Source organism: Nicotiana tabacum, chromosome 10 (genome assembly GCF_000715075.1).
Source record: "Nicotiana tabacum cultivar K326 chromosome 10, ASM71507v2, whole genome shotgun sequence".
Taxonomy (NCBI): Eukaryota; Viridiplantae; Streptophyta; class Magnoliopsida; order Solanales; family Solanaceae; genus Nicotiana; species Nicotiana tabacum.
In genome coordinates this window covers 151,495,001-151,567,089 of record NC_134089.1, presented here as the reverse complement: position 1 = coordinate 151,567,089, position 72,089 = coordinate 151,495,001, and the positions used below count along the sequence as shown (strand labels likewise).

Sequence of the window (72,089 nt, the reverse complement as noted above, 5' to 3'; positions counted from 1 at the left end):
GAAGCTCCTTGTTATGGTGTTGCTGTTGACGAAAAGCAGTGGGGAGATGGGTGTTTGGAGAAGACGACTCGCAGGGGGGTGGGGGGTCGTGAAGAAGACAACGCAGGGGGGGTGTTCGTTCCCTGTGCAGCTTCTGCGTGTTTTCATCCAGCCTTCTTCGTTCTTATTCTTTATATATAGTTTAGGGTTTTTTTTCTTTGGGTAGGGTTTTTAGGTTAAGGGGTATGGGCTTAGGAATTGTGGGCTAGGTCCAAAATTAGGCCTAAAAGCGGGTTGCTCGAGCCCAAGTTCTATCCTTTCCCCGTGAACAAAACTAAAATACGATCTCAATTATTAATCAGTCCTACTATTAAAATAATTATTAAAATAAAACTAATCATTAAAACAAATCTATTTTTGGTATTTTCAAATATCATATTAAAATAAAAATATGATACCTTTTTTTTGTATATTTTTTTTGGATTAAAAATGACTACAAAACCTTAATGAACCTATTTTTGTAAATTTTGTTTTCTTGTAATAAAATAGAGTAAAAGAGTCAAAATTACTTAAAATATCTATATTATGCCTAAATTAAATATTTTACGCTAATATATAAAAAATCTTGGGGATGGTCAAAAATCACATGTCTACAATTTCGAAGGAGGGGTATGAAAGAAAATAAATGAGGCTCAAAGGGGTAGCGAGGGATAAAGTATTTAGATTGCAGAACAAAATGCCTTATCATTTCAATATTCGAGACATGCCAAATACAAACAAATACAATCAAAGAGATAAATCATACATAATATCTCTTGACTGCATCAGAATTGATAGCCAATTCTACACATTTGCCTTCTACATCTGTCAAATACAATGCACCATTGGACAACACTCTAGGCATGACGAACGGCCCCTGCCAATTTGGGGCGAACTTTCCTTTTGCTACAACTTGATTAGGAAGAATGCGTTTCAATACTAACTGCCCCACTTCAAACTTTCGTGGACGCACCTTCTTGTTGTATGCTCTTGCCATTCTTTGTTGATACAACTGGCCATGACACACTGCTGCCAGTCTCTTTTCATCGATCAAACTTAATTGTTCTAAGCGGGTTTTGACCCACTCCTCATCATCGATCTCAGCCTCCGCGACAATTCGAAGGGATGGAATTTCCACTTCTGCGGGTATCACTACTTCGGTGCCATACACCAACAAATAATGAGTCGCCCCTACTGAAGTACGGACAGTAGTGCGATAACCCAACAATGCAAACGACAACTTTTCATGCCACTGCCTAGAACCTTCCACCATTTTTCAAAGTATCTTCTTTATATTCTTGTTGTCCGCCTCAACTGCTCTGTTTGCCTTAGGGCAATATGGGGTAGAATTGCGATGTGTAATCTTGAACTGCTGACGTACCTCTTTCATCAGATGACTATTGAGATTAGCCCCATTGTCTGTAATAATCACCTTCGGTATCCCGAACCGGCAAATGATATTTGAATTCACAAAATAGACCACTGCCTTTTTGGTTACAGACTTGAATGTTTTAGCCTCTATCCACTTGGTGAAATAATCGATGGCCACCAGAATAAACCTGCGCTCGTTGGACGCTGCTGGCTCGATTGGCCCAATGACATCCATTCCCCAAGCAACAAAATTCCATGGTGCGGACATTGTATGTAATTCAGATGGTAGAGAATGAATCAAATCTCCATGCACTTGGCACTGATGACATTTACGCACGAAACCGATACAATCTCTCTCCATGGTGAGCCAATAATAACCTGCACTGAAAATCTTCTTTGCCAGCACATACCCACTCATGTTCGGTCCACAGACTCCAGAATGTACTTCGGTCATGATAGCCGCGGCCTGTCTGGCATCTACACATCTTAATAACCCAAGATATGGAGTTCTTTTGTACAAAACTCCTCCACTGAAGAAAAATCCACTTGCCAAGCGACGAATTGTTCTCTTTTAATCACATGTGGCTTGTACCGGATATGCTCCCCTTCGGATGTATTCCTTGATGTCATGAAACCAAGGCTCCCCATCGATCTCTTCCTCCACCATGTTACAATAAGCATGCTGATCACAGACCTGAATATGCAATGGGTCTACATAAGCCTTATCTGGATGATGTAACATTGACGCCAGAGTAGCCAAAGCATCGGCGACCTCATTGTGAATCCTCGGAATATGCCTGAACTCTATTGATTGAAACCTTTGACAAAGATCATGCAAACATTGTCGGTACGGTATGAGTTTTAAATGTCGTGTTTCCCATTCTCCCTGAATCTGATGTACTAGAAGGTCCGAGTCACCCAAGACCAAGACTTCCTGGACACCAATGTCCACAGCCATGCTCAAACCCAAAATGCATGCCTCGTATTCTGCCATGTTGTTAGTACAGTAGAACCGAAGTTGTGCTATAACACGGTAATGATGCCCTGTTTCTCATATTCCAATGCCTCTCATGTTAGCAGCACCATCAAAGAAAAGCTTCCATCCTGGCCTTTCAATTTGTTCCAACTCATCAATGTGCATTACCTCTTCATCAGGGAAGTAAGTCTTCAAGGGTTCGTATTCTTAATCCACATGATTCTCAGCCAAATGGTCGGCCAATGCTTGTGCTTTCATTGCAGTCCTAGTCACATAGATAATATCAAATTCTGTGAGCAAGATCTGCCACTTTGCGAGCCTTCCCGGGGGCATGGGCTTCTGGAAGATATACTTCAACGGATCCAAGCAAGAGATGAGGTAAGTAGTATAAGAGGACAAATAATGTTTCAGCTTCTGGGCTACCCAAGTTAGGGCGCAACATGTCCTCTCAAGCTGAGTGTACTTAACCTCGTAAGATGTGAACTTCTTGTTGAGATAATATATGTCATGCTCCTTCCTGCTAGTGATGTCATGCTGTCCCAACACACATCTAAATGAATTGTCCAAGACTGTCAAATACAGAATCAAAGGTCTCCCTGGTTCTGGCGGGACCAACACATGTGGGTTTGACAAGTACCCCTTTATCTTATCAAATGCTTCCTGACATTCATTTGTCTACTTGACCGCAATATCTTTCTTTAACAATTTGTAGATAGGCTCACAAGTTGTCGTGAGCTGAGCAATAAACCGGCTGATGTAATTCAATCTTCCCAACAGACTCATCACCTCAGTCTTGTTCTTCGGAGGTGGCAATTCCTGGATGGCTTTAATTTTTGACAGGTCTAATTCAATACCCGGTCGGCTGACTATGAATCCCAACAACTTTCCAGACGGAACACCGAACGCGCATTTTGCAGGATTGAGCTTGAGATTGTACCTGCGAAGCCTTTGGAAGAACTTTCTTAGATCTCTGACATGGTCAGACTACTTTCTAGACTTTACAATCACATCATCCACATAAACCTCAATATCCCTGTGTATCATGTCGTAGAATATGGTCGTCATTGCCCTCATGTAGGTTGCCCCAACATTTTTCAAACCAAATGGCATAACCTGATAGAAGTACGTTCCCCATGGCGTGATGAATGCTATCTTTTCTGCTTCCTCCTCATCCATTAAGATCTGGTGGTAACCCGCATAACAATCCACAAAAGAACCAATTTCATGTTTGGCACAATTATCGATCAATATATGGATGTTCAGCAATGGGAAGTTATCCTTGGGACTTGCCTTGTTGAGATCTCGATAATCAACACACACCCTGGTCTTACTATCCTTCTTCAGCACAAGTACAACATTTGTTAATCAGGTGGGATACCGGGTGACCCGAATGACCTTTGCATCGAACTGTTTGATGACCTCTTCCTTGATTTTCACACTCATATCAGTTTTAAATTTACTCAACTTCTGCTTGACAGGGGGAATGTCGGATTAGTGGGCAATTTGTGAACCACCAAACCAGTGCTTAGACCTGGCATGTCATCATAGGACCATGCAAAATCATCTTTATACTCGAACAGTGTTTAAATTATCTCCTCTCTGAGTTGTGGTTCAAGATGGACACTTATTTTAGTTTCCCGGACATTATCTTGGTCCCCTAAATTGATTGTTTCTGTATCACTCAGGTTAGGCTTGGGTTTTTCTTCGAAATAGCTTAATTCTTTACTAATCTCTTCAAAGGCTTCATCCTCGTCATATTCCGATTCAACATCACACTCTATTTCTTGAATTACTATTTCAGGATTAGATTGGCTTGTAAGACTAGGCCGAAGATTCCGCATGCATGTCATATCATTGAAGCCGGCATAAAAAGAACTGTACAAGCAAAAAAGGAAAACAAAATTAAAACTAGTAGGAAGAAAGGAAAAGAGAAATTGCATTTCATTGAAATTAAAAACAACGGGGTTTATACATCCAAACGGATGGAACATAGAATCTGAATTACAACCCTGGAATAATCCAGATAAATTGAAAGAAAATCAAAGCAAACTACCAAAAATCCCTCCTGGTGGGGAGAGGAGTAGCTTGCCAATTGTTAATCTTTGTATTGGGCCCAACAAATTGTACATCCGCATTGCTAGAACCCTCTCCAGCTTCCAATACGTTCACATCGGTGAATATCCTCTCGAACCTTTCCATCAAATCTTCATCCACATCAACCACCGAAATGGGAACCGCCGTCATTGGGCGTTTTCTGGTACCAAGCCTGACAAATGATCGGGAAAGATGCGGGACAGGCTTTGGAAGGGCCCATGCTTTCTGTTTCATTTTTCTAGCACTTTTCACGTCTGTGATTGTGGGCTTGAACCCCAGACCAAATGTATCCAAGTTTTTAGGAAGAGAAACCGGTTGTACGATACCTTGCAGAGATGCGCCCAAACCTTTGCCCGATACAAAACCATTTTTCAACATTTCAACGGCTACCATAACTGATGCAGCAGCTACCCTTGGAGTCGGCATGCACTTCCCTTCAGGAACTTTCTCTACCGCTACTATGTCAAAAACCTGATAAACCCACGGCCTCTTGTCGTCTTCAAACTCTATGAATGGAACAATGGCATCACTGGAAACACACAAATTGTCTTCGCCATGCACAACAATTTCCTGTCTATCCCATTCAAACTTAATTATTTGGTGCAGAGTGGATGGGACCGCTTTGGCAGCATGAATCCAGGGTCGACCTAACAACAGATTGTAAGAAACAGCCACATCGAGCACCTAGAATTCCATAGTAAATTCAACTGGCCCTATTGTAAGCTCGAGCACTATATCCCCGATCGAATCTTTCCCTCCACTGTTGAATCCCCGAACTCAAATACTGTTCTTGTGAATTCTTTCGTTATCCACCTTCAACTTGTTCAGAGTGGAAAGAGGGCAAATATTTGTGTTGGAACCGTTGTCAACTAGTGCCCAAGTAACCATGGAATCTTCACATTTCACCGTCAGATAGAGGGCCCTATTGTGCTCGGTACCCTCCATGGGCAACTCATCATCAGAAAAAGTGACTCTATTTACTTCAAATATCTTGTTAGATATCTTTTCCAAGTGGTTTACTGAGATTTTGTCAGGAATGTGGGCCTCGTTCAAGATCTTCACCCTCGTCTGAATGGATCAATAATGACATGAGAGAGATCTGAGCCGGTGTTTTCCTTAACTGCTCCACAATGGAATAGTCCTGTACTTTCATCTTTCTCAGAAATTCTTCTGCTTCTTCCTCGGTCACCGCTTTCTTCATGAACACTAGATTATCTTTTGAGGTCTTAGCTTTTCTCAACTCTTCGGGGGCAAAGCATCTCCCCGATCAAGTCAAACCATAAGTCTCACACACTTCTTCTTTAACCTCTTTCCCCTTGTAAGTCACTGTCACTCGTTCATAATTCCATGGGACTGCCTTGCTGTTGACTATGGGCAATTGAGTTACCGGTTTGATAATGACAGGATCTGTGCAGGCGCCCTTCACAATTACCACAGGCTTGTTCGTCACTCCTGGCACAACCACTTTTGCTCTTTCATGTTTTCTTGCAACGTCACTTGAGGACCCCTTCTTGAACTCCAAGGATGGTTCGCTATTTGCCCCGTTCAACTTGATCACAGACTTCTCACTTGTTGACTTTTCAAATGGCTTGACTTCACTAGCCCGAATCATCATGACGGTTTGCGAAGGCTTCTTAGGCTCCCCTCCCCTATGCACTATCTCAATCATATTAGTCTCATGATGGGCCGGCAATGGGTTCTGGTTGATGTTGGCTGCCTCCGGGGCTTGGACCTCAATCCGATTAGTATCAATGAGCTCTTGAATAGCTGTTTTCAACTTCCACCATTTCTCTGTGTCGTGACCCGGGGTCCCTGAACAATACTCACAACTCACCGAGTGGTCAAGATTTCTAGGAGGGGGATTCGGCAGTTTACCCTCGATCGGATTCAACATACCCAACTGTCTCAGTCGATGGAATAGACTAGCATATGATTCTCCCAAAGGAGTGAAAGTCTTCTGCTTCTGCAACCTCTCATTCTTAAAGGCTTGGTTTGGCCGAAAACCTGTTCCAGGGGGATTTCTGTAGGCTCTTGGGGGTGGATGGGCATTTTGTGGAGCTAGGTATGGACTTTGTGGAGTCGGAGCACGCCATTGTGCGTGAGCGGGAGGTTGGGTATAGGTTTGTACGTGATAGACAGAAAAATGGGGATCGGCGGTGGGTAGTAGTGTTGTGGTGGACTATATGGAGTGTGGGGGTAAGGTTGGTGGTAGGTTCGATGCGGGTTTTAGTAACGTGGAATGTTCCTGGATCCAATCCAAAACTCCCGACTCAATTGTAGCAACATCCTCTTTCTTCTTCTTCCCGAGAACACCCCCAGTACCGTTTTGAATGGCCTGGGTGGTCGCTTTGATTGTTGAAAAAACTCATGATCATGTTGGACTTGAGTCCCTCCTCAACCACGCCTCCCAGTTTTACAAATTCATTAAAGTACTTGCCTACTGCTGACACCAAGTGACCAAAATAAGTGGGTACCAAAGCCTGCAAGAAATAATTAACCATCTCACTTTCTTTCATCGGAGGGTCAACCCTCACTGCTTGCTCTCTCCAACGGAATCTATATTCCCCAAAGCTCTCACCGGGCTTCTTCTCAATCTTTGTCAATGACAGACGGTCTGGGATAATTTCAAGGTTGTACTGAAAATGGCAGGCAAAAGCTTGGGCCAAATCGTCCCATGTGTACCACCTGCTATGATCTTGTCTGGTATACCATTCTAATGTCGAGTCACTCAAACTTTGGCTGAAATATGCCATCAGCAATTCATCTCTTCCACCTGCTCCTCTCATCTTGCTACAAAATCGTCTTAAGTGTGATACTAAGTCACCATGCCCGTCGTACAGATCAAACTTGGGCATTTTGAACCCTGCTGGCAACTGAACATCTGGGAACAGACATAAATCTTTATAGGCCACACTTACTTGACCTCCCAATCCCCTCATATCTCTGAGCGATTGTTCTAAGCTTTTCACCTTTCTGATCATCTCTTTATGCTCGGGATTTTTGGGTGGCTTCTCGGTCTCTGCCGGGAGATCAAGATGAGGGGTGCAAGAATATGGTTCTGGAACTTTGAAGGTGTGTTCAGGGGGATAGTACTGGTTGTCGTGACTTTGGAATAGAGGTTCACTGGAAGATCAGTGTAGTGTAGCAGGTGGAGGTACCACAAAGACAGGGGTAATTGGTGGGGGGGGGGGGTTATGGGACTTGTTTGGGTGGTGGAGCTTGAGAAGTATGGGAAGTAGCGCCATAGCATTGTTGGTAAAGGGGAAAGGCTAGAGATGAGTTCACAGTGGGAGGCTCCGGAGGTTGGGCTGATGGTGGGATATAAGCAGGATTGGCGGGATAAATCGGTGGTGGATGCCCCTTGGCCCAGGCTTGGTACATTTCAACCATCTACTGCTTTAATTTATACATCTCTTCCTTCATTGCATTAACATCTAGCTCTTCCACATCTTTTGACGGGTCAACAATACTTGTCTCCGGTTCTTGGTTGGCCATATTCAGCCTGTCTTTTGATCGGGTGTTGTATGAGTGAGTTGCCAGAATGCCAATCAACTAACCACCTTCCTGGACTCAATACATCAAACAACAACCTTTTTAGCGATTAGGCTTTAACAGATTGGTAACCGCACATTGGGCATGAATGCACCTAAACAGTTAACCGTCTCTATTATGTATTTGATCGGTTGCATGTGTCATCCCGGACTCTTTTCTTACTCTCAATTGCAAACTTCCCCCTTTTCTTTTTTCTTTTCCTTCCTTTCACTCTTGCCTCTGTTCTCTCTTTGTTTTTATTCTCTCTTGATTTCTTATTTTCGCTCGTTTCTTTCTTGTTTTTCCGCTCTTTTCTTTTCTTTACTCTCTTGTTTTTCCTCTTATTTTCTTTCTCTCTTTTTTATTTGGTTACGGTTGAATCCTATGGAGATTGCCTATGTATCATGACCCCGTATGAATCAGACCAAGCATAGTTCTTGGAGATAAAAATAATAAAATATTTTTGGAATTTTCAAAAAAAAATCATAATAAGACTCGGAAATAAACTTAAACAAAAGTAACAGACTCTGATGAAGGACAAAATACAGACTTGAAAAACAAACAACCCATATACTATGATAAAAAAATATAGACTCCAAGACAAACTGGCAGACTTTAACGGAAAGAAAATACAGACCCAAGAAATCATGAATACATCAGTGCCTCAATTGCCCCCGGAACCCGAGGGGAATCATTCGGCCTCGCCGAGGGCCGACTCGCTAAATCCCCTAGGAGGTGGTAGAGATCTTCCATTACCCGGCGAACAAAAATCATCACAGTAGTGAAGAATATAGATCTAGTCATATCCTCACAGCTACTGCACTTCATCGCGATGTAGTTGGTGACCCTTTTGATTCGCTCTCTTATGACGCCCTTCTCTTGCAACAAACACCCAATCTGTTCGGTTCTGGCTTCCAAAGTTTGTTCGGCTACCTGGTTCTGCTCTTGGAGTTGTTGCAAGTCTCTTTCTAGTCGTGCCATTAAGGCGTAACAATGTTCTCTTTCAGCCTTAAAATTTTTGGCTTGTTTAGCCATTTCACCCTCGAGGTTTCCAATTGCCTTTTCCCAACCTGTGACCCCTTTTTCATATCTTTCTTTTATCTGTTGAACGAAAGTTACATGCCTTTCGGCACTTTTAGCCAACCTTGCATGTGCTTTTGCTAGTTTAGACTCAGCTTTCTGCAGGTCATCTTCATAGTCACGTACCTTTTAAGTAAGGTTATAAATGAGCTTTTCATCTTTCCTGCTTCGGCCTAGGTTCTCGGCTTCAATTTTCAATTGTCGAACCTGAGCTTTGAGAGCTTCATTTTCGCGCACCAATCTTCTCCTCTCACCTTCGGCCTCTTGTGCCTGTAAATCATTGTTGAAGGTGACATTTCTCAACTCTTCTCGTAGATCATGGATAGTGGCCTTATATTCTTTTTCCTTCTCCCCCCAGTCTAACCTCTCCTGAATTTTATCATCAAAGGCTTGAACATGAGGCCTTTTGGCGGGCCTCTCAGGCTCTAGCTCGTTATTTACATAAGACATTTTCTCAAACCAAGCAGCATAATTTGGATCTACTTCCCCCTTGGCGATGTCTGGTACCTCGGTGCCATTTTTTAGATACTGGCAGCTATTCCAATCTTGCTGAACTACAACCTCGGGCAATGCATCTTCTGGATGTAACTCTATGACCTGGGTGCTTAGATCTTCATCTTCAGGCATAATCTGATACCTTCCCAATTGCCTCAAGACCCTTTGTGGTGCATACGACTGAATACTCCTTACGCCCATTAACCTCAGGTAGCCTTTGGTAGCAGTCATATAGATGGCTTCTATCCTCGAGAGACATCCTATAGTCCACTCGACCTGACCTACATTAAGAACTCTCAAGTGAGAGACCTATGCTTCAAACCCTTCTGGTGCGTTGTAATCTTTTACCCTCTCATCGTAACTAGTGATGAAGTTATTCGGGCTCAAACCATAACTCATGAATCTGGGATGATGGCGAAGGTGCTCTATCAACCACATTTGCAGAAGGATGTTGCAACCTTCAAAAAATTGAGCCCCTGCTTTGCATAAAGTCAATGCTCGATAAATATCTGCCAGCACCAACGGGGCAAGTGTATGATCTTCCTTGGTAGTGAGGATTTGTGCAATTCTAGCCATACGAATATCCACTGTCCCTTTCTCATTTGGAAACCATGATCCCCAAGAATGCCACAATAAATGCGAACCAGTGATGAATTCGCCATAGGCCCTTGTCTTGTTTATTGCTCAGACCCTTTTCATGCGTTTCAAAACCAGCAGAGTGCCCGAACCTGAAGTATAAGAAATGGAAAGCACAACACCCATTGCTCACACGTTCTTTATTTGTCTGTTTACTGATATTCAGAAGGTCAAAGAACTTGTGCACCGATGGAGCCCTTGGAAATATAAGTTGTTGCTTCCTCAAATCCCGTGCGAATTCAATGTACCCGGCTTTCTCCTCCAAAGTAGGGGTGATCTCAAAATCCGAGAAACGAAAGACATTGTGGACAGGATCCCAGAAAGTTACCAAAGCCTTGATCAGATCTTCCCATGGTTTGATCTAAAAAATGTTTATAAGAGCACCCAATTGATTTTTCACCCATTTCTGACCATATTCATCTAGATAATTTCACCACATACGCAAGTGCAACTGAGCATGTTCCCTGACCACTTCTGGCAGATCCTGGATGGTATTCTTATGTTCCTGTGAAAGGTTAAGGTTAGGGTTGACTCGAGTGGACCCTTTTGTAAACATGTTTTTGAAGAAGAAAAGAAAAAAGAGAGAGAAAAGAAAAGAAGAAAAGAAAAAAAACAAATAAAAGGCCCATGATTTCTTCCCCTATATGCCAATTTTAGCCGAGTGACTGTTTTTGCAAATGCGGCCCCTTCCCAATTTCACATGAATTTTGAGGTCGGGGGATTATTTTATGACCCTTCACAAACTTGTCCATTCTTGTACAAAAATAGCCTTTTGACAACTGAAAAATACTCTGAGGCTATCTCGGCAAGAACGGTTTAAGACATTGCCGAAGCTGGATCGGCTTATTTTGATCAAGAATCCAGACTGCATTCACTCGACCACCGACTTTCTTTTCTTGTTTTTCTTTCCTTTTTTTCGAAAATAAGGCCGAACCTTATGTAGGTTGCCTACTTATCCCACATCCGGTGAGAATCAGACCTGCGTAGTTCGATCAATTTTGACACATTTGGAAGAACACAGTGTTTGACTCTTTCTTTTCTGAAAAATGTTGGCAGAGCTTCGGGACGTTTTTTCAAATACCGGGGTTTTCTTTAGAATCGGGCTTTATTTCCTTCCCTACATCACTCTTTGTTTTTCTTTTTTCTTTATTTTCCCTAGCCGGTCAGCATGCAAGCCCAAACAAATAAATGTACATAGCACAGAATGCATCAGGATGGTCTGTTGTTTCGGGCACACCTATCCTAGACGGACCCAACCCCTGTGTTGAGTCCCTTAAGTCAAATGCACATAATGCAAACAAACGCTGCTATTAGGGATCCGGCATGAAGCTGTGTTTTTCTAGGTTTAACTCTTGGGGTTTTGGTCTAGACTTGGGTACCCGAGCGGACAACTGGGGCCGAAAAGGGGGCGACGTACCGGGAGCACTAAAGTCTACCCGGCCTTTTTGCTTGCCCAGTCTCATTCTATTTGGTATAATTTCTACAGAAAAAGCGGGCCACGCGAACGTGTGCACCATTTTCAGAAGACTCAGAGAGGTGGCGTAAGAAAACATTTATAAACAAATAACATTTAGCACAAAAGATTCACAGAATACAATAATATTAACAATAATTGAAGCCAAGTTAAAATCATTAACAAGCTCGAATTCTTGAACCCTGAACCAGAGATTCTGGGTTCGATCCCCAGCAGAGTCGCCAGAGATGTCACACCTCTTTTTACCTACCCCCGTAAAGGGGTATATAAGGTAGTTTTTTCCAATTTAAAGTGACAATCGAAACGGGATCGTTTTATTAAAAATCAGAGTCGCCACTTGGGATAATATTATGGTGTCCCAAGTCACCGGTTTTAAATCCCGAATTAAGGAAAGTTGACTCTATTTACGGTCTGCGAACACAGAAATCCAGGTAAGGAATTCTGTTAAACCGGGAGAAGGTGTTAGGCATTCCCGAGTTTCGTGGTTCTAGCACGGTCTCTTTGATCTTACATAGCTTATTAGATTGTCTAATTACTCGTTTTAGAACCTATGTGCACTTACCTCTTTTTAACCGCTTCTAATCTCTTGATTTATTCGCAATTAAAGAATTGAGTTATGCTTACGTATACTCCTTTCTTTCGGTGCCTCAGAAATCATGTCACGCGAACGTGTCCACAATTAATAACGTTTGTTTATTTATTTAAGAAAAATTTGGTTGAAGTTGCGCGAACGCATACCTCGAGTCTTTTAAGAGTTTAATTTGTAATTATGTTACGCGAATGTATACATAATCGCAATACTAATCTAAATCGGGCCTAAAGCAAACTACGAGTGTTTGAGGTTATTTTATACTAAGTTAATATTAATGCAAGGGCCATGAAAATTTGCTAAATGGCGCACCTCGAATTCTAGGGGTCAAACGAAGCTAGTCAAAATGAGGACCGAGCAATTGTTGTTTGTTCTCACACCTCGACTTCCAATTTTAAAAAAGGGAATTTCAAATACACTTAGAGGGCCATAAACTATTTGATTTCGAATGGCATGTTTCCACTAATTAAATTAACTAAATAAGACTTAAGGGAATCATAACTACTTGTTAAAACACAACTGAATTTAAATTGTGAATCTAAAGGCACTAAGACAAAGTGAAAATTACTTCATTTTATTTCGAAGCTTGGGCTTGGCCTAATGTGAGGCCCAATTGAACCAACAACTGACTTCAATCCAGGCTGGGCCCGAAGGAGCCCAATTCTAAAAATAAAATTAGCGTGCCAAACTTGGGACTCAAGATCAAGTCCATTCATAGCATCGGGCAGCATACATTCGGGGTTTAAAAACACCAGCTGACCCATGTCGGATTTTAATCCAAATAAAGCAGCGAAGGGTGAAGCATCGTCAAACCACAACATCATTGGAAATAAAAATTGCTTAAGTCCGGCTATTTCAATAACAGCAGATGCACAGTATTCCATTTTATTTAAAGATCAAACTAAATGACAACCAGCTATAAGCCCTCATTCTCGAGAACCAATAATTACACAAAATCGACTAAGTGCAAATCAAGCAACAACCTTATGAGACATGAAACTGAATTAATATTCTACTTTATTTCTGAATTCTGACTGTCTGAACACGTATCAATTAGCCAAGTATTTTGATAGTCTAAAACACTCTTTCCAACTTAAACATGCTCAAAAACATATCAAGAGTAAATCAGTGCAACCTTTACTCTTAGGCCTTTCTGTTCTTTCTTTATTCACAAAAACTGTGTATCAACCACAACTTAAAGTTCATTCCACCATTCACTTTACAAACAAAATGCTATTTAACTAAACATTTATGGCAACAGTCTTAAAGAATCAATAGGCAGAAAAGTTCAGGTGCAGTACATTATCATTACACTATTTTATAAGGTTAGACTCACAAGTTCACTATCCTATGCATATTACCCAACAACTAGATATGAGACATCCAATGGGAAATTGGGTTCCCCTACTAATTTCAAACCAAATACAGCTCGCAGCATGGTATTTGTCAGCAGCTAACAGAATGCCACGTACCATAAAACTAGGAACTAAGCAAGTAAGCAAAGTAAACTAAGTTATGAACAAAATTAATTGTGACTAAAACTCAAAGCTCTAGATTTCCATTTCGATTCCAAATCAGGCCCTACATTAGGTAGGTGCAGAAGTGTGTACCTGAATAACAACAAAATAGACCAAACTTAGTCTAAAACTAAGAGGAAGCAACAGTAACAGCAAGCCAAATGAAACAGGAAAGTGACAGCAGAAATCAGCTTAAGATCAGCAATGGAACAGTGTTCCCCAGCAAAATCCAACCCAGAATTTTACAGTAAAAGAAACCTAAATTCAATACATTTCAACCCCAGAAGAATCAGAATTCACTTCAGAAATCGAAAAACTCAAGAATTACAGAAGAAATTCAATGGAACAATGATTTTTTTTTATATTTCCAGTCGTTCCAGTTTTTCAGTTTTTTTATCTCTTCCAAACCTGACTTGAATATCAAGTAAGATGCATTTATAGGCAAGGCACTAGGGCAGCCTAAAGAAATCAGATTTTTCATTTTGACCCTTTTCATATTTTCGTTTTTGCTCAAAAGCCCTTAGTTTAAAACATCAGATTTCATATAAGTCCCCACCCCACTTTCCTAGAAGTTTCTGAATTCTGTTACTCAAGATTCCTCCCACCTACAGTTCCTAAAATACCCTTTTAAGCCCTGTTTTTTACTCTAAAAACCAGACCCAAAAATGGGTCAGAATTGACCCAATAACCCAAACCAATTTGGACGGACTGCTCTTTGCCAAATGGACCAGAGACAAACCAAAGCCCAAACGAACACTTATCTATTTGAAGAGGAAATCTGCTAGTCATGATAACACAAAATGATTTTAAAGCAAACCAACTAAACTACTGATCAATTAACACGACTAGGCAGGAAATTATATAAGTTATTAAATCATAAATAACCTAATTAAACTAAAGAGGCTAACATAGAAAGAGAGATACTCGGAGGTAACAGAACAATTCAAACATCATAAAATCGGTGAAGTTTTCAACCAGAGAAAAGGAGAAGAAAAGAAGAAGGATGAAAAGTGAACTAAAACCACAAATAGACACCAAGATAGATAGAAACTCACCAATCGAACTCGAAGTTACACTTGATGCCCTGATTCACACGAAACTGATGCTAATCACGTGTTCTCTATTAAGAACAAACGAACAGCATCAGTTTTGCAATGAATCAACCTTTTAGTCATGAACAACGAAGGCTTGAGTCGATGCATGCCACCAGATTCAACAGTAACTGGTTTTGAACTTTTAGGGCTCGAACTCGGATTTAAGATTCGAGGAGCATTGAACAAATTAGAATGAAACCAACGGTGGATTAGGTGTGAGAGGGGTATGGTGGTTATGCGGTATTGATTTGGGATCGATTGGGTGAGTTGGAGTTTTGGCCTTCCTCTTCAATTTAAGATTCGAAAAGTTTCGCTAGGATTCGAGGGAGGGGTTTTGGAGATTTGGGAAGAGGAGAAGGAGAGGGTTCTAGGGTGTGATTTTTAGGTGGATTGGGGTGGTTTACGGTCGCGCCACCACCGGATATAATGGTGGGTTTTTAGGGTGGCGGGCTCTAGGGTTCGTTGCTGAAAGAGAAGAGGGAGACTGAGGAGGGAGTTTGGGAAGGGGTGGTCTGTTTTGGACACCTTTATACGGGGGAAGGGCCAGTTCTGGTCCGTTGGATCTAGTTGATCCCACGGTTGGGATGAGATAGGGCGAAACGGCGTAGTTTGGCTTAGAGGGGGGCAGGCCAGTTTTTGGAGTGGGTTTTGGGCCGGTTCTAGACGGGTAAGGGGTGTTTAAGACTTGGGCCTGGGGGAAATTTAATTATAAAAGCCCAAATTGGATTTTCTTTTATTTCTTTTCTTTTCTTTTTCAATTTCAAATCCTTTTTCTTTTCAAATTAAAAATAACACCTAAATTAATTTTTAAACTAAATTAACCTACCCAATTAGGTTAATCATTCAACATGGCATTTACAATAATTAATTAAATCCTAAATTTAGAGAATAACTATAAAATTCAAAATTAAAGAATTAAAATGCAAAATGAACTATTTTTGTGATTTTCATATCTTATAAAACAAACTAATTTTCTAATTAATCTAAAAAAATGTAAAATTAAATCCTAAATGCAGATGCAGCATATTTTGTACTTTTATTAATTAAAAGAAAATAAAAATGCACAGACCAATGCAAACAATTATCAGAAAATGCCACAAAATCCACAAGAATTGCAAATAATGAAAAGAAATTATTTTGTTTTGAATTTATGGGAGTAATTGATGTATAGGGCAAAAATCACATGCTCACAGCTGCCCCTCTTTGCTCGGAAATACGAAGAGTTTTCATGCAAAGATAAGTGAGCGGATACGAGTGATTTTTGCCCGTTTGAATACTCTGTATGAAGCATTTTTGAAAGATTTGATCGCACCCTGCTTCTGAGGCTGCCTACATATCCTTGGCTAAAAAGGAATCAAGTCAGTGTAGTTCGGGAATGTCTGGTAGTTGGGACTACCATGAAGCTGTGATTTCACTGTTACTGCTGTTGCTGCTACTGCCTACTGAAACCCCTTATTACACCATGTTAGAATAAAAAGAAGCTAGGCTAGACTATGATCTATGCATTACAAAAATCATATCTATCTCTTCAAACTTGCTCTTGTGGTTCTTGTTGCCTTGTTGACTTATATTCTCCTGGTGAAATCCATTTGTTACCGCCTTGAATTGTAATCTGAGATGTTTTCCCTTTCTCCAGATGGATGCATGACTGCTGAATTTAATATGTATTCTCATGCTCTCCAGGTGGGATCCTGACTCCAAAACGTGAATATATTCTCATGCTCTCCAGGCGGGCTCCTGACTTCGAAACGTGAATGTATTCCCATGCTATCCAGGTGGGCTCCTGACTTCAACAAAATAAACAAAAACAAATAAAATTTTCTGCCCTGGTTTGGGTATGTGGGCCATGTGTAAGTGTAAAACGAATCACATTGCCGAATATCAAAGAATTTTGGAAAACCAAAACTTGAATTGTACTCCCTTGTTCTCCAGGCGGGCTCCTAACTGTTAAACTTGAAAGTATTCCATGCTTTCCAGGCGGGCGTCCTGACTTTAATTTGAAATGTATTCCCTGCTCTCCAGGCGGGCTCCTGACTGTTGTGCTTGAATGTATTCCCTTGTTTTCCAGGCGGGCTCCTGACTTCGATTTGAAATATATTCCCTGCTCTCCAAGCGGGCTTGTGACTTCAACTTGAAACGTGTTCCTTGCTCTCCAGGCGAGCTCCTGATTGCTAAACTTGAGTGTATTCCCTACTCTCCAGTCGGGCTCCTGATTTCAACTTGAAATGTATTCCATGTTTTCCAGGTGGGCTCCTGATTGCTAAACTTGAAACGTATTCCCTGCTCTCCAGGTCGGCTCCTGACTGCTAAACTTGAATAGTACTCCCTTGTTTTCTAGGTGGGCTCCTGATTTCAAAATAGACAAAACAGAGGATTTGGAGGTTAAACTTAAATTGTACTCCCTTGTTCTCCAGGCGGGATCCTGACTACTGCGCTTGAAAGTATTCCCTTCTCTCCAGGCGGTCTCCTGACTTCAATGAAACAGATAAAACAAAGAAATATTTTTGCCCCAGTTTGGAGGTTGGGCACAGATGTGAGTGTTAAACTGAATCATATTACCAAATATTAATAAGAATTCGAAAGCTAGGTCTCATTATCTATGGGGGGATCCTGACAATTCTTACCTAAACGACAATTTTAAATCTAAGTTATATCTTCTAAAGGTGTGACTTCCGCAAGATCTTGTTATCTAAGAGGGTCTTAAACTACTCCCCATTATCCAGGAGGGACCTGAAAATCCAAGGTCAAATTTTATCTTAAGCGTGACAGCTTTTATAGCTGAATCATACTACCGTACAGCAGGATTTATGCTAAATGTTGCTATCTAACCGAAACTTTAAAATTAAGTCTCATTATCCATGAGGGTCCTGAAAACTCCTAATTGAATCCTATCTCGAACATGCAAACTTCTACGCCGACTTATATTCCTTTGGGATGCATTTATGCTAGATTATGTTATTTTGAACATTTAAACTAGGTCCCATTTTCCCAGAGGGTCCTGAAAATCAAAAATCAAACATGTTTGGTGACTGTCTTTATCTACGAAAGGTTTCTCTGAAACAAACGAAATTTCCTGCCCCTGTTTAACCAAGGAAAATCTTGTCAGTTTTAAATATAGTGGTTAGTTGATGGCATTCTTGCTGAAGGTTTTTCCGCTGCATTGTTTTGTTTTGACTAGCTTCTCTGAGTTGTCCCTGAACCGCTGGACTTTCTGACTGACTTTCAAAAACCCATAACTTGAATGACCCGAGTGTTCTATTCCCGAACCGTTGTTTCACATCTCTGACCCCTTTAACTGAACCTCTGCATCTCCCATCAAATTATCTTGCCGATGGAACTCTTGCTGGCATTTTATCCCCTTTTACATCATACTATCTTTGGTATGCTCTGGCCGTACTGTGCTTTGCAATCTTGAAGCTGGTAGTGAGCTTTGAAATTCCTTCTTATTTGCTTAAATAGAATTGAACTTAGGAACATCTTAGAGAAATAAACCCAAAGAAATGAAATGCAATGACTTTCAGAGTTAAGGATAAGGAAGTCCAAAATTGGAAGACTATCTGAAGAGAAAAAGAAAAGAGACTTATCTGAGCGGAAAAGCTGGCACCAATGATCATGACATGCAATTTGGATTAATCGGACCAATCTATCCAACCAATCAACTTTCAGTTGCCGTACTTTGTTGTCCCAGAATTTCCAAAACCTGATTTCTTCACCTCAAATCCCGACCTTGTTCATCCTGCGGTGCCTTGAAAAGTTTTCACCAGCATACCTCTCTCATTCCTTCATCTGTCAACTCACTTTCGCCTTAAGGTGCCCGTGAGGGTTTTCACCAATAAAACTCTCTCATTTTGATTTATCTCAGCTCTCGTTGCCTTACGGTGCCCGTGGGGGTTTTCACCAATAAGACTCTCTCATTTTGATTTCTCTCAGCTCTTGTCGCCTTACGGCGCCCGTGGGGGTTTTCACCAATAAGACTCTCTCATTTTTGACTTCTTTTCCCTCTTTGGCCCAGAGTGTTGCCCCTGATGAGAATCAGCGCTACCTGCTTGACTTGGCATTTCTCGAAGACTGATCGGAAGGTCTTTCTTTGGACCGTAATGTGGCTTTTGGATGGGTTTAGAAAGGAAGGGTATAAAAAGTTCAAAACCGTTTGATTGGGTTCAAATTTACAACCTTCGAAATTAGATTTCTGATAACAACCACAACTTCCGCCCCAATTTCTTGTTTGGGGACTTTTGGATTTTTATTTTGATGGGACCGAACCGTGAGGCTTCCTATATATCCTTAAAAAGAATCAGGTCGAACGTAGTTCATGACATAGGAATTACTTTGTTTGTTGTGATTTTTCTTCCCTTTTCTTTCTTTTCTTTTCTTCTTTTTGTTCTTCTATTGTTGTTTTTTTTTCTCTTTTTCTTTTTCTTTTCCTCTCCTTTCTTTACTTATCTTTACGCTTGTGTTTCTGATATTTGCTATTGATTCCGAATGAGGGGTATGAAAGAAAATAAATGAGGCTCAAAGGGGTAGCGAGAGATAAAGTATTTAGATTGCAGAACAAAATGCCTTCGTCATTTCAATATTCGAGACATGCCAAATACAAACAAATACAATCAAAGAGAGAAATCATACATAATATCTCTTGACTGCATCAGAATTTATAGCCATTTCTACAAATTTGCCTTCTACATCTGTCAAATACAATGCACCATTGGACAACACTCTAGTCACGACGAACGGCCCCTGCTAATTCGGGGCGAACTTTCTTTTTGCTTCAACTTGATGAGGAAGAATGCATTTCAATACTAACTTCCCCACTTCAAACTTTTGTGGACGCACCTTCTTGTTGTATGCTCTTGCCATTATCAGTCGGCCGCCTCAACTGCTCCGTTTGCCTTAGGGCGATATGGGGTAGAATTGCGATGTGTAATCATGACTTGCTGATATACCTCTTTCATCAGATGACTATTGAGATTAGCCCCATTGTATGTAATGATCACCTTCGGTATCCCGAACCGTCAAATGATATTTGAATGCACAAAATCGACCACCGCCTTCTTGGTTACAGACTTGAATGTTTTAGCCTCTACCCACTTGGTGAAATAATCGATGGCCACCAGAATAAACCTATGCCCGTTGGACGCTGTTGGCTCGATTGGACCAATGACATCCATTCCCCAAGCAACAAAAGGCCATGGTGCGGACATTGTATGTAATTCAGATGGTGGAGAATGAATCAAATCTCTATGCACTTGGCACTGACGACATTTACGCATGAAACCGATACAATCTCGCTCCATGGTGAGCCAATAATAACCTGTCCGGAGAATCTTCTTTGCCAACACATACCCACTCATGTGCGGTCCACAGACTCCAAAATGTACTTCGGTCATGATAGTTGTGGCCTGTCTGGCATCTACACATCTTAATAACCCAAGATCAGGAGTTCTTTTGTACAAAACTCCTCCATTGAAGAAAAATCCACTTGCCAAGCGACGAATTGTTCTCTTTTGATCACCTGTGGCTTGTACCGGATATGCTCCCCTTCGGATGTATTCCTTGATGTTGTGAAACCAAGTCTCCCCATCGAGCTCTTTCTCCACCATGTTACAATAAGCATGCTGATCACGGACCTGAATAAGCAACGGGTCTACATAAGCCTTATCTGGATGATGTAACATTGACGCCAGAGTAGCCAAAGCATCGGCGACCTCATTGTGAATCCTCAGAATATGCCTGAACTCTATTGATTGAAATCGTTGACAAAGATCATGCAAACATTGCCGGTACGGTATGAGTTTTAAATCCCGTATTTCCCATTCTCCCTGAATCTGATGTACCAGAAGGTCCGAGTTACCCAAGACCAAGACTTCCTGGACACCCATGTCCACAGCCATCCTCAAACCCAAAATTCATGCTTCGTATTCCGCCATGTTGTTAGTACAGCAGAACCGAAGTTGTGCTATAACAGGGTAATGATGCCCTGTTTCAGAAACAAGTACCGCTCTTATTCCAATGCCTCTCATGTTAGCATCACCATCAAAGAAAAGCTTCCATCCTGGACTTTCAATTTGTTCCAACTCATCAATGTGCATTACCTCTTCATCAGGGAAGTAATTCTTCAAGGGTTCGTATTATTCATCCACAGGATTCTCAACCAAATGGTCGTCCAATGCTTGTGCTTTCATTGCGGTCCTAGTCACATAGATAATGTCAAATTCTGTGAGCAAGATCTGCCACTTTGCGAGCCTTCCCGTGGGTATGGGCTTCTGGAAGATATACTTCAACGGATCCAAGCGACAGATGAGGTAAGTAGTATAAGAGGACAAATAATGTTCCAGCTTCTGGGCTACCCAAGTTAGGGCGCAACATGTCCTCTCAAGCTGAGTGTACTTAACCTCGTAAGATGTGAACTTCTTGTTCAGATAATATATGTCCTGCTCCTTCCTGCCAGTGATGTCATGCTATCCCAACACACACCCAAATGAATTGTCCAAGACTGTCAAATACAAAATCAAAGGTCTCCCTGGTTCTGGCGGGGCCAACATAGGTGGGTTTGACAAGTACCCCTTTATCTTATCAAAGGCCTCCTGACATTCATCTGTCCACTTGACTGCAACATCTTTCTTTAACAATTTGAAGATAGGCTCACACGTTATCGTGAGCTGAGCAATAAACCGGCTGATGTAATTCAATCTTCCCAACAGACTCATCACCTCAGTCTTATTCTTCGGAGGTAGCAATTCCTGGATGGTTTTGATTTTTGACGGGTCTAATTCAATACCTCGTCGGCTGAATATGAATCCAACAACTTTCCAGATGGAACACCGAACGCGCATTTTGCAGGATTGAGCTTGAGATTGTACCTGCAAAGCCTTTGGAAGAACTTTCTTAGATCTCTGACATGGTCAGACTGCTTTCTAGACTTTACAATCACATCATCCACATAAACCTCAACCTCCATGTGTATCATGTCATGGAATATGGTCGTCATTGCCCTCATGTAGGTTGCCCCGGCATTTTTCAAACCAAATGGCATGACTCGATAGTAGTATGTTCCCCATGGCGTGATGAATGCAGTCTTTTCTGCTTCCTCCTCATCCATTAAGATCTGGTGGTAACCCGCATAACAATCCACAAAAGAACCAATTTCATGTTTGGCACAATTATAGATCAATATATGGATGTTCGGCAATGGGAATTTATCCTTGGGACTTGCCTTGTTGAGATCTCGATAATCAACACATACCCTGGTCTTACCATCCTTCTTCAGCACAGGCACAACATTTGCTAATCAGGTGGGATACCGGGTGACCCGAATGACCTTCGCACCGAACTGTTTGATGACCGCTTCCTTGATTTTCACACTCATATCAGTTTTATATTTCCTCAGCTTCTGCTTGACAGGGGGAATGCCGGATTAGTGGGCAATTTGTGAACCACCAAACCAGTGCTTAGACCTGGCATGTCATCATAGGACCATGCAAAAACATCTTTATACTCGAACAGTGTTTTAATTATCTCCTCTCTGAGTTGTGGTTCAAGATGGACACTTATTTTAGTTTCCCAGACATTATCTTAGTCCCCTAAATTGATTGTTTCTGTATCACTCTGGTTAGGCTTGGGTTTTTCTTCAAAATAGCTTAATTCTTTACTAATATCTTCAAAGGCTTCATCCTCGTCATATTCTGATTCAACATCACACTCTATTTCTTGAATTACTATTTCAGGATTAGATTGGCTTTTAAGATTGGGCCGGAGATTCCGCATGCATGTCATATCATTGAAGCCGACATAAAAATATTTGTACAAGAAAAAAGGAAAACAAAAATAAAACTATCAGGAAGAAAGGAAAAGAGAAATTGCATTTCATTGAAATTAAAGAGAACGGGGTTTATACATCCAAACGGACGGAACATAGAATCTGAATTACAACCCTGGAATAATCTAGATAAATTGAAAGAAAAGAAAAGCAAACTACCAAAAATCCCTCCTGGTGGGGAGAGGAGTAGCTTCCCAATTGTTAATCTTTGCACCGGGCCCAACAAATTGTACATCCGCATTGCTAGAACCCTCTCCAGCTTCCAATACGTTCACATCGGCGAATATCCTCTCGAACCTTTCATCAAATCTTCATCCACATCAACCACCGAAATGGGAACCTCCGTCACTGGGCATTTTCTGGTACCAGGCCTGACAAATGATCGGGAAAGACGCAGGACTGGCTTTGGAAGGGCCCATGCTTTCTTTTTCATTTTTCTAGCTCTTCTCACGTCTGCGACTGTGGGTTTGAACCCCAGACCAAATGTATCAAAGTTTTTAGGAAGAGAAACCGGTTGTATGATATCTTGCAGAGATGCACCCAAACCTTTGCCCGGTACAAAACCATTTTTCAACATTTCAACGGCTACCATGACTGATGCAGCAGCAACCCTTGGAGTCGGCACGCACTTCCCTTCAGGAACTTTCTCTACCGCTATCGTGTCAAAAACCTGATAAACCCACGGCCTTTTGTCGTCTTCAAACTCTATGAATGGAATAATGGCATCATTGAGAACACACAAATAGTCTTCGCCATGCACAACAATTTCCTGTCTATCTCATTCAAACTTAACCATTTGGTGCAGAGTGGATGGGACCGCTTTGGTAGCATGAATCCAGGGTCGACCTAACAACAGATTGTAAGAAACAGCCACATCAAGCACCTGGAATTCCATAGTAAATTCAACTGGCCCTATTGTAAGCTCGAGCACTATATCCCCGACCGAATCTTTCCCTCCACCGTCGAATCCCTGAACGCAGATATTGTTCTTGTGAATTCTTTCGTTATCCACCTTCAACTTGTTCAGAGTGGAAAGAGAGCAAATATTTGTGCTGGAACAGTTGTCAACTAGTGCCCGAGTAACCACGGAATCTTCACATTTCACCGTCAGATAGAGGGCCCTATTGTGCTTGGTACCCTCCATGGGCAACTCATCATCAGAAAAAGTGACTCTATTTACCTCAAATATCTTGTTAGCTATCTTTTCCAAGTGGTTTACTGAGATTTTTTCAGGAATGTGGGCCTCGTTCAAGATCTTCATCCTCGTCTGAATGGATCAATAATGACAGGAGCGAGATCTGAGCTGGTGTCTTCCTTAACTGCTCCACAATGGAATAGTCTTGTACTTTCATCTTTCTCGGAAATTCTTCTTCTTCTTCCTCGGTCACCGCTTTCTTCACGAACACTGGATTATCTTTTGAGGTCTTAGCTTTTCTCAACTCTTCAAGGGCAAAGCATCTCCCCGATCGAGTCAAACCATGAGTCTCACACACTTCTTCTTTAACCTCTTTCCCCTTGTAAGTCACTGTCACTCGTTCATAATTCCATGGGACTACCTTGCTGTTGACTATGGGCAATTGAGTTACCGGTTTGATAATGACAGGATCTGTGCAGGCGCCCTTCACAATTACCACAGGCTTGTTCGTCACTCCTGGCACAACCACTTTCGCTCTTTCATGTTTTCCTGCAACATCACTTAAGGACCCCCTTCTTGACCTCCAAGGATGGTTCGCTATTTGCCCCGTTCAACTTGATCACAGACTTCTCACTTGTTGACTTTTCAAATGGCTTGACTTCACTAGCCCGAATCATCATGACGGTTTGTGAAGGCTTCTTAGGCTCCCCTCCCCTATGCACTATCTCAATCATATTAGTCTCATGATGGGCCGATAACGGGTTCTGGTTGATGTTGGGTGCCTCCGGGGCTTGGACCTCAATCTGATTAGTATCAACGAGCTCTTGAATAGCTGTTTTCAACTTCCAGCATTTCTTTGTGTCATGACCCGGGGTCTCTAAACAATACTTGCAACTCACCGAGCGGTCAAGATTTCTAGGAGGGGGATTCGGCAGTTTACCCTCGATCGGATTCAACATACCCAACTGTCTCAGTCGATAGAATAGACTAGCATATGATTCTCCCAAAGGAATGAAAGTCTTTTGCTTCTGCAACCTCTCATTCTTAAAGGCTTGATTTGGCCTAAAACTTGTCCCAAGGGGATTTTTGTAGGCTCTCGGGGGTGGATGAGCATTTTGTGGAGCTAGGTATGGACTTTGTGGAATCGGCGCACACCATTGTGCGTAAGCGGGAGGTTGGGTATAGGTTTGTGCATGATGGACGGAAAAATAGGGATCGGGCGGTGGGTAGTAGTGTTGTGGTAGACTATATGGAGTGTGGAAGTAAGTTTGGTGGTAGGGTCGAGGCGGGTTGTAGTAACGTGGAATGTTCCTGGATCCAACCCAAGCTCCCGACTCAATTGTAGCAGCATCCTCTTTCTTCTTTTTCCCGAGTACACCCCCAGTACCGTTTTGAATGGCCTGGGTGGTCACTTTGATTGCTGAATAACTCATGATTTTGTTGGACTTGAGTCCCTCCTCAACCATGCCTCCCATTTTTACAAATTCATTAAAGGACTTGCCTACTGCTGACACCAAGTGACCAAAATAAGTGGTGGGTTCCAAAGCCTGCAAGAAATAATCAACCTTCTCACTTTCTTTCATCGGAGGGTCAACCCTCGCTGCTTGCTCTCTCCAATGGAATTCATATTCCCTAAAGCTCTCACTGGGCTTCTTCTCAATCTTTGTCAATGACATACGGTCTGGGATAATTTCAAGGTTGTACTGAAAATGGCAGGCAAAAGCTTGGGCCAAATCGTCCCATGTGTACCACCTTCTATGATCTTGTCTGGTATACCATTCTAATGCCGAGCCACTCAAACTTTGGCTGAAATATGCCATCAGCAATTCATCTCTTCCACCTGCTCCTCTCATCTTGCTACAAAATCCTCTTCAGTGTGCAACTGGGTCACCATGCCCGCCGTACAAATCAAACTTGGGCATTTTGAACCCTGCTGGCAACTGAACATCTGGGAACAGACATAAATCTTTATAGGCCACACTTACTTGACCTCCCAATCCCCTCATATCTCTGAACGATTGTTCTAAGCTTTTGACCTTTCTGATCATCTTTTCATGCTCGAGATTTTTGGGTGGCTTCTCGGTCTCTGCTAGGAGATCAAGATGAGGGGTGCAAGAATATGGTTCTAGAACTTTGAAGGTGGGTTCAGGGGGACAGTACTGGTTGTCATGAGTTTGGAACAGAGGTTCACTGGAAGATCGGTGTAGTGTAGCAGGTGGAGGTGCCACAAAGACAGGTGTAATTGGTGGGGGAGGGTATGGGACTTGTTTGGGTGGTGGAGCTTGAGAAGTATGGGAAGTGGCGCCATAGCATTGTTGGTAGAGAGGAAAGGCTAGAGATGAGTTCACAGTGGGAGGCTCCGGAGGTTGGGCTGATGGTGGGATATAAGCAGGATTGGCGGGATAAACCGGTGGTGGATGCCCCTTGGCCCAGGCTTGGTACATTTCAACCATCTACTGCTTTAACTTATACATCTCTTCCTTCATTGCATTAACATCTAGTTCTTCCACCTCTTTTGACGGGTCAACAATACTTGTCTCCGGTTCTTGGTTGGTCATATTCAGCCTGTCTTTTGATCAGGTGTTGTATGAGTGAGTTTCCAGAATGCAAATCAACTAACCACCTGCCTGGACTCAATACATCAAACAACAACCTTGTTAGCGATTAGGCTTTAACAGATTGGTAACCGCACATTGGGCATGAATGCACCTAAACAGTTAACCATCTCTATTATGTATTTGATCGATTGCATGCATCATCGCGGACTCTTTTCTTACTCTCAATTGCAAACTTCCCCCTTTTCTTTTTTCTTTTCCTTCCTTTCACTCTTGCCTCTGTTCTCTCTTTGTTTTTATTCTCTCTTTTCTTTCTTGTTTTTCCGCTCTTTTCTTTTCTTTACTCTCTTGTTTTTTCCTCTTATTTTCTTTATCTCTTTTTTATTTAGTTACGGTCGAATCCTATGGATACTGCCTACGTATCATGACCCCGCATGAATTAGACCAAGTGTAGTTCTTGGAGATAAAAATAATAAAACATTTTTGGAATTTTCAAAAAAAAAATCATAATAAGACTCGGAAATAAACTTAAACAAAACTAACAGACTCTGATGAAGGACGAAATACAGACTCGAAAAACAAACAACCCACATACTCTGATAAAAGAAATATATACTCCAAGACAAACTAGCAGACTTTAATAGAAAGAAAATACAGACTCAAGAAATCACGAATACATCAGTGCCTCAATTGGCCCCGAAACCCGCGGGGAATCATTCGGCCTCGTCGCGGGCCGACTCGCTAAATCCCCTTGGAGGTGGTAGAGATCTTCCATTACCCGGCGAACAAAAATCATCACAGTAGCGAAGAACATAAATCTAGTCATATCCTCACAGCTACTGCACTTCATCACGATGTAGTTGGTGACCCTTTTGACTCGCTCTCTTATGACGCCCTTCTCTTGCAACAAACGCCCAATCTGTTCGGTTCTGGCTTCCAAAGTTTGTTCGGCTACCTGGTTCTGCTCTTGAAGTTGTTGCAAGTCTCTTTCTAGACGTGCCATTAAGGCGTAAAAATATTCTCTTTCAACCTTAAAATTTTTGGCTTGTTTAGCCATTTCAACCTCGAGGTTGTCAATTGCCTTTTCCTAACCTGTGACCCTTTTTTCATATCTTTCTTTTATCTGTTGAACGAAAGTTGCACGCCTTTCGGTGGTTTCAGCCAACCTTGTTTGTACTTTTGCTAGTTCAGACTCAGCTTTCTGCAGGTCATCTTCATAGTCACGTACCTTTTGAGTAAGGTTATAAATGAGCCTTTCATCTTTCCTGCTTCGGCCTGGGTTCTCGGCTTCAATTTTCAACTGTCGAACCTGAGCTCTGAGAGCTTCATTTTCTCGCACCAATCTTCTCCTCTCACCTTCGACCTCTTGTGCCTGTAAATCATTGTTGAAGGTGACATTTCTCAACTCTTCTCGTAGATTATGGATGGTGGCCTTATATTCCTTTTCCTTCTCCCCCTAGGCTAACCTCTCCTGAATTTTATCATCAAAGGCTTGAACATGAGGCCTTTTTAAGGGCCTCTCGAGATCTGGCTCATTATTTACATAAGACATTTTCTCAAACCAAGCAGCATAATTTGGATCTACTTCCCCCTTGGCGATGTTTGGTACCTGGGTGCCATTTTATAGATACCGGCAGCTATTCCAATCCTATTGAACTACAGCCTCGGGCAATGCAGCTTCTGGATGTAACTTTATGACCTGGGTGCTTAGATCTTCATCTTTAAGCACAATCTGATACCTTCCCAATTGCCTCAAGACCCTCTGCGGTGCATACAGCTGAATACTCCTTACGCTTATTAACCTTAGGTAGCCTTTGGTAGCAGTCATATAGATGGCTTCTGTCCTCGGGAGTCATCCTATAGTCCACTCGACCTGACCTGCGTTAAGAACTTTCAAGTGAGAGATCTGGTGTGTTGTAATCTTTTACCCTCTCCTCATAACTAGTGATGAAGTTATTCGGGCTCGAACCATAACTCATGAATCTGGGATGATGGAGAAGGTGCTCGATCAACCACATTTGCAGAAGGATGCTGCAACCTTCAAAAAATTGAGCCCCTGTTTTGCATAAAGTCAATGCTCGATAAATATCTGCCAGCACCAACGAGACAAGTGTATGATCTTCCTTGGTAGTGAGGATTTGTACAATTCTAGCCATACGAATATCCGTCGTCCCTTTCTCATTTGGAAAAACCATTATCCCCAAGAATGCCACAATAAATGCGAACCGGCGATGAATTTGCCAAAGGCCCTTGTCTTGTTTGTTGCTCAGACACTTTTCATGCATTTCAAAACCAGTAGAGTGCCCGAACCTGAAGTATAAGAAATAGAAAGCACAACACCCATTGCTCACACGTTCTTTATTTGTCTATTTACTGATATTCAGGAGGTCAAAGAACTTGTGCACCGATGGAGCCTTTGGAAATATAAGTTGTTGCTTCCTCAAATCTCGTCTGAATTCAATGTACCCAGCTATCTCCTCCAAAGTAGGGGTGATCTCAAAATTCGAGAAACGAAAGACATTGTGGACAGGATCCAAGAAAGTTACCAAAGCCTTGATCAGATCTTCCCGTGGTTTGATCTAAAAAATGTTTATAAGAGCACCCAATTGCTTTTTCACCCATTTCTGACCATCTTCATCTAGATCATTCCACCACATACGCAAGTGCAACTGGGCATTTTCCCTGACCACTTCTGGCGGATCCTGGATGGTATTCATTCTGTTCCTGTGGAAGGTTAAGGTTAGGGTTGACTCGAGTGGATCATTTTGTAAACATGTTTTTAAAGAAGAAAAGAAAAAAAAAAGAGAAAAGAAAAGAAGAAAAGAAAAAAAACAAATCAAAGGCCCATGATTTATTCCCCTATATGCCAATTTTAGCTGAGTGACTGTTTTTGCAAATGCGGCCCCTTCCCAATTTCACATGAATTTTGAGGCAGGGGGATTATTTTATGACCCTTCACAAACTTGTCCATTCTTTTACGAAAATAGCCTTTCGACAACTGAAAAATACTCTGAGGCTATCTCGGCAAGAACGGTTTAAGACATTGCCGAAGCTGGATCGGCTTATTTTGATCAAGAATCCAGACTACATTCACTCGACCACCGACTTTCTTTTCTTTTTTTTCTTTCTTTTTTTTTCAAAAATAAGGCCGAACCTTATGTAGGTTGCCTACGTATCCAATATCCGGTGAGAATCAGACTTGCGTAGTTTGGTCAGTTTTGACATATTTGAAAGAACACAGTGTTTGACTCTTTCTTTTCTGAAAAATGTTGGCAGAGCTTCGGGACGTTTTTTCAAATACCGAGGTTTTCTTTAGAATCGGGCTTTATTTCCTTCCCTACATCACTCTTGGTTTTTCTTTTTGCTTTATTTTCCCTAGCCGGTCAGCATGCAAGCCCAAACAAATAAATGTACACATAGCACATAGAATGCATCAGGATGGTCTGTTGTTCCGGGCACACCTGTCCTAGACGGACCCAACCCCTGTGTTAAGTCCCCTAAGCCAAATGCACATGATGCATATAAACGCTCTTATTAGGGATCCGGCATGAAGCTGTATTTTTCTAGGTTTATCTCCTGGGGTTTTGGTCTAGACTTGGGTACCCGAGCGGATAACTGGGGCCGAAGAGAGGGCGACGTACCGGGAGCACTGAAGTCTACCCGGCCTTGTTGCTTGCCCCGCCTTGTTCTATTTGGTATAATTTCTACAGAAAAAGTGGGTCACGCGAACGTGTGCACCATTTTTTGAAGACTCGGAGAGGTGGCGTAAGAAAACATTTATAAACAAATAACATTTAGCACAAAAGATTCACAGAATACAGTAATATTAACAATAAATGAAGCCAAGTAAAAATCATTAACAAGCTCGAATTCTTGAACCCTAAACCAGAGATTCTGGGTTCGATCCCCAGCAGAGTCGCCAGATCTATCACACCTCCTTTTACCTACCCCCGTAAAGGGGTATATAAGGCAGTTTTTTATCAAAATAAAGTGACAATCGAAACGGGATCGTTTTATTAAAAATCAGAGTCGCCACTTGGGATAATTTTATGGTGTCCCAAGTCACCGGTTTTAAATCCCGAATCGAGGAAAGTTGACTCTATTTACGGTCTACGAACACAGAAATCCAGGTAAGGAATTCTGTTAACCCGGGAGAAGGTGTTAGGCATTCCCGAGTTCTGTGGTTCTAGCACGGTCGCTTTGATCTTACTTGGCTTATTAAATTGTCTAATTACTCGTTTTAGAACCTATGTGCACTTACCTCTTTTTAACCGCTTCTAATCACTTGATTTATTCGCAATTAAAGAATTGAGTTACACGTACGTATACTCCTTTCTTTTGGCGCGTCAGAAATAATGTCACGCGAACGTGTCCACAATTAATAATGCTGTTTATTTATTTAAGAAAAATTTGGTTGAAGTTGCGCGAACGCATACCTCGAGTCTTTTAAGAGTTTAATTTGCAATTATGTTACGCGAACGTATACATAATCGCAATACTAATCTAAATCGGGCCTAAAGCAAACTACGAGTGTTTGAGGTTATTTTATACTAAGTTAATATTAATGCAAGGGCCATGAAAATTTGCTAAATGGTGCACCTCGAATTCTAGGGGTCAAACGAAGCTAGTCAAAACGAGGACCGAGCAATTGTTGTTTGTTCGCACACCTCGACTTCCAATTTTAAAAAAGGGAATTTCAACTACACTTAAAGGGCCATAAACTATTTGATTTCGAATGGCATGTTTCCACTAATTAAATTAACTAAATAAGACTTAAGGGAATCATAGCTACTTGTTAAAACACAACTTAATTTAAATTGTGAATCTAAAGGAGCTAAGACTAAGTTAAAATTACTTCATTTTATTTCGAAGCTTGGGCTTGGCCTAACGTGAAGCCCAATTGAGCCAACAACTGACTTCAATCCAAGATGGGCCCGAAGGAGCCCAATTCTAAAAATAAAATTAGTGTACCAAACTTGGGACTCAAGATCAAGTCCATTCATAGCATCAGGCAGCATACATTCGGGGTTTAAAAACACCAGCTGACCCATGTCGGATTTTAATTCAAATAAAGCAGCGAAGGGTGAAGCATCGTCAAACCACAGCATCATTGGAAATAAAAATTGCTTAAATTCGGCTATTCCAATAACAGTAGATGCACAGTATTCCATTTTATTTAAAGATCAAACTAAATGACAACCAGCTATAAGCCCCCATTCTCCAGAACCAATAATTACACAAAATCGACTAAGTGCAAATCAAGCAACAACCTCATGAGACATGAAACTGAATTAATATTCTACTTCATTTCTGAATTCTGACTGTCTGAACACGTATCAATTAGCCAAGCATTTTGATAGTCTAAAACACTCTTTCCAACTTAAACATGCTCAAAAACATATCAAGAGTAAATCAGTGCAACCTTTACTCTTAGGCTCTTCTGTTCTTTCTTCATTCACAAAAACTGTGTATCAACCACAACATAAAGTTCATTCCACCATTCACTTTACGAACAAAATGCTATTTAACTAAACACTTATAGCAACAGTCTTAAAGAATCAACAGGTAGAAAAGTTCAGGTGCAGTACATTATCATTACACTATTTTATAAGGTTAGACTTACAAGTTCACTATCCTATGCATATTACCCAACAACTAGCTATGAGACATCCAATGGAAAATTGGATTCCCCTACTAATTTTAAACCAAATACAGCTCGCAACATGGTATTTGTCAACAGCTAACAGAATGCCACGTACCATAAAACTAGGAACTAAGCAAGTAAGCAAAGTAAACTAAGCTATGAACAAAATTAATTGTGACTAAAACTCAAAGCTCCAGATTTCCATTTCGATTCTAAATCAGGACCTACATTAGGTAGGTGCAGAAGTGTGTACCTGAATAACAGCAAAATAGACCAAACTTAGTCTGAAACTAAGAGGAAGCAGCAGTAACAGCAAGCCAAATGAAACAGGAAAGTGACAGCAGAAATCAGCTCAAGATGAGCAATGGAACAGTGTTTCCCAGCAAAATCCAACCCAAAATTTTATAGAAAAAGAGACCCAAATTCAATCCATTTCAACCCCAGAAGAATCAGAATTCACTTTAAAAATCGAAAACCTCAAGAATTACAGAAGAAATTCAATGGAACAATGATTTTTTTTAATATTTCCAGTCGTTTCAGTTTTCAATTTTTTTTTATCTCTTCCAAACCTGACTTGAATATCAAGTAAGATGCCTTTATAGGTAAGGCACTAGGGCAGCCTAAAGAAATCAGATTTTTCATTTTGACCCTTTTCATATTTTCATTTTTGCTCAAAAGCCCTTAGTTTAAAACATCAGATTTTATATAAGTCCCCACCTCACTTTCCTAGAAGTTTCTGAATTCTGTTACTCAAGATTCCTCCCACCTACAGTTCCTAAATTACCCCTTTAAGACCTGTTTTTTACTCTGAAAACCAGACCCAAAAATGGGTCAGAATTGACCCAATAACCCAAACCAATTTGGACGGGTTGCTCTTTGCTAAATGGACCAAAGACAAACCAAAGCCTAAACGAACACTTATCTATTTGAAGAGGAAATCTGCTAGTCATGATAACATGAAATGATTTTAAAGCAAACCAACTAAACTACTGATCAATTAACACGACTAGGCAGAAAATTAACTAAGTTATTAAATCAGAAATAACCTAATTAAACTAATGAGGCTAACATAGAAAGGGAGATACTCGGAGGGAACAGAAAAATTCAAACATCAGAAAATCGGTGAAATTTTCAACCAGAGAAAAGGAGAAGAAAAGAAGAAGGATGAAAAGTGAACTAAAACCACAAATAGACACCAAGATAGATAGAAACTCACCGATCGAACTCGAAGTTACACTTGATGCCCTGATTCACACGAAACTGATGCTAATCACTTGTTCTCTATTAAGAACAAACGAACAACTTCAGTTTTGCAATGAATCAACCTTTTAGTCATGAACAACGAAGGCTTGAGTCGATGCATGCCACCAGATTCAACAGGAATTGGTTTTGAACTTTTAGGGCTCGAACTCGAATTTAAGATTCGAGGAGCATTGAATAGATTCGAATGAAACCAACAGTGGATTAGGTGTGAGGGGGTATGGTGGTTATGCGGTATTGATTTGGAATCGATTGGGTGAGTTGGAGTTTTGGTCTTCCTCTTCGATTTAATATTCGAAGAGTTCCGCTAGGATTCGAGAGAGGGGTTTCGGAGATTTGGGAAGAGGAGAAGGAGAGGGTTCTAGGGTGTGAATTTTGGGTGGATTGGGGTGGTTTACGGCCGCGCCTCCACCGGATATAATAGTGGGTTTTTAGGGCGGCGGGATCTAGGGTTCGTTGCTGAAAGAGACGAGGGAGACTAAGGAGGGGGTTTGGGAAGGGGGTGGTCTGTTTCGGACACCTTTATACGGGGGAAGGGCCAGTTCTGGTCCGTTGGATCTAGTTGATCCAACGGTTGGGGTGAGATAGGGCGAAACGGCGTCGTTTGGCTTAGAGGGGGCAGGCCGGTTTTTGGAGTAGATTTTGGGTCGGTTCTGGACGGGTAAGGGGTGTTTAAGACTTGGTCCTGGGGGAAATTTAATTATAACATCCCAAACTTGATTTTCTTTTATTTCTTTTCTTTTTCTTTTTCAATTTCAAATCCTTTTTCTTTTCAAATTAAAAATAACACCTAAATTAATTTTTAAACTAAATTAATCTACCCAATTAGGTTAATCATTCATCATGGCATTTACAATAATTAATTAAATCCTAAATTTAGAGAAAAACTATAAAATTCAAAATTAAAGAATTAAAATGCAAAATGAACTATTTTTGTGATTTTCATATCTTATAAAACAAACTAATTTACTAATTAATCTAAAAAAATGTAAAATTAAATCCTAAATGCAGATGCAGCATATTTTGTACTTTCATTAATTAAACAAAAATAAAAATGCACAGACCAATGCAAACAATTATTAGAAAATGCCACAAAATCCACAAGAATTGCAAATAATGAAAAGAAATTATTTTATTTTAAATTTATGGGAGTAATTGATGTATAGGGCAAAAATCACGTGCTCACAGTACTATCCCTTCTTGTCTATATTTTCATTAATGTGGTGCTTATGCTTTCCTGATCCGACAGTCTATTTGAAACAGTCTCTCTATCCTCACAAGATAGGGGTAAGGTCTGCATACACACTACCCTTCTCAGATCCCACGGTGTGGGATAATATTGGGTATGTTGTTGTTATATACACTATCAGTATAAAACAAAATGGCACCATCAAATTGAGCTGACTTGAATTTCTTAACACATCTTTGAAGTTCTTCTTCATCTTCATCATTAATATAATCTTTAGTATGTTGATCCTCTAAGATGTTCAAAACTGCCAAAATATCCTCTAAAAGCGGGAGAATTCAGGGAGAAATTCAAAAATAGCCAGATTTACAACTGGTCGTTCAAAAATAGACAGATTTACAACTAGTCGTTCAAAAATAGCCCAGTTTTAAAAGTAATTGAAATTTAGCCACTTTTCATGTAAAGATAAATCTGAGCGAAAACACTATTCAAAACCCGGAAAATACGCCAGTATATTATAAAGTATGCTGGAACTCCAGCATAATATGATGGAGTTCCAGCATAAGTACACTAGAACTCCAGCATAATATACTGGAGTTCCAGCAAGTATAATTGTCCAGTATAATATACTGGAGTTTGGAGCACCGGTGCTCCAGTCTCCAGTATATTATATTGGAGTCAGCAAAGTATACCGGTCCAGCATAATATGCTGGAGTTCATACACAGGTGCACCGAACTCCCGTATATTATGCTGGATCGGTCTCTATTGCAACAAAATAGTGGTTATTTTTCATTGACTTCGTAAATGCTGGCTATCTTTGAATGACCAGTCCGAAAACTGGCTATACCGTGCTATTTTTACGAGAATTCAACGATTCAGCCCAACTCGACACCGACCTTCACTTGAAAGGGCCTGAAAAATATTAGCCCAACTCATTTCTCCCCGGTTGGCTCGCAGCATTTTGTAAAAAAATTGAGTGAAAAAAGATTTCGAAAAGATATGATAAATATGGACGAGGTTTCAATTTCTTTACTGTTAGACAATTCATTCGAAGAGCTAGATCTGTCAAATTTCTCTTTAAAGACTCCCCAATTACACTACATTACTAAAAATTCTGATGAAGCAATGTACATATAGGGGCGGAGCTAGAGTGTCGAGAGCGGGTTCGGTCGAACCTAGTAGCTTTGGTTCGAACTGTTAAAAAATTTATTGAATATGTATAAATTATTAATTTAGAGCCTAGTAACTTAAGGCTATTAAAATTCCGAACTCATAAGCTTGAAATTTTGGCTCCGCCTCTTAACGTACAACATTTATATTTGGTGAATCTAGAAACCAACACGTGAAATAGTAGCCCTCAATGGCGAGGTAAGTACCTAGAAATCTTCAAAATTTAGAAAAAAATAGTATTAGACAATTTATAAATTCAAAGAAAAAGTATTATGAAATAGCGACAGATTTAAGTTTTTATTTCAAAAGTCTAAATAAATTAAGACTAACTAGACAGTAGACAGTCGAAAGCATGATTTAAACCCAAAATAAATTTTCAAATCGATTTGGCACAACGAAATACATATAACTTAGAGATCCATGCATGGGGAAAATGACAAGCAAACTAATCATATTTTCTTGTCTCTATTATTTTACGGAATTAATTACATTAGTTATCTCTGTCTTTCTCAGCCCTTCCCCCACCCTAACGAACACACACCAAAACACACTAATTAATTAACAAACACAAAAATAGAGTAACTTAAATCCCAAGCAAGTCATGACCAGTCTTCATCGAAATCCAATTTGACTCTTTTATTTTGGTAAGGCGTCTACCAAACACATAACGAACTAGGCTAGCTACCTCTCTCAAACGTTTCTATCATTATATCTTAAGCAAATAACGAAAACCTTGCATTTTCAATTCAGTAGTGGCAATTGACACTCAATCAAATAAGAATTGAAGTTTATAAACGCCGGCTATTGGGTAAAGCCAATAAAGCACATGTTTTATGCCCCTAAAATTTTGGGGTGGGGGGTGGGGGAACTTTTTATCATTAGGGTTATATGTTTAATTAAAAAAAAAGTACTTTCAATTTGTTGATAAAGATCACAGAAAATGTTACTTAATTAAGTGACTGAATAATTATTTTTCTATTTTAGTCCTAATTTTTTGTCTTTTGATGCTTCTTTTCTTCACTATCATGTATTTCTACAAGTTGATGAAGGATAAATTCTCTAAGAAAGCAAGTAACACAAGTAGATATTTACCAGAAATACGTGTAACACCATGCATGTCATTTTTCCTTAATTAGGACCCTTATGGATAAGTGATTAAACACAATTATATTCACTATTTTATATGCTTATTACTATATATTATGATTTTGGCTGACTTTGTAAATTGCTGAAGATTTACCTTGTCCGGACTTTTCGAAAATATCGTCAGATATGTATCGGATCTGTCAAAAATAGTATATTTTTGAAGAATCTAACAAAAATACGATAATATTTTGAAAAGTCCGCCGAACATAGCTGAAGATAAAAGCTAGGATGATGTTGGCATAGATCTCTTCGTTGAGTATCGTTGGAAGGAAGTGAAATTTAGAAAGAGATTTTCTGAGTTATTCTCTTCCTTTCCTTATTTTTATTAGTATTATTATCCTCCTTCCCCGCTAGCTGTCTATTTTTTTAGTCTCAAATGTATAGTTTTTCCGTCTCAAATAAAAGAAAAATGTGATTGGTTGAGAAGTAGAAGCAAGCTGGTTTTGATACTTCAACTATCTTCCTACTCCCTCTACAATTGTTGAAAAAACAAAACATATATAACAAGAACTGGTCCCTATCCTTAATCCTACTATTCAATATTCAAAGTCTTCTAATTAAGATATTTGAAGAGAAGATTACGATCAAATAGAATTAATTAAAATTTGGTTGTGACATACTTGAAGATGTCAACTAAGAAACCACCTTTTACTGTAAATAAAATATATAAATAATATTATTCCCGCTTATCATTTATAATATTATGAGTAGAAAAAAATACCACGTCAAAGTTTAAATTTTGAATGAAAATCATAATCAATATTATATACTAAATATTTTTGTATGTTCCAAAACATACAATATTTTTTTACGGTCATTCCCGTGGGCATATGATTTGACCATCCATCAACCATATAATAATCTATCTTTCATTCTAGAACGGTGGAGTCCACACCAGGTAGTTTGCGTTTGCACATCAGATGATGACTAGTTCTAAATAAAAAGATTGACAAAACATAGAAATTGTCTAGTGCAGTGAATAATGCGTTTCAGGAATATAATTATGCACTGAATATGTATTTATAAAGTATAGTTTGGATATATGATTAGTTGCATGAAATGCAAAATACATGGATTTGTTAGCGACGAGATTAACATTCATTAAGGGCCTTACAAGTATATTCACAAGCCCTATATTTAAAATATCGTAAAAACTTATCCATATTCGATTTTTACTCCAAATCAACTAACTAATATATATTCTTATTTTAATTTGAAACTGCTAAAATTAAATTATGTGATTTAGATGTAAACATCGAATACAAGCAAATATTCCAGTATAATGGCATCTCTCCCTTCGTGAGGAAAAAAAAAAAAAGAACAACGACGCAGAATGTGAAGTATTGCTAATACAAATTGTCAAATGTATTAGGAAAAAATTAATTACTGTCAAATGTACGTAGTCCCTGACCAAGTAATCTAATTAGCTAAGTACTAGGCTGTAACTTGTAAACCCCATCGATAACTTACTGGTATCAAAGTCCTATTTTCCAATTAATAATTAAAGCTTGTCATTAGTTGGTTGGTACGTGTGAAATGGGATAATATTCATACAAAGTTTGATTACCTTAATCAAGAAAATTGCCATATTCATACGAGGATGAAGAATGTACTTTAACTGTTAACATGTATATAATATTTCATTTCTATTTAACCCAGGGGCGGCCAGATGAAGCCCTTACCTTAGCCCCCAAATATTAAGGGCCCCAAAATTATAAAATACTATTAGTATATTAGTATTACATATAACATATAATTTATATAATTATTATTAACAAAAGATTTCAATTTTTTATATTTTTTAAAATTTGCCTGAGGTTGTATGACTAAGTGAGTAAATAATTACAAATTTCCTGTCTTATTAAATTAAACGATTTATTTACCTTCCCATCAATTCTAAATTTTTTTATGTACACTTTTTTTCTTCATGTTTTTGACGATTTCACTCTTTAATTTCAACTCGCATTCTCTGAGTTAGCTATTTCTTTTTGTCATATTTGTTTGATCCATATATCATAAAGCAAGTTCTTTTATATATGTCTCATATTTTTTAGCTAAGAAATTCTTGAGGGCAGCGGCACAAAATTCAAATCGATGGATAATGAGTCTGCTCATCTGCCCTTTTTTACTTAAATACCATGCTATTGTCCACGAGAGAGTTCGAAATCGTGATGTGAGCCTAATCTCATCACGTGTTTCACTCTTACCACTAGACCAAAGTCACGTAGGTTTCTTTTATGTCTCACTATAATATGGAGTTTATGAAAATTTAAGGGCCTTTTAATATATTTTGGCTTTAGGCCACAAAATTCATTGAGCAGCCCTGATTTAACCCCTTCTGTTTATGCCACTGGATTATATATATATCAAATGACGCAGACTAAGCATAATGAAGCATTTGTAAGCAACAGAGTGAATAACACTTACTTCAATAAAAAAAATTATATTAAGTTAGTCTGGACTGAGTAAAAGTCCCTGCGCCTCTATTAGCAACAAAAGATCGATAACAGAAAAGAATACGTAGAATGCTAGCTAGTTACAAATGTCAATATAACCTCAACTACTTAACGACAATTGAAGCTACCTAATCTAAATAAAAGAAGCCTAAGAAACGACCGAGGAAAAAAACTTAGAAAAACAAATTAATAGACGAAACAGTTAAATGATGTTCCTCAATACAAGAAAAATCCTTTAAATTATATGTCTATAAGCTATAAAGTCTTATTCAGTTTAGTACTTATTTGATGGCCAACTCAAGCTGTTCTATAACGAACCTTTGCGAAATTATTAATTGTCTACAAATAATTTTCAAAACACATTTTTCAATTGCATCACTTTGCCTTAAACAAAGTCTTTCACGCAATCGTGGAAAAGTTTGGCAAATAATTAGATAAATCAAGACTACATATGGAAAGCGAGATTAGGAAACTGAGATGAAATACGTAAAATTTAGCTAGCTAAGACATAGGATAAACAATTCCACAAAAAGAAGAAGAAATAATGAAGAAGAAAACAAATAATTGTATTACGTACATTTCTTAATTAGAAAATACTGCCGCCTGTGGCTTTTGTAGGTGTACAAACTCCTCCTTATATAAAGGCATTCATTTCTCATTTTCTCTTCACCAAATTCTTCAAGTTCTAGCCTTACAATTGAATTGTAGTATATTTCTTTTTTTTTAAAAATCAAATGGCGCATCATCAGGTTTTCTTGTTTGTTTGCACTATAATAGCTCTTCTAGCTTCTTACTCCTCATTGGCTTCAGCTGCAGTTGTTGAGCATTCTTTTCATGTACGTAGTAATTATCTTCTTTATTTCCCATGCAAAATAGCTAGCTCGTCAACTCTTCATAGAACATTACCTTGTTTAATTTTGGGGCGGATCTAGAGGGCCGGTTATGGATTCGTATGAATTCAATAGCTTTTTCCTAGACCATATATGAAGTTCGGTGCACAAAGCAATCTCGCGTTCACGCAAAATCCGCCGGAAAAGGCTGCCACCAATTAAGGGGTGTAAGGTAGGCAGCATACGCTAATGCAAGAATTAGTGACTGATTCCACAACTTGAACCAGTGACCTATAGGTCACACGGAGACAACTCTACCGTTCTTCAAGGCTCCATATATATATATATATATATATATATATATATATATATATATATATATATATATATATATATAATATTTACTCTTGAACCCAATTATTATATATTAATTTGAGTTTACAATACGAACTCATAAACTTCAAATCCTGGATCCGCCTCTGCATGTGACTCATTTCTACACTTGAGTGGCTACAATTTAAATATACTATACTTAATTCAAAAGCTTAAAATTGCCGTCATGTGATCGCCGCGCGCACACATACACATGCATATCGAGTGGAACTATTTGTTCTACTTGTTGCACCTCGTCTAATTTAAATAGTTATGAAAAGTGGCAAACGAGAATTACATTTACTAGAACTTCTATTTAATTAATTGTGATTTATTTATTTTTTATGATATTGGTTTTTTATAGGTGCAAAACCGAACTATAACGAGACTTTGTCGTAGACAAGTGATCACTGCTGTAAATGGAAGTCTTCCTGGTCCAACCATACGCGTAAACGAAGGGGACACCCTTGTTGTTCATGTCTTCAACCTTTCACCTTATAATCTCACTATTCATTGGTAAGTCCTTCAATATTTTAATAGAAAAAAAAAAAAGTAAACACGCAGTTTGTTAACAAAAAATGAGAGAAAGAAATCAAACTAAGAATAAAACAAACCACTTCTTTTTTTGGTTTCATAATGTTACACTCGTGTAAAGTAGTTGATTTTCTTGTCTAAACAATCACAAAAATGCCGTTACGTTAACATAAAAAAAAGTCAATTCAAATATTCAATAATAGTAGTATAATTAATATATAGATAGTTAGTGATCTTTATTTAATATATCTGTGGAAACTATCGCTATCAGCACTATCACCCTCCAATTAGTTAAAGAAAAAGAGTTTAACAAAATTAGTAAAAGCAAAGGGGAGTTGAACGCTTATTAAATAATGTCATTACATATTCATGGAATGACGTGAAAAATAAAACTTAATTATTGCAAATTAATTGATTAATGCAGGCATGGAGTTTTTCAGCTACTGAGTGGGTGGGCTGATGGACCCGAATTTTCGACCCAGTGCCCGATCCGACCCGGACATAGCTACACCTACAAGTTTAACGTAACGGGTCAAGAAGGGACTCTTTGGTGGCATGCACATGTTTCATGGCTTAGAGCGACGGTTCATGGTGCACTCATTATTCGACCCAAAAAAGGAAACTCTTATCCTTTCCCTAAACCTTACAGAGAAGTCCCTATCCTCTTAGGTAATTTTACCTTCTTCAAATTAATTCTTCAATTTCTTAGTATTGTATAGAAATATAAGACTAGAAATATTTATAATTATGAGTTTACCTTGATATATAGTAATTCGTTTGTTCCACTTTATGTGATGCAATTATTAGTTGGGGAGTCAAAGGAATTTTATTTGACTTAGTTGGCGTTTGGACATAAAAATTATAAAAAAATTTAAAAAAATAAGTACTTCATTTGGAGTAAAGTTGACATGTGGGATTATACTGGGTTGTTATTATTGTTGTATTTGGAGTAAAGTTGAAAAATGATATTTGAAATTTGCAATTATGTTTGAACATGCATTTATTTTTTAAATAGATATTGTAGTTTTGTGAGTAGGAAAAAATGTTTTTCCAAAAAAATTAATTTTTTTTTGAAAAACTCATTTTCGAAAAATCTCCAAAAACGTACAAAATTTTATGGACAAACGAGTCCTTAGTATTTCATTTGTTCCACTTTATGTGATGCATTTACTATTTGGAGTGTCAAAGAAATTTTTCTTTGACCACTTATTTTTGTATCAGTTAAATATTTTAAATTGTTAGTTACTGTAATTCATAGTATTTTTTATGTAGTTTCTAAATATGTGATTCTTTTTTAAAAAAAAAAAACTTGAAAATTATGAATTTACACCGAAAATTAGATACGTCTGGCTTTTGCACTCTGGATCGCATCACGTAAAGTGGGACGGATGGAGTAGTAAATAGTAACTCATATAGATATTTTTGCTTATGTATTGAGTTACGTACTGCTACAAGAATTGACAAATATATGTAGTGAAATTTACCTATTTATAAAACTAGGAAATGAAGAAGTATGTTGATTTGTTAATGCAGGAGAATGGTGGAATGCCAATGTTGTGGACGTGGAGAATGAAGGGCTAGCTAGTGGTGGTGCACCTAATAACTCTGATGCTTACACCATTAATGGATGGCCGGGAGATCTTTACCCTTGCTCTGTTAATCGTAAGAATTACATACTAATCAGATTTTTAATTAATTTGTGATTTTGTTCTATTTTGTCTTCTTGCTAACTTGGATTTTCCTTTTTTATTTTTGTTTTTATTAGAAACATACAAGCTGACAGTGAAACATGGGAAAACATATCTCCTTCGTATCATCAATGCTGCACTCAATAACCAGCTCTTTTTTAAGATCGCAAACCATAAAATGAAAGTTGTCGCGGTTGATGCTGCTTACACTGATCCTTACGTTACGGACGTAGTCGTCACCGGACCAGGTCAGACGACCGACGTCCTCTTGACGGCCGATCAGGCACCGGCGTCGTACTACATGGCGGCTAACCCCTACGCTAGTGCAGCCGGGGTACCATTTGACAACACAACCACAAGAGGAATTATTATATATGAAGGTGCACAAACATCAACTCCATTAATGCCAATTTTACCAGCCTTTAATGACACACCAACAGCCCATAAATTCTTCACCAATTTAACTGGGCTTGTAACTGGGCCATTTTGGATCCCTCCACCTCGTAAAGTGGATGAGCACATGTTTATTACTATTGGGCTGGGCCTAACTGCTTGTAATAGACAAGGAAATGCAACATGTGGAGGCCCAAATGGACAAAGATTTGCTGCCAGTATGAACAATGCATCTTTCCAATTCCCTGACAAGATTTCAATGTTGGAGGCATTTTTCCACAATGTGAATGGAGTTTACACCACTGATTTCCCAAACCAACCACCACTGAAATTTGACTACACAAATGCTAATAATAGCATGAATCCTGCTATTATAATGACTACAAAGTCTACTAAAGTGAAGAAAGTTAAGTTCAATGCCACAGTTGAGATTGTGTTCCAAAATACTGCTTTGATTGGGATAGAAAACCATCCTATTCACTTGCATGGATTTAACTTCCATGTCTTGGCTCAAGGATTTGGAAATTATAACCCCGCGGTTGATCGGAAAAAATTTAACCTTTTCAATCCACAAGAACGTAACACTATTGGTGTTCCAGTTGGAGGATGGGCTGTCATTAGATTCCGAGCTAATAATCCAGGTACATATATAACACATTCATTAGCTTGATACTGAAAGTTATATTCTTGAGCCGAAGGTTTATCGGAAATATATTTTTTATACATACAAGGTAGCGGTGAAATCTCCGTACACCCTACCTTCCCCAGACCCCACTTGCGGACAGAGGCAAACCTACGATTTAAAGATCGGGGTATACTTCTGGATTCAACCAAAATTTGTTTTGTATATAGGGTGCCAACTACTAATATATCACTATTTTCTAAAGACATATACATGAATACATGAAATTTTTGCCGAACTTTACAGGTGTTGGTGAACCTTCTCACTATAGCATAGGTCCGCCTCTGCTTGTGGGATTATGTTGTTAGTTGATGATTTATTGTTTTAATTGTTAATTTGGAAATTGCAGGTGTATGGTTGACGCATTGTCATTTGGATGTTCACTTGCCTTGGGGATTAGCCACATCATTTGTTGTTGAGAATGGGCCAACACCATCAACCAGGCTACCTCCTCCCCCACCAGATCTACCTAAATGCTAGATTATTTCCTTAATTTTTTATTTAGTTACGATTACTGAGTGTGATTATATGATTCTTGTTTTATTTCATTCATCCAATTGTATAAGCGAGTCATTTGTTTTTCTGGTCATTCTTTGACTTAGTTAAACAAACATGGTTGTATTTAGTTTTCATTCTTTAAGATTTATGTCAAGTGTAATGTATCATCCTTGTCTGAAATTGCTCTTTGATTATGAATAAAGTTACTGTGAGCCTGGTTGATAATCAAAAAAGAGTAATCCCAACAGAAGTTGTAAACAAGAATGGTTATGAACATTTGGCAATACTATGCAGCTAATCTGTACTCGTAATAATATCGGCAGAACAAAAAATTTTGCCATTGGGACTCATTTCGTCAGCAAAGGTAGGAATTTCTCCTCAACGGTGGGAAACAGATGCATCCTTTGGCAATGCTTCTGAACCAGTTAATAGATTTTCTGGCGATTTAGACCTTATTAGTGGTCGTCGTAAAAACCTGAGTGGCCATCTTTTAGAATTTATCTGTCCCAACAGTTTCATCTGCTCCCTTCTAAACTTTCTGTTTGCGTACCATTTTCCACCTCGCCAACCCAAGCCACACCTAAAAGCAAAGGCACAAAAAGCAAATCAAAGGGCGTATTGAAGCAGGTTTTGAGTTCTTAAGATTTTCTAGCTTCTTTCCACAAGTTATGAAAACTATACAGAGAAAGAATTAACAGCAGCATACACACACGCGCGCACACACAAAAAAAAATGGCGAGAGGAAACGTGACAGGCTACAGCTACTCATGGAGGAGAGGGATCACCAACATCAGTAGCATTCAGAAAGTAAAACAACAACAACAACACACTGTAATCCCACTAGTGGGGTCTAGGGAGGGTTGAGTGTACGCAGACCTTATAATGGCTACAAGAAGGCATTCAGCAAGTAAAAATTGGGTAATGTAATGGCTAATAAAACCAAATGTACAGGAAGTAGACAAAAAAATTCAACAGTTCACCATCATAAGACAAGAAATTAACCACCATCATACGACAAGAAATTAACACAAATTCCATCTTCTTTTCCCCAGGTAAGTTCTTTTGCTCCCATTAGAGGATATTCAGAAAGCGATTCTGTTTGTCAGACTATTGAATTCGACATTTTTCCGAAAACAATAAGAAAGTAACGAAAACTACTCATCAATAAAAACACCAAAAAAATAAAACTAGAATGGAGGCAGCAAAGACTACACGAAGCATGGCCATTTTTCTTGTAATTAACCAGCTGGGTAAAGGGAAGAAAAAAGAAAACAAAGCAAGAACAAGGTAACTGAAACAGAAAGAAAAATTCACAAACCCGATAATCAGTGTGGTTCCAGCAGTTGCAACACAAGCTGGAACAGTAACGGAACCAGACACAAGCTTCTTAAACTCAGGATCTTCAATTTGATAATTATTCTTCATCTGCCATATAGAAAAGGTCAAATCATATAGTATGCAATAAACAACAAAAGGATTAACAAAATTCAAAAGAATTGCTCGTGGCACGTAAGAAAACCAACGTGCTCCATGGAAACTGCTAAAAGAAGACCGAACATGTGTGAGGACCCAAATGACTTCTGCTCATATCAGCAGCTTCGAACACATGAGACGGTGAGAGGGCCCAAATGACTTCTGCTCATATCAGCCGCTCACACCAGCTGAAGCTTCTGAAACCTCTCCCATAACCTCCATTAGGTTTCACCCAGCCCCACATCCCCAAATTCTCTTTTGTTAGCACTTCTTTGCCCTTTTTCCATGTTCATGAAATATTAATATCTTGGTATACTCTATTGCCATTTGCCGAACACAAAGCCAAACCTTCAGAGTCCAGATAATAAACTTTCTTAAGCTAACCTATTAAAATCTTGGTATTCATATCTTGGTATACTCTATTGCCATTTGCCGAACACAAAGCCAAACCTTCAGAGTCCAGATAATGAACTTTCTTAAGCTAACCTATTAAAAGAACATTATTTAGCCAATCAAAAAGGAAACAGTGATTGTTTTGGAGCTGAATAATATGTTCACAAGGATACTTAGGGAAATGACATATATTGATGTTCAGCTACTCGAAAATCAATCATATCTTTTAGAGTTGGGATAATAAAAAAACCTGTGGGTTAGCCGGCAAATCTCACAGGTTTGATAACTCGTGCGAGCATGGGCCCGCCCCTCGCCCCTCTGCTCTCCTCCTACTTTAGTCAGCAGAGCCAAATTCGTGACATCTACCTACCACACATCCTGTATTGTATTTCTTTTAGCATGCAAAGAAATGGGGGCAATAATCTATGATAATTAGTTTGTGGATTTTTATTTTATTTTTTCATAGATAAGTACAATCAATTTGTAGAAGTTTAAAAAAAAACAAGTGGCGATGGTGGAGGATGTTGGAGAACGAGCGAGGGATCAAGAGAGGTAGGAGAACAAACTAGAAACAGATGAATGGAGAAATACTAGTCGCAGGGTGACAGAGAACAAGATTAGCGATTGAGCAGCAAGAAGAAGTGATCATTGAAAGAAAAAGAGATAGTCTTGATGGATCAAATTTTTGATATTGGTATCTTCCAGATTACTTTGGCCAGGCCAGCTCCCACTCACTACTTCTGCATGCCCACGCACTTACATTCCTATAAGAAGCGATGAGTTACTTATGCTAGGTTTTCTAGGAGGCAAGTTGCACCCTAGGCCGCTAGGGAGGTGAGTACACAAGCTGGGGAACATAAAAAATACTAATTCACTCCAGTCCGTACTCCACACCATGCTTAATAATAATTGAATCTTAAACAATGGACTCCATATCTATAGTTGTACAGAGAGGTCAAATTCCAATTCTTTTCTCTATATACACATTAACCAAAGAAGACACAACTGCGCCACATGCTCTCATTGCCCTGGGCTATAAAGGAAGTACTTTAAAGTTTAACAGAACACTCAATTATCAAATATTTCTAGGTGGTACTAATTTTTTTTTCAAACTTCATGTATTTAATTACATTAATTTGTAAGGGCATATTCTCGAAGAATTAATCCCAACAATTAACACCACATTTGCTACTAATCCTACTCTATTCTAAACCAATTTACATCTTTTCTTTGCAGACGAAATTTTGTACTTTGTGATGCTGAGATGTCTTAACCAACATATCTGCAACAGGTGCTTTTGCGATTCCAAGCAATATCAGGACTAGAGGCTTAATTTAAAGAAGTGTGAGGTTATTCCAGTAGGAATAAGTAGACAGTATTGCACAATTAGCACATGTGTCTATTTGCAGAATGGGACACCACTGATGACTTATTAGGGTTGCCATTAGAGCATAACATAAAGACTGCAAATTTGAGACCAATAATAGAAAAGGATGAGAAGAGGCTAGCAAGGTAGCAAAAGAGGTACCTGTCATCAAAGAGAACCCCAACATATCACATGTCTCTTATGCATGCACTGTTTATTAAAATCTAAAAGTTTGAGAGGCTTTAAAGGAAGTTAATTTGGAACAACATGGGGGATAAGAAGACTTCAGTAGAAACATCAGTTTTAACGTTGGGAAGGGAAATTTGACTAGTGTTTGGAAGCACACGTAATGTGGCAACGACAAACTGAGAGTTATCTTCGCATATATCTATTAACATATCGAGCCAGAAGGAGATGACTACATCTATCACATCTACAGAGCAGAACATGCCTGAGTTCTTTGGAACTTGAGGTTCAAAAGGAATTTACAAGACAGGAGATAGTTATATTCTCAAACTTGATGGAATTACTCTATAAGCATGACAAAAGACGGGCATATTAGCACACTGGGAAGTGGAACAGAAAGGGAAGCGGATCTTTTCTGGAAAAGTGCTATTAGCATACAAAGTTCTTACATCTATCAATTTGGATCACAGAATATCCACAGAAGTATGCTTTTTCACGTGCATAATAACAAAGAAGGGGGCGATTCTAAAAGCTGAAACCTAAGGGAAAGGAAGACGACATGTGTCAACTGGTGCTTCATCTGCAAATGTTCAGGAGAAGATGTGGATCACTTGCAACTGGACTGTGAGGTAGTAAGTGGGTTGAACTGGTTAGAATACAGTGATGCATAGCTAGGTCTTCGTAGCTACAATAAACAGTCAAGAACTTGATGCATAGCTAGGTTTTCAGAAGAAGGAAGGAGACACAGAGCATGGGATGTCAACTCATTTGGCTCTTACATGGGTACCTAGGAGGAAAAAGAATGGAAGAACTTCTGAAGGAGTAGAAATTGAATCTGTAGGGTTCAGAGCCGGTTTTGCGTTTTGGCTAACTTTTGGTGCACCCATGAGATTCTTGCCAGATTGGTAATTTGGTAGCTTTCTTAGACAAGAATCATATCTCTGTGTATGTTCTTTACTTTTTTTGTATACCACTTGTATACGAGGTGTTCTCCCACATTAACAAATTATCGCTTTATCTAAAAGAACTTACTCCATTCTAAAGTCTAGACTGGATCATTCCTCTCTACACAACCTATGAACACAAGTTAACCCCCCCACCCCACCCACCTCCTTCCTGTATAGCACTCCAACAAATCCCCTTGGGTAGCATGCATCTTATTCTTTTGAGCAGAAAAAGCTAGAAGAACAACCATGAGGCAACATTATTCTGCAGTTAAAACTTACAGCTTTCTCTATAGATTCAAGACGATGGTCAACTCTTGATTGATGAACGTGTCGTAAAGTATAACCTGCAAAAGTCCAAAAGAATCTATGGAAAGGAAAGCAGATATTATAAATATACAATGAACAAGAGATTAAGTGCATGCACTTCTAGCATGTTCTCAGCATATAATTCTAAAGAAAAATCCAATTTTTTCACCAAACACTTCACAATATAGCCAAGGGTTCGAACCCAGATAGACTGCACATCATATAAGCAGACAAGGGAGAAACTCTTGCGAAAAAACACAATTGACACCTTCAATGGAATGGTGCTCTGTGAATATATAAGAGAAGCATCAAGCCATCAAAGAAAAGCAAAGCCAGACACAATGAAGTTGGAGGCAAAAAGTTACTTTTACATATTCGAATCGATAGGTCATATGAGCATGTCTGACAACCAACCTTAAAATCTCATTCACTCAACAGTCAACTGATCAATTAATGCGAAATAACAATCTCCCAGATCGGCAGGATATCTAAACTTATTATTAAGCCATATTCAATGGATCAGCATTCTCGCATATTCGAGAAAACACTCAAGTATGCTCGCAGTCAGCTCGATTTATTAAAAATCAAAATTTTAACCGTGTTTATACAGTCAATAGACATATATTCATTTGTCAAGAAATGGAGAAATTATATGAGTTAATTAACAGATGAGCACGTTGGAAAGCAGAACGCATTTCAAGTTGCAAGCATAATGGTGGCATTATGCTTGCAACTTTACATTGGACGGTTAGCGTTTACTGTTTAAAATTAATAAGACATTGTAGTTGATACTATTAAGTAGCTGAAGTTCTTCTCGTTAATCAATCTATTCCAGTTGGTAGATCAGTCAATAGATAATTCTGGCCACAAAAACAGACAGTTATACGCATTGCAAGTTGCGATACTTTGTACATAACTCGAGGCTCAAGCAGTGTGTATTATGCATAGAATGAATTACTCTCCAAACTTCCCTCTAGCTCTTTCTTCATTTTCTCTATAAATGATTTGATTTTGCATATGAGTACAAGGAATTTTGTCAATAACACCTTATAAGATAAAGAATAACTATTCTCTTACACATCAAAACCTTTTCAGGTGGCAATTCATTATACAGAATGGAAAACAATACAGAATTTCATAACTGAAATAAATACCAAAATCTCCAACAAGAATTGGCAAGCAAGTCAATGAAAATCTGTGAGGACAAAAAACCATACAATAGACATACCGAACCATGCTGTAGCAACTGATGCTATAGACGTGGAGATTGTAAATACCACTTTATGCCTCTCGAATATATCCTATTTCCCAATAATATCATACAAAAAAAAAAAAATATACTTCCGTGATTAAATGTGTTTATGAAAAAAGAAACAACTTTAACAAAACTTCAAAAGAATGATTGTACCTTTGTTGAATAATAAGTGTCTTGAATAGCAGACCAAGAATTAGAAGCTTTTCTTTTCAACTGAGGCACAGTAAGACGGTTAATAATTGAGGAGCCAGAGGTTCTAAACCGCTGCAAACCTCTGTACATATACATGGCTTCCACCAAAAATTGCAATTTTACTTTGCAAATTTTAGGAGAAATGGGTTTTATTTCTTCGTACTCACTTTGGCGGGTGGGAATTTGGGACACAATTTACTAATGTTAATTGCGTAGAGTTGTCTTCACTCTACAGCAGCTTAACAATGAGTGATTAACTTGCGGAAAGGGAAAAGTCCATTTGAATAAGAGCCGTCAATTTAGGGTTTGCTGAGGATATTGCATCTGGGCCGTATATTTCAGCTTCTCGATTTGGCTTCATCTTTTTCGCATACTTTTCTTCTTTTAAATTAGGATTGTGGGAAAAATAACAAAAATCGAATTGTTTATTAGTGAAAATTGTACTCATGCCACTAAGATTTATTGATTTCTCATTAAGAAGGATTTCATTTGTGTATAATTAACAATAAACTTTTGCATATACTAAACAAACTTTTGCGCATTTGCTATTACCTTGGAGTCATTTGTAATTATTAATAAACGAGTCTTGGGTACGCACGTTGCGCGGGTACCCATATTACAATCAAAATTTTTATAAAAATCACATAAATATTATTAATCTTGATATAGAATTTAAACTAAAGGAAATTGTTAACTTCCTAAAAATATGAATGTTAATTTTGTTTAACTAATTCTATAAGAAAAGAAACGTCGCCCCACAAAGTCCTGATATATTTTATTGGATTTCGATACATGAGCTTTGTATTTAGTTTACAAGCTCAAAATAAGCACAATGTGTTAATTTGTATTAGCAATAATCTCTAAATTTCTTTATAGGAAACAACTTAAAAGGTTAAAGTGAATGTAACAAGCTTGTATTATTCTAAAAAAATGAACAATAAAGAGGATACCACAATTATATAAGGAGACATGAATATGCTATAGTTTTATTTATTATTCATTATTAAACAATTTTATATTTTTGTATGTATAATATTTTGATGAAATAGTACATCATTGACGAGTATTATGATCTATTAACATTATAAAAAGATATGTGCATCCATAAATAAATATTGTGTTATAATATTCTTACTTTTGGAGATAAAGACACATTAACTATAATTTTATAAAGAAGCAAGGATGGTTCGTTTCTTACTTGAAAAGATATTTTTCTCTTTTATTTACCTAGATTTTAGAAATTAAAGACAAATTGATTCCTTCTTGAAAACTATTTTTCTCATTTATTTATGGTAGGAGTTCTAGGGTATCTTTTACCTTCTTTTTTATTTATATTAGAATTTAACCATGTAAATCAAAGTATATTTCATAATTTATTTTAGAAAAAATTGTAATTATACTCAAGATATTTCTTTTTTATATAAATTAGGAATTGTTAAATACTTTAAAGACAACTTTGTTCCTTCTTAAAGAGATAATTTTCTTGTTTATTTACATTTAGGATACTTTTTTTCTAAAAAATTATTTCAAAGGAATCAAATTGATAATAAAATTTGCTAGAGATCCTTGGCTGCTGCGTGGTTGTCAGAAACGAGCATCTTTCAAAGGCGAAAGTAGATACAATTTCCTTCCTACGCATTTTGAATAGTTTAATTCAAATTAATTTTTTTCTTTTTCTAATTTTGAAGTACGTTATTTTTTATGGGTAAAAGGATCTAGAAATGTCAAAGTTGTTAATTTATAGTAAATTTCAATACTTCTAAATATTATGAGCTTCTACATAGTTCAAATAAGGAAAGATTTAATAAACAAAATTTTATTTAATTTTAAAATCTTGTATATTAGGAGAATAATTAAATTACAATTTTGTCTATTGTGAAAACTAATTTTAAAGGATAAAAAAGACGAACGATATTTTGCTAAAGGCATTCGTATAATATAAATATGTTCAATTATTGGTAAGTATAATCTCTTGAAAAGGCTCAATACATATTTTATACCCCAACTTCAACTTGTACCAAGGTCTATTATTAAAAATCAAGACAATAATGCTCCTGTTATTGATTTAGAAATCTTGGATAAACTTTTAGCTTTGGAAGAGATCACAGATGCAATTTTTTTCATTTAAACCCTTCAAGGCATCTGGTCCGGATGGAATTCATTCTTTTTTTTATCAAAGGTATTGGAACATAGTTGGTGATTCTATTATTAAATTATGTCACACGGTTTTTGAATTTCAATCCTTTCCTTTGGGTATTAATAACACTTACTTATGCCTCATACCCAAAAATAATAATGCTACTGATCTAAAAAACTTTAGGCCTATTGGTCTTTGTAACACGGCTTACAATATTATCAAATTTATTGTCAATAGACTAAAACAATTTCTTCCTAGCCTAATTAGTCCAACGCAAACTAGTTTTATAAAAAATAGGAGAGCTAGCGATAATGCTATCGTTATTCAAGAACTTATCAACAATATGCGGATCTCTAATAGCTCAAAATATGATATGTTATTGAAAATCGACCTTGAGAAGGCGTTTGACAAATTGAAATGGGATTTTATCCATAAAACCTTTATCTTCTTCAACTTTCCCCAAAAATTTCCAAACTTATTATGCATTGCATCAAGCCATATTGGAATTCTAGTTAATAGAACCAAGACCAAGTACTTCAGTCCTAGTAGAGGAATTTGTCAAAGAGATCCTATGTCTCCTTACATATTTATATTATGTATGGAACTTATGTCTAGAATAATAGAAAATCAAATAGATACCATGCTCTGGGATCTTGTTAGAATTAGCCCTAGGGGATCCTCCTTCTCTCATCTATTCTTTGCGTATGATCTAACCCTAGTTGGTAAAGCTAATCAGAAAACGAGTAGCTGCATTAAGTGTTGCCTAAATCTGTTTATAAAATAAACTGGCTTGTCTATTAACTTTGCTAAATCCAGGTTTGTCTTCTCAAAAAAAATGTCATCCAGATATTACTTCTTATTTTGCAAACTTATTCAATATAAAATTAAACTTTTGAAAATGCCTTGGATTTTCCATTTTAAATCAAAAACCAAAGCCCAAGGATTTTCAATTTGTAATTGATAAAATGCGTAATAAACTCTCCCTCTGGAAATCTAATCTTCTAAACATAGTTGGTAGGTTAACATTAGCAACCTCCAGTCTTGGTTCCATACCTTCTCATTTAATGCAATATACCATGCTCCCTAAAAAAATCTTGAGTCAAATAGATGAAATACAAACAGATTTCATATGGGGTATCATTAATACTAAGAAAAAGCTTCACTTAGTAAATTGGAAGGATGTTACTAAATATAAATTAGAAGGAGGGCTAGGGATCCACTCAGCTTTCAAAAAAAAATATGGTTATGTTCGCTAGCCTAACATGGAGACTTATTAATTATCCGAACAATCCTTAGGCTTAATTAATTTCTAGTAAATATACCCAAAAAAATCACTATAAATTCTTCGTTTATCTCGCAACCCTAATAAAAGGTTGAAAAATCTACATGCAAGGGACCTTGTGGCAACCTAGCAGAAAATCTAACATTAATGTTTGGATCTCTAGATGGATCCACAATGCCCCTAGCCTTAGAAATAGTATTGAAGGCCCCCACCACCTATCGGATTATAGTATCACTCTACAATACCTCATAAATGTTGATAACTGAGATTTTTTTAAAATCTCCTTTGATCTCCCCAGCTCCTTAATTAAAACAAATTAAAGCCACCCCTATCCCTAACGACTTAAATGGTAGTAAGAATTATATGACTTGGGATATGAGTAGTAGTGGTTTGTTTACCTCTAAGTCGTGTTATAAGCTCCTACAAGAAAATTACTCGATCAATCCAGAAAAGAAGCTGATTACAAATGGATTTGGAATCACAGTGCCCTAATAAAATTAAGTTCTTTATCTGGCAGTGCATACACAATAAAATACCATGTAGATCATACCTCCACCATATTGAAATCAATATCGATACCAAATGCCCCATTTGCAAAGAAGGGCCAGAAGATGCCACTCATATCTTCATTAATTGTCCTATAGCTACTCGTTTCTGGTTAAATCTTGGATTAATTCTGGAAAAAACTGATGATGATACTCATTGGCTAATTACCCTAAAGAACTCTAACCTACAAGGCAGTAACCAACATTGTCAATGGATAAATATTTTTCCTTTTGCTATTTGGAACCTTTGGGAAAATAGAAATAGTAATAATGTGAACAACCATGATCTAGATCTTAATGTGAATCTAGTTCTTTATCAATCATGGGAATATAACTTCTTTATTGAAAAACCTCCCTCCAACAATCAAAAATCAAAATATACATTCATTGGTCAAAACCCCCCACTATCAAGCTTAATATTGATGGTACTTTTTAAAGGACAAATTTACATGCAGGTATAAGAGGAGCCTTTCGTAATAATAATGACAATTGGATTATGGGATTTTACAAATCTTGTTATGCAACATGTCCTTTGCAGGCAGAGTTACTAGCAATGGAGCAAGGCCTTAAAATATCTTTGGATATGTCATTCCCTACATTAGAAATTGAATCGGATTCCTCATAAATGATTAACGAAGACAATGCCCTTACTAACAATACTTTACTTAATTGCAGGTTATTGATGCACCAGTTAAAAATACCAATGATCAGACATAACTTCAGGAAAGGCAATACAGTAGCAGATCGACTAGCAAAGGAAGCTATCAAGAACTTCAATCCTAATAGATGTTTTTACCTTGCTCGTCCACCTCTTTTTGTTGAAGCTGTTTTGGAAAAGGACAAGGTCTTTGTTTTGGATCAAAACTTTTAAGTACCAATGTTTGTAACATCCTAGTAGTTTTGAACAATAGTAATGTCCTTAGAAACTATATAGTAACTATGTAAGTCTTTTACTTTATTATTAATATAAGCTTCCTTATCGATAAAAATAAAATAAAAATTGTACCCAAGTCTCTTTGATACATCCTCCTCCATGTAATAATATGACACACAAAAATTTCCCAATTAGTTTTTTTTGTATTTCATTAGTGCTTGATTAATTTTCCGAACAATAAATTAACATATCCAGTGTGACATGTTTTATTTTATTAACTTAAAGAAATAAAAATAGTCGCGATTGCTAAAACTTTTTTAATCTAAAACAGTAAGAGTTTGTTAAATATTTAATGAGTATCAAAACAATTCACTTTTGGTAAAATTAAAGAACCAAAATTATTCAAGCGTATATTTAGGGGACTATTTTTAACTTACTCCAAAACATAAGTGATCATTTTTGTCATTTTACTTTTTAGCTTCTCCAACATGTTGTTTCCCCACATTTTCAGATGCCGCTGAAATTGAATTGTATTTGTTGAAGACGAAGAAGAATAGGAGAGAAAGATGAATGCTCCAGATCGTTACGAACGATTTGTCGTTCCTGAGGGCGTTAAGAAGTAACTACTCTATTTTCTCACTTTATAGTGTGTGTTAGTTGAACAATGGGTTAACGATTTTCTTAAATTTAATTAGGGTTTCGTACGAGAGAGACACAAAGATCATAAATGCAGCAACATTCACCATTGAAAGAGAGGAACACACTATCGGAAACATTCTTCGCATGTAAGTAAAAACAACTTGAATTGCTCATTTTTCTCTTTTTCTGTTAAAGTTTCATTCTTTTTTCTTCGAACATTCCTGCACCATTGTAAAGACCCTGATTTTTTGGTAATATTCACATGATTATTTTGAACATAACAGGCAACTGCATAGGGATGAGAATGTATTATTTGCTGGTTACAAGTTGCCTCATCCTCTTCAGTACAAAATCTTGCTCAGGGTTAGTATTAATCCTGTATATTTTCTTGTTTGTGCCTCTTTCTTCAGTTTTTTTTTTTTTTTGTGTTTTTTTGCTCGTATAATTGCAATGCATTTAAGTGCTCGTTTGATTGGTTGGTATGGGGAATTAATCACGCTATAAAACTCCGCATTGTTTGGTTACTAGTTTGTTTTCCCTCATAAATAAATAATACTTGTATAAATTATGCGGGAAGGTATGTATTTTTTTATGTGGGATAGGATGTGAAATAACAATACGGGTATTAGCAATACATAGATTAAACGGCAAAGGGCCAAATATATCCATGTACTTTCGAAAATGGTTTAAGAATATCCTTCGTTATATTATTGGGCTATCTATGCCCCTGCCGTCATACTTTGGAAAAAAATACCCTTATTTTGGATGGAATGTCATGTGGCAGCACCGGATTAATATGACTCATTTCTTTTTTTACCCGATTCCTTTAAAAGAAACCCACTACCGGACCCAAATTTCAAGAGTTGTGGACTGGTTGTTGTGCACGTTTCCATATCTCTATTCTAGCATTTCACAACCATTTCAACTGATACGTATTTACAGAATAAAACCAAAAGAAAAGCCAAAACAAATCCATGCTAAGGAAATAAATATTGGCCAACTAATAATTTGCACGTCAATTTCTCTAACATGCTTTCTAAATAGAAATAGACTAGGTACGAGAAAAATAAAATTGGAAAACTGCAACTAACATATATATGCAAATCTGGATAATTAGCCAAAAGTAAAACTGGAAATCAAAGACTAACGCACTTACATAATGTACCAAAACTACATCACACAAAAGGACGTAATTTTGTATCTTCTTTGTAATACCTATTAACTCTTTTTTCATCTCACTAAAACCAACACAAAATAGTTAAGAACTATAACTAAAATACTGGAGAACACAATTCAAACAAGGCTGCATATTTCAGCGCATTGAACCCCATAAAGGTACACTAAAAACGGCAAAAAACAAGTCCAAAACTAAGAATACAACTGCAGCAAAAAGTCCACACTCTTGAAAACAGCCCACAACTCTTGAAATTTGGGTCAGGTGGTGGGTTTCTTTTAAATGGATAGGGTAAAAAAATAAAAGAAATAAGTCATTTTAATCTGGTGCTGCCACGTGGCACTCCATCCAAAATAAGGGTATTTTTGTTCCAAAGTATGACGGCAGGGGCATAAATAGCCGAATAGTACAACGAGGGGTATTCTTAAGCCATTTTCTAAAGTATAGGGGTATATTTGGCCCTTTGCCGTAGATTAAACATTCAACAAAAGATTAATCTCAACATAACTAATTCCAGGGGAAAATGCTGAAACTGTCACACATTTGTTTCTACATTGCAAGATTACAGACCAACTATGGAAAATCTTTATTAGTCTTAGGGGTATTTCATGGTAAATGCCATACAGGCTTAAATATGTCCTTTATAGCTGGGAAGAAGCTGGAGCTGAAGCAACTAGTAGAGATAGATGGAGGACTGTCCCGGCTTGTATCTGGTGGACAGTTTGGAGGGAAAGGAACAATAGATGTTTTGAAGATAGAAGCAATCCAGTGCAGAAGATCAAACTCAATTGTATTCTTCTTTTTTGTTTTTGGTGCAAACAGATTTACATAGAAGATACATTGACAATCATAGACATACTAAGATCTTGCTAGGTCTCGAATTAGAACATCTACTAATCCTCTCCATGTAAATCTGGTTTTCAGTGCAACCTATGTACTGATGTTTTTAATATATACAATAGTTACCAATTCAAAAAAAAAAACTAATTCCTAATTCCTGCATAACTTCTCTTTGAACCAAACAACCCCTTAAAGTAAGACAAATGTGTATATTTTTTTATGTGATAATTGTGAGTGCGAAAAAAAAAAAAAAGATGGCTTGGAGCAACTAGGAAATGTCGTAGCTTGTTGTATTGCTCACAAAGGATAGCAAGATGCACGAGTCAAGCTAGTTATGTTCTAAAGGTGCACGTAACAGAAAGAAGGGCAGTGAGTATTCACAAACAAGGATGAATACGGGAAAGATAGGATTGTATTCACTAGATAAAACCTGTTCCTATTACTTATAAGAGTAGTTGAAAAATCTGAATTGATTGGGATGGGAAAATAAAGCTATGGAAGCTGGAAAGATGTGTCATGCATTTAGTATAGTAAATTAGAAGGGTAATTTCAGTGCCCCGAAAGCAAAGTAATACGGTTACATTTTCAGTGCTTGCTAAGTGCAGATAGCTAGTGTATGGTTTTCCAGCTAGTTGATCGCTTCGGTGGATATTCCTCTGCAGAAATGACCAATTTAGATTTCAAACTGAGAAGTGAGTAGCAAAAAAAAATCAATTATTGACAGTTAAAAAGATTCTTTGGCTCCTTTTCTTCATTCCTGTAGAAGCTTTCACGCTTCAAGACTTTCCTTATGCTATCTTGCACCTTGAATATGACTTTAACAATTAATAAAAGAGGTGTTAAATTTAAATGGAATATTTTGAGCGGGTCGTAGGTGACAGTGGAATAGACTACAAAAATCATGTATTACATGTGACAAGACAAGATTTAACGTTGTAGGTCGGTCATAACTCAAACGAAAATAATGATTTGTTGGTTTTTGAATTACTCACATAAACACTGATGAGTAAAACAGTTGTAAAGCTACAATCTGGTGAAATATACAAAGGAAACAGAAAAAGAAAATCACTAGAATATCCTTATATTTATAAAAAAAACAATATACTGTCTCCTATTGCATACGAAGTCTACTAGAGCCAACCAGCAAAGCCGCTCCTGATAGACCATACAAAATCGGGGCAAATCACTTCCTCCCACGCCAAATCATACTATATAACATGCCACTGCTTCTTTTGCTAGAGGGCGACTAGAGCAGTTACCTTACTGAATTAACCACCTCCATTTATTACAGTGTGCTGTCCACTATTTGTTTAATTTTAAGCATATTAATGGAATGGTAGGAATTAGTTGTCTGGTGATTAGATAATAGGTTGTTAGTCTTGCAGTCCTGGTGGTTGAGTTTTTTATATGTTAGTTTTATTGTAGTTTTTGTTAGTAGCTTATTTGATTTGTTAGGTCTTCACTATATACTCATTTTTCAGAGTTTCTGCGTTATAAGATTCCAAGGTTGTATTTTCTTCCGTAGTGTAGGAAGAATAGAATCTTTCTTTTTTTGAGAATGAAAAAAATTGTGAATATTTTCCCTGTTCAGGGGTGTACGTCCTGAAATGGTTGCTGCCAAAGCAGTCATGTCTTCTGCATTATTGTTTCCGCTGTATTTCTTGTGGATTTGTATAGAATCTCTTTAGGTTCTAATTTGTCTGTTGGATACTATGATGTTTTACTGCAATCTTCTTTGTTTTTATGCACTTAGATCTTGTGGATTTGACCTATTGCTTTGTTTGATTTGTAGATTCAAACAACAAGCCAGTCCTCACCTATGCAGGCATATAACCAGGCTATAAACGATCTTGATAAGGAACTTGATCATCTAAAGAATCAGTTTGAGGTACAGTTATCTTTTAATTTCTCTAGCTTGTTTCAAGTAGATGTTGTCTATGTACTATAATATGTTACCAGCATCAATGCAGGCATCATTTTTGGCTTCGGATTTCAAGATGTTCAATAATGTTTGATTGTCATAAGAAGAAAAAAAATCAAAAGAGTTAAAATATGTACTTAGGAAGTTTTAAATATTTCGAAAATCTAAATAGATAATCCAGCTTTACTTTTGCAAGGTTACCTTTTACTTGAAAAAGTGTATGGTTCTTTAGTACTTATTTCCTTTTCTTTTTTTTGGTTGGATTAGTTATGGTTCTCGCTCTTCAGTACTTAAGATGAAGCATTAATTAAAAATCTTTTATGTGGTGTTTTCTTTATTTTTTATATGAAATACTATGGTTCTACACGGGATGGACGCAAAGTGTTGAAAGCATCTAGAGTTTAAGCTTCTTTACCTTCTTCTTGGGATACAAAAAATGGTACGGAAGATAACCTGTTAGATAAGCTCTTACAGTTTCTTGTCTCGAACTTGACACTGATTTAAAACTCAATTTAAAAACTGAAATGAGAGATGTTATAGTGATGGCTATTCTTCTAGAGTTCCTTAATACTTCTCAAAATGGACAGTTAGATCCTATGACAATTCTCCTGGTTGAAAATTCTTGAGGGGACAGCTTGCGCTCAAAGAATTTCCCTACTTTTTCCTTTCCTTCTCAAGCACCGTGATGCTCAGTTTAGTCTCGCCATGATTGTCTTCCCTTTTGCCACCTAATGATCCAAAAAGTTATAAACCCTTGAGCAAAAAAAAAAAGATACCAGTTACCTTTTTCTCCTTTCCTCATTGCTATTAAAGGGGGACTCCACTTATTTGCTAACAGTGAGCCTGTCCATAAGCTGCTCAATTACCCCTGGGAAAAGCCCCATAGGTCTTGAAACTTTGAGAACTGAAAAGCGGTGACCATGGACTGGATTGTCGTTCTCCAACCACTTGCTTTACTTGTTGGTCATTGATGTCATAGGAAAGACAAACAATATTTATAGACTCCATTGCAGAACATACGAAAAGGTCAAAATGATGAAAGAGGAGAGGTGAAAAAATCCTCTTTGTTGGCCACCTTTTTCTTTTTCTAAAACATTTAACTATGAGAATCTTCAAAATCTAGCCGTATAAACAGGAAGATTGAACAAAACGATCATTTTATCACCATATAAACAGGAAGATTGAACAAAAAGATCATTTTATCTCTAGATCTAATATGACAACAGTTAGACAGAAGAGAGCTTATTGAATCTAGTTGCAGGAGAGAGCTGAAATAGAGGGTGAATGAGAGCTGTTGCCAGGGGAAGATCCGCTGGCTAGTCTGATGCTAACCTAAGCCTTCTAACTCGGGGGAGTTTCTAGAGAGAGAAAGTAGAGAGAGGTGACTTAAGACGCGTCCTTGGCTATTAAGCTATGATTCAACCATGTGAGAGGTTCTTGACATGTGATTTGAGAGGACTAGTGAAGAATTTGCTTTGTGAAGTTTGGATATTAGAAGAAAGAAAACAAAAGTTAAATTAATTCTTTACCTTTTATCTTTGATTCTCTAATCACAAACTGTTTGTTGATTAAAAAAACATGAGCAGGGTGAAAGCTAGATAATGAACATGAGTGAACCCTAACCCTGTTATCGCTAATTAGAATAGGAATCTCATCCACAAACAATCCTAGGGAAGCTTCAAAACAAGCCAAAAATTATCTTTAGATATGGTCTAGTCTCCTCAGCTCAGTTATGGAGAGGGATTGCTTATTCACTTCTCTAGCTGATTCTTTTGCAGAATCAGACACCATCGTCAGGGGATGTATCTTCCTTTTCCTTTTCTTTTTTCTTTGTGTTTTTTCCATATCACCCTTTTGCTTTTGTAATAGCCTGGTCCATCTGGTCATTGCATGGAAAGTATTACTTCATATATTTGACCTACTTAATATTTGGAGAGTCGAATTCTTAGGGAAGAAGAAGCTTTATAAATGGGCTAAAAAACTTCCTAACAGGTAGGAGTGTCCAGCTCATAAGTTTTGAAGTCGCTCTATTGGCTTTATCAGATTTTGCATCTTCATTTTCGCATGGTGACAAGTGAATGATTTTTACTTGAAACATTTCTCTGTTCGTTCATATTATGATGTTTAGTTTGTTCTCTTTCTGTAGGGCGAATTGGCCAAGCACTTGAGGAACTTATAAGCCATTCGACAGTGATTTTTGGTTCTAAACAATGGTGCCTCGTACAGTTCCTAGTTCTATGTAGGTTAAGGAGTTTGTTTATTCAAGTCTTCATCTGTATGTATGTTCAACCAGCAAATACAGTTTGGCTCGGCAGTAGCCCAGGCTTCGATTTAAACTATTTGCTTTCAATATTGGCAAGCTGTACTTTGAAAGTCTGCTGTATGCCTCAAGTCTATTTCTGGGGGTCTTGAGAAGTACCTTCTTTGTCTTGGATCTTTTCTTTAACATTATCTTTTGCATCAGACTCAATGTTTATCGATATAAAAAGTACAGGTAAAGTCAAGTTGCTTCTCTTCGTCTTCATATTTTTCTCTCTAATCTTGTGTCGTGTAAACCAACAAGGTAATCTTATAGGTGATCAGCAAGGCTGATATCAGGACCTTTGGCAGGCTTTTTGTATCTTTTTGGTTTAGTTTGATTTTTAATTATCTTATAAATATTAAATTTTAATCAAGTTTCAAATTTTTACAATCAAAAGGAGGTATTTTAGAATACCTCTTTTTCTTCTGCTCATTCTCCTTCTCCTACCAGCCTTGAACTCTTGACCTAGTGGAATTGAGAGGACTCTCTCAACCATTAGGACAAGAATGGCCGGTGTCTTCTTAACAACAAGCAAAATTATTTATTTAATCTCGTAATATAAAATGGGCCAAGCCAACAAGTTTGAGAATGGTCCATATTCATGAAAAAAAGTCCAATATTGAGTGAGCAGTGTCTTTGCGTCATTGGGCAAATTATTAAGGCCCAAACAGCTAGGCCCACAAGTTAGTGAACACCTCATGTTTTGGGTAATTTGCACAAATAGGACGCTACGATGTCACTATTAATTTTTTAACCCCTCTTGTCTCATGGGCAGAACTTTAAGTTTAACAAGTGTTGCTCCTCGCTTGCTCCATAGGCAAAACTTTTGACTTTTGACATTAAAAATTTGCCTGTGGGGCAAGCGGGTCAAAAATCAAAACCATCAACTTTAAGGTCATTGGGCGTAATTTTCTGTCAAGTTTATCTAAACAATATTTCAGATGAAGTAGATGTCATCTTTATATCCTATCTTTTTGGTTCGTAGTTAGCATGTAATTTGTTTGAATATATAGGTACTTGGTAGTTTATATATTAAAGAGTTATGAAATCATCTTAGTTGATGAAAAAAAAAGGAAATCATCTTAGTCGGTAATTATTCAAAATTTAACCCTTCTTGCTAATGTAGCTATCTTATAGTCCATACTCAACTCAAACTTGGAGAAATTTGAAATTTATTGCGCAGCCTTTTCTTATAACCAAGTTCTGTAATTGACTAGTAAATTCCAGAACTTTAGTGTTAGTTCTGGTTTTTTTTTTTAACTTTTAGTCCGCGTCAAAAATTATTTACGTTCGGTAGCCAAAAAAATATATAAAATTTGTATAATTTTTATATATAACATATAGAATGTATGTGTGTATATATATATATATATATATATATACACACACACAAAAACTATATATTTTTTCAACTATTATTTTAAAAGAGGTTATACAACGTCATTTTCCCTTAATTCTTTCTATTCATGTCCTCTATAGCAATGTTCATTTTTCAATGGTCGCTGATCTTACCAAACATTGCAACCATGCACATTTCATACCACGTGTTGCGGGTAAATTGGAAATCGTAAGAAACTAACAATTGTTGTACTTAAATGTGTTAAATGATTTATTTCATAATTTCTTTTTACTTCTATTTTTGAAGTTGCTCTAATAATACTACCCATATTTCTTTTCGTCAGAACTAACAAGAAGGGTGTAAAGATTTTTTTTTTTTTAACACAACACTTGGATATTTTATATATATAATAAAAAGGGTGTAAAGATTCAATTGTAACAATAGTAATCAAGGGATTATGGTGATTTGAAAACAAATTAAGTGAAAAAGAGAAGTTTACCACCAAACTATTGAAGTTTTAGTAATTTATTTCATATTAAAGCTTACTAACTGGAACATATTTTAATGAATTCTACGTTACTTCAAGATGAATGGAAATGGATATCAATATAAGTTTAGAGATATATTCATAAGCAATCAAATTATATAAAAATAACACAATCACAACATTTACTCGATATTGAAAAATAAGAGGAGTAAACATATTGTCGATCGATGTTTCATATGATCTTAGTGCCCACGAATACTGGAATTTCTTGTAACCCATATAATCTTAAATATCACTTTTGATTTTTACTTTCCGTTCATTTGCCTCGATAGGTGCCACTTTTTTATGGAGTGTTTACAATATTTTAGTGAGATTGTTGTTACAAGATCATTTCTTCTTCAAGTTATTATGCTTAAGTTGAAGCGTTCTCCCTTATTTCCTCAGCTAGTCTTTCGTGGTAGTACGTAGGGGAGATCCTCTGACTCTTGTAAAGGTGCGAGCTTATTACATCCTATACCTGACGGAATTTTTGATGTTCTTGCTCGTCTATAATTATCCCTATTTACTTACCTCTGCGCCCTTGTGCTCGTAAGATTGCTTCTGAACTGAAATTTTTGACTGTCTTCCCAGTGGCACCGTCTTTTATTTTCATAACACTTATATGGTACCTTTAACAATCCCAACTCCTATCTGAATATTTCTCAAGGATGACGATGTCATTATATCTGCGAGACTGAATTCTCTATGTTGGGTTTCACTACGTTTATCTTGCACGATCTGTTGATTTATATGTATCTTCTTGTCTAGCCATAACTAGACTCCTCCCGATCAACCACTAACTACTCGTTGGTCCATTCTCATATCTATATTATGTGTAATCTTTCTTGGGTTATTTCCTTTGTCTTAAGTTACCTCTCGTAGTGGCTTCTTATGTATCAAGTGTTCATTCACAACATTTATCAATATCATCTGGTGCGGGAACCCTTACTGCCTCTCCCCGGCATCGTGCTTGTATAATGTTCTAAAGTTGTAACATATCTATAGGGTCTAAATAAATGCAATCTCATTCCTTTCACCTTTTTACTGAATTCTTCCTTTTCTGTTTCATAGTTACCTCATTATCTTTGGCGTCTTTTTACATCTTCAATGACATCTTACTCGCCTTGTGGTAACCCTTATGTGCCAAGGATAATTGAATATCTTACGCACTACGATGACACCTAGTGTAACTGGCACACTTAGTCCCTTAAGCTTAACTCTGCTCACAGTTCTTGCTTTAGATAAGCGTCTTGTTAAATGACCTTTAAAGGTTATTCGTCTGTTGTCCATTCTATTATTGTTGAAATACGATCTCTGTAATTCTCATGATGCCGACTATTACCAATTCTTTCGATCCCTAATTCATGTTTGATTTTTTTAATCTTGTTTACTATCCCATACTAATTTCTACTACTCCGGTGGTCTAACTTTTTCTTCTGGTAATCACGTTGGATTCACCAACTCATTTCTCGAAATGAGAATATGAATTTAGGGCTTATATTTTTATTGTCTCGAGGCATATCTCCTCTTGTCTTTTCCTTCACTTGACTATAGACTGTCATTCTGTCATATTTTATTTTACTGTTGTCACGACCCACATCTACGTGACCGGCGCCCGACACACTATCCGACCCGAGTGAACCAATCCATATGATGCACCCAAATCATGTGCATGAAAACCAATTTAACTGCGGAAGCTCCTCGAAAACCATATACATTTTTAAGTTAAATGATAAAATATTTTCCAATTCAAAATCACACATGACACCCTTTCATGATAATAACAATGAGAGTAAGTAAAATAAATATACTTCCATGAATGTTATGTACAACCCCGTTATACAACCTTTCACAACCATCTATGGAGCCTCTATAACAAAGAATAGAACCAACGGTTGGAGAAATTCCAACAAAATAAAATAAGGAAGAACATGATAGCTACCACAAGATAAAAATGGTGCTTCATAATACCTTGGAAAGAGAGTCATTCTGGCCTGACCGCATGCCATGTATCATACATCATCCTGAAACATGTAAAGTCAGCAGGTCCCTACAAGGCCCCCCTAAGGGCTGAGTACACCACAACGGTACTCAATAAGTGTCATAGACTCTCTCTAACTTAAGTTCTTGGGACAAACTTTATAAAAATAATTCACCAATATTTGAAATAAAACGATAAGAATTTCTATCAATTCATGACCCTTGTCGTTTTGAACCAAAGCCATGTGAAATATAACCCACAATATAAACTTTTAAAATGCTTACACCAATTCAAGATTTTGGATAAAATCATACAAATTCATTTTATTTGCTTTAAGTCATTGAAATCACTTTCGGCTCCTTAGGCCTAAACATAAGAAAATCATCCTTACCTTTCACTGGGAGTACTATACCATCACCGACATAAGAAGGTCAACTAGGTTATGTACCTAGCGGCAAGTATCATATACCCTACTTGATCAGGTCGTCTCATCGTAGTGCCGTACGAATCGACTCAGCCATGCTAATAATAGCACAAAATAGTACTCTCTCGAGGGAGAGCACTCTGCCGTAGTCTATACCACAAAGTGGCCATCTACGCCTACACCGACACGTGTAATTTTATGATGACGAACACAATCAATCTCGGTGAACACAAGTAACTCCCAAAACATTAGATATTTCAAAAATAGATTCATAGCATAGTAGCTTCAAAGGATCTATTTTTATCAAATCATAGCATTAATATAAAATTTAAATCATTTGAATAAAAATTAAATAAACAACCTTTTACATGCAAAAGCCTTTAGCAATTTAACATAAATCTTTAAAAGATACCACAAGGGCTATTCTGCATATCAATTTCCAAAAGAAATACTTTCCATGAAAACTTTTCTTTAACACTCAAATATGTATACTCTTGTCAATACATAAGTTTTGATAAAAACTATAACATTTACCTTGAGTGTCATTTAGCCAACAAGATTTAAAATAAAATTTTACAAAACGACATGACACTACATATGCAACATAATATTTTAGTACATGAAGATATCCGTACTTGTTTGTCCCCACAAATACGAAAGCACATTTGCAAACAACTTAAGTATTAACTTGAAACATGCTTTTAGAGAAAGTCCCTCGAGAAGAGTAAGTTTTAATCAACTTACCTCGCTTTCGCTTTATTAATATTATAAGCTTTCAATCCTCTTCTATCATTCCAATGTTGATTAAAAAGCTCAACATCACCAACAAGTTGATATGTACAATTAGATATCTTAATTACATCAAAATATGACCTAAGATATTAAGCAATATGTCACAACCCGGATTTTCCACCCTCGGGAGTCGTGATGGCGCCTACTGATGTGAGCTAGGCAAGCCAATTATTGAACAAATTACCTTTTTTTTACCTATTTTATACACTTTAACATTTATAAAACAATAACTTGTAAACAACATGAATTTAGAATAAGCGTAAGAAAAGCAATAAAATATCTGAACATGTAACTAATACAACTGTTTAAGCCTTAACCACCCAGAACTGGTGTCACAGTACCACAGACGATCTAAGAGTGCTAAATACAGAGTCTGAAAATAAAGATACATTGTTTCCGAATCAAAGAAATGAAACAATAAATAAAGGATAGAGGAGACGCTAGGGCCTGCGGACGCTTGCAGGTCTACCTTGGATCTCCGCGTGGACTGAATGTAGCCACCCAATCTACGGTCCAAAAGCTGCTCCGGGATCTGCACATAGTGCAGAGTGTAGTATCAGCACAACCGACCCCATGTGCTGGTATGCCTAGCCTAACCTTAGCGAAGTAGTGACGAGGCTAGGACCAGATTACCAAACAACATGTGCAATTCAACTATATACAGAGGAAAAGAAGAACAAAAATAAATAGTCAAATATGAGGGGGGAAAGTGTTGCATGCTGCGGGGGAAATATCAATTCATAATAGAAAAACAACAGGTAATTGAAAGAAACAACATATCTCGGATATCAACAAAGAACCAGAATCAATAAGTGCACGACATCACCTCTCGTCCTCACCAAAGCAATCAAGTAATGAAAATGTGCACGGCTTCATCCTTCGTGCTTTTACTCTCGTCCTCACCATATAATCAATATAATCGTCATGGAATGGTACATCGTACGACATGGTATCACCCTTCTTGCTTTACACTCTTTCCTCACAAATCATACACGGCATCACCCTTCGTGCTTTAACACTCTCTCACCAAAACAATACACGACATCACCCTTCGTGCTTTAACACACTTCCTCACCCAAACAACAATCACAAATAATAGAGCAAAGGAATAAATGAAATTATAATAAGAATCCCGGCAAGGGAACAATAGATCAACAATCAAGTCCCAGCAAGGGAATAATATCAAAAGAAGCATCAACATCCTGGCTAGGGAGATAATCATCAAAAACAACAAATTCCCGGCAAGGGAGATAATATAATGATTCTTCTCTCTTTTTCACTTTCACTCCACAACTCACTTCACAACTTTGAGCCAATGCTCTAAAAGGTTCAATTTCCACTTATACTTTCACATTTCATTGTACAACTTGAGCCAACGCTCCTCAATACTCAAATGTCACAATTACTTCCACAAACTTTGCCCAACAATAGAAATCATCATCAAAGCAAGAATAATACAATGAAGCCATAATAATCACAATATAAGACTCACGGGCATACTTGACACTAACGTACAGATACTCGTTACCATGCCTATACATCGTACTCGACAGATACTACATAGCAAATAGGACTCGACTCCTAATCCCTCAAGATAAGGTTATACCAAACACTTACCTCGATGCAACGAACACAATTCACGTCTCAATTATCGCTTTACCCTTTGATTCCACCACCAATACCTTTGTATCTAGACACATGTTACTTAATTGCATCAATAAACGCTAAATGAATCAACTCCAATACATGAAAATGAGTTTTCCAAGGTATTACCCAAAAAGTCAGAAATCACCCCCGGGCCAACATGGTCAAAACCCAAGGTTCGAGCCAAAACCCGATTACACATTCCCCCACGAACCCAAATATATAATTTATTTTGAAATCGGACCTCAAATCGAGGTCCAAATCCCCATTTTGGATACCTAGGTTCTACCCAAAACACCCAATTTCCCTCATGAAAATCATTGATTTTGAGTTGAAATCATGTTAAAAAATATTAATGATTGAAGGAAACGAGTTGAAGTTGACTTACAATCGATTTGGAAGAAGAGTTGTCTTTGAAAAATCGCCCAAGAGTGTTTTAGTTTTGAAAGAGTGTGAAAAATAGGAGTTTTTCGACTAAGTGTAAAAATTGTAGGTTGCAGCTATGGGAATTGCGATCAGGGTTCGCAATTGTGAACCCCGACCTCTACTATATTGGGAATTGCGAACAACCTCTCGCATTTGCGAGATGGGAATTGTGAAGATTGCATCGCATTTGCGACTACTAGCTAGGAGGGGAGGCATCGCATTTGCGATGGATTTCCTTGCAATTGCGAGGTAGCTGGCCTGGGCCAATGTTCGCTTTTGCGACAAGGCCTTCGCATTTGCGAGCCAGGCTTCGCAAATGCGAAGCCTGCAGGCATGCAATGTATCAGCTGAATACTGCAATTTCCCAAGTCCAAATTCCACCCCGTGGCCTATCCAAAACTCACCCGAGCCCTCGGGGCTCCAAACCAAACATGCACACCAACCTAAAAATATCATACGGACTCGCTCGTGCATTCAAATCACTAAAATAACATCAACAACTATGAATTTAGCATCAAAATCATGAAATTTTCTTAAGAACTTCAAATTTCCAATTTTCTCAAAAACGATCCAATTCACGTCGTTTCAAGTCCGTTTCTTACCAAATTTCACAGATTTATCTTAAATCATATATAAGACCTGTACTGGGCATTGGAACCAAAATACAGGCCCGATACCATCAATTTTTAATCACAATTCATTTCTAAAACTCATAAATAATTTCAGAAAATAATTTTCTTTGAAAATTTATTTCTCGGGCTTGGGACCTTGGAATTCGATTCCGGGCATACGCCCAAGTCCCATATTTTCCTACGGACCCTCCGGGACTGTCAAATCACAGGCCCGGGTCCGTTTACCCAAAATGTTGACCAAAGTCAAATTAATTCATTTTATAGTTAAAATTTATCATTTTCACTGATTTTCACAAAATGGCTTTCCGGCTACGCGCCCGGACTACGCATGCAAATCGAGGTGATGCCAAAAGAGGTTTTTAAGGCCTCAAAATGCAGAATTTACTTTTAAAATAAGTGATGACCTACATCCTCCACCTCTAAAACAACTGTTCATCCTCGAACGGACAAAAGAATGAAGTACCTGAGTTGGGGAAAAGATGGGGATAACAGCTCTGCATATCAGACTCGGACTCCCAGGTCGATGCCTGAGCAGGCTGACCTCTCCACTGAATACGAACAGAAGGAAAACTCTTCGATCTTAACTGACGAACCTGCCGGTCTAGAATAGCTACCGGCTCCTCCTCATAAGACAAGTCCTTGTCCAACTAGACAGTGCTGAAATCTAACACGTGGGATGGATTGCCGTGATATTTTCGAAGCATGGACACATGAAACACTGGATGCACGGCTGATAAGCTTGGTGGCAATGCAAGTCTGTAAGCCACATCTCCTACTCGATCAAGAATCTCAAATGGGCCAATAAACCTAGGGCTAAGCTTGCCCTTCTTCTTGAATCTCATCACGCCCTTCATAGGAGACACTCGAAGCAATACCCGCTCACCGACCATGAATGCCAAATCACGAACCTTGCGGTCGGCATAACTCTTTTGCCTGGATTGAGCTGTACGAAGCCTATACTAAATAATCCTGACCTTGTCCAAGGCATCCTGAACCAGATCCGTACCCAAGAATCGAGCCTCTCCTGGCTCAAACTACCCAACCGGCGACCGACACCGCCTACCATACAAAGCCTCATATGGAGCCATCTGGATACTCGACTGGTAGTTGTTGTTGTAGGCAAACTTTGCTAAAGGCAAAGACTGATCCCACGAGCCTCCAAAGTCAAAGACACAAGCTTGGAGCATATCCTCCAAAATATGAATAGTCCTTTCGGACTGCCCGTCCGTCTGAGGATGAAACGTTGTGCTCAACTCAACCCGTGTGCCCAATTCTCGCTGAACTGCTCTCTAGAAATGGGAGGTAAACTGCGTACCTCGATCCGAAATGATAGACTCAGGCACACTATGAAGACAAACAATCTCCCGGATATAGATCTCAGATAACCTCTCGGAAGAGTAGGAGACTGCCACATGAATGAAATGTGCTGACTTGGTCAGCCTATCAACAATAACCCACACTGCATCGAACTTCCTCTGAGTTCATGGGAGTCCAACAATGAAGTCCATAGTGATATGCTCCCACTTCCACTCAGGAATCTCAATCTTCTGGAACAAACCACCGGGCCTATGATGCTCGTACTTAACCTGCTGACAATTTAAACACCGAGCCACATATGCAATGATATCCTTCTTCATTCTCCTCCACGAATAATGCTGCCGCAAATCTTTATACATCTTCGCGGCGCCCAGATGAATAGAGTATCAGGAACTATGGGTCTCTTCTAAAATCAACTCTCATAGTCCATCCACACTAGGCATACAAATTCGACCCTACAAACTCAAAACTCCATCATCACCTAAGGTAACCTGCTTGGCACCTCCGTGCTGCACCGTGTCTCTAAGGACACACAAATGAGTATCATCATACTGCCAATCTCGGATACGCTCCAATAAAGAGGAACGAGCGACTATGCAAGCTAGCACACGGCTGGGCTTAGAAAATCCAACCTCACGAACTGATTGGCCAAAGCCTGAACATCCAAAGCAAGCGGTCTCTCACAGATCGAAATATAAGCAAGACTGCCCATACTGGCTGACTTTCTACTCAAAGCATCGACCACCACATTGACCTTTCCCAGATGATATAAGATGGTGATATCATAGTCTTTCAACAACTCCAACCACCTTCTTTGCCTTAAATTCAACTCCTTTTGCTTGAACAAATACTGCAGACTCTTGTGATCCATGAACACCTCACATGCCACGCCATACAGATAATGCCTCCAAATCTTCAATGCATAAACACTGGCT

The 72,089-nt window shown here is 38.0% G+C and overlaps 3 protein-coding genes across 3 annotated transcripts; 2 read left to right on the top strand and 1 right to left on the bottom strand.

Moving 5' to 3' along the window:
- The first annotated feature begins 39,912 nt into the window (after window positions 1-39,912).
- On the top strand, window positions 39,913-44,328 carry LOC107792673 (laccase-7-like). The gene is made up of 6 exons (XM_016614910.2): window positions 39,913-40,080; window positions 40,811-40,962; window positions 41,405-41,649; window positions 42,514-42,642; window positions 42,746-43,702; window positions 44,093-44,328. Exons 1-6 carry the CDS (start codon window positions 39,979-39,981, stop codon window positions 44,221-44,223), a joined length of 1,716 nt encoding a protein of 571 aa, XP_016470396.1. The 5' UTR covers window positions 39,913-39,978; the 3' UTR covers window positions 44,224-44,328.
- A 131-nt stretch (window positions 44,329-44,459) lies between these two features.
- On the bottom strand, window positions 44,460-50,706 carry LOC107792674 (uncharacterized). Its single transcript, XM_016614911.2, has 5 exons — window positions 50,321-50,706; window positions 50,141-50,213; window positions 48,886-48,950; window positions 45,560-45,666; window positions 44,460-44,821 (listed from the first exon to the last, which is right to left on the bottom strand). The coding sequence occupies exons 1-5, from the start codon at window positions 50,453-50,455 to the stop codon at window positions 44,620-44,622; spliced, it is 582 nt and encodes a 193-aa protein (XP_016470397.1). The 5' UTR covers window positions 50,456-50,706; the 3' UTR covers window positions 44,460-44,619.
- Window positions 50,707-55,659: 4,953 nt separating this feature from the next.
- Window positions 55,660-62,275, top strand: LOC107792672 (DNA-directed RNA polymerases II, IV and V subunit 11-like). The gene is made up of 5 exons (XM_016614909.2): window positions 55,660-55,816; window positions 55,893-55,982; window positions 56,121-56,199; window positions 59,643-59,738; window positions 61,918-62,275. The coding sequence occupies exons 1-5, from the start codon at window positions 55,764-55,766 to the stop codon at window positions 61,948-61,950; spliced, it is 351 nt and encodes a 116-aa protein (XP_016470395.1). The 5' UTR covers window positions 55,660-55,763; the 3' UTR covers window positions 61,951-62,275.
- Window positions 62,276-72,089: the final 9,814 nt, after the last annotated feature.

Excerpts from the sequence above, each read along its gene's own strand:
- LOC107792674 (XM_016614911.2), bottom strand. The coding sequence starts at position 50,455 with ATGTATATGTACAGAGGTTTGCAGCGGTTTAGAACCTCTGGCTCCTCA. Across the intron at positions 45,667-48,885 it reads TTGAATCTATAGAGAAAGCT|ATGAAGAATAATTATCAAAT; the intron begins GTAAGTTTTAAC and ends TCTATATGGCAG. Across the intron at positions 44,822-45,559 it reads GGAACCACACTGATTATCGG|GTGTGGCTTGGGTTGGCGAG; the intron begins GTTTGTGAATTT and ends CTTTGCTTTTAG.
- LOC107792672 (XM_016614909.2), top strand. The coding sequence starts at position 55,764 with ATGAATGCTCCAGATCGTTACGAACGATTTGTCGTTCCTGAGGGCGTT. Across the intron at positions 55,983-56,120 it reads ATCGGAAACATTCTTCGCAT|GCAACTGCATAGGGATGAGA; the intron begins GTAAGTAAAAAC and ends TGAACATAACAG. Across the intron at positions 59,739-61,917 it reads ATCTAAAGAATCAGTTTGAG|GGCGAATTGGCCAAGCACTT; the intron begins GTACAGTTATCT and ends CTCTTTCTGTAG.
- LOC107792673 (XM_016614910.2), top strand. The coding sequence starts at position 39,979 with ATGGCGCATCATCAGGTTTTCTTGTTTGTTTGCACTATAATAGCTCTT. Across the intron at positions 40,081-40,810 it reads TTGTTGAGCATTCTTTTCAT|GTGCAAAACCGAACTATAAC; the intron begins GTACGTAGTAAT and ends GGTTTTTTATAG. Across the intron at positions 43,703-44,092 it reads ATTCCGAGCTAATAATCCAG|GTGTATGGTTGACGCATTGT; the intron begins GTACATATATAA and ends TGGAAATTGCAG.